At 41.6% G+C, this 72,089-nt stretch overlaps 1 protein-coding gene across 1 annotated transcript; it reads left to right on the top strand.

Moving 5' to 3' along the window:
- Positions 1 to 48,469: 48,469 nt before the first annotated feature.
- On the top strand, positions 48,470 to 49,486 carry LOC308321910 (mitochondrial ubiquitin ligase activator of nfkb 1-A-like; the record flags this gene model as incomplete). The annotated part of the gene is made up of 1 exon (XM_080773003.1): positions 48,470 to 49,486. One exon carries the CDS (start codon positions 48,470 to 48,472, stop codon positions 49,484 to 49,486), a length of 1,017 nt encoding a protein of 338 aa, XP_080629129.1.
- Positions 49,487 to 72,089: the final 22,603 nt, after the last annotated feature.

The following is a 72,089-nucleotide window of genomic DNA, read 5'->3' as shown; positions in this document are numbered from 1 at the left end:
TGAATAGCACCCAAAAAAAATGAGAGGAAAAAAAACTAGAAATGCACTCTGTCTGTCGAGCAGCCAGCTGGTGCACATATACTGGAGTCAACAATTCACACCTTATCATCACCAACTGAGGTCTTTTTAATGTTCAAAAAGCAGTAAAGAGAACAATTTACAATTTTAGGGATGTAGCAGATTTAGCTCTTAATCCAGAGCGATTTGCAATAAGCAAGAACAAAAAAGCATGGCAATAAATCACATACATACAAAGTAGTTATCATGAAACCTGCATAAGCTAAGAACGTAACAGTGGAATATCTATGAAAACTATACATTTAAACTACATACTACTGTATACTATACTATAGTATAAAATGTGGCGCAAATCTTCGACTATATATTCTTTCAGAGCGAACGTTTTTAACTCAAATCTTTGCTCCTGGGAGGTCCCTGGAACAACATCAGATGGGGGTCGGCGGCCAATTACATATAATCTTTGGGGTCCTTGACATGAAATATTGAGCACCACTGATGTAGAAACATAGGGTTTTCGACGTCAGGCCAAAATGGGTTAAATTGGGTTTTGGTACAATGTTGCTATCTCGTTTCTTTGTGAATGTATACTACCGATTTACGCTATACTCCTACCCTTTATCTTTGAAAGCAAATTTAGGCATTTAGCAGACGCTCTTAACAATTTACACTAATCTAGAACAACGCATGGCAATTCATCAGATACATAGAAATATAGTCATCGAGGATCATGAGAAAGCTAAGAACATAACGGGTGCATCCCTCCATTCCGACATGCTGCCATTCCGACATCCCCCATTCCGACATGCCCCCATTCCGACATGTTGCCATTCCGACATCCCCCCATTCCGACATGTTTTAGTCCCACCATTCCGACAGTCCACAAATCTTAAATGTATTTTCAAGGCAATTGTTTAAGTGGTGTGTAGCAACTTATAATGTAATAATCAGCTCATAATGTAATTAAAAGACGAGCACATAACTTAATAGATTTTTCTATAATGTAATAATGTGTTACATTAAGAACCTCCACATAGGCGACTCATACTGTAATAAAACTTCATAATGCAATAATGTCTTTATGAGCTGGTTATTACATTATGAGTTTTTATTACATTTTAGTCATATTGACCATGATACTGACATGACACTGACATGATACTGACCATGATACTGACATGCTACTGACCATGATACTGACCATGACACTGACCATGACACTGACATGATACTGACCATGACACTGATATGATACTGACCATGACACTGACATGATACTGACCATGACACTGACCATGACACTGACATGATACTGACATGCTACTGACCATGATACTGACCATGACACTGACATGATACGGACCATGACACTGACATGATACTGACCATGACATGACACTGACATGATACTGACATGATACTGACCATGACACTGACATGATACTGACCATGACACTGACATGACACTGACATGACACTGACATGACACTACCATGATACTGACCATGATACTGACATGCTACTGACCATGATACTGACCATGACACTGACATGATACTGACATGATACTGACATGATACTGACATGCTACTGACCATGATACTGACATGATACTGACATGATACTGACATGCTACTGACATGCTACTGACCATGATACTGACCATGACACTGACCATGACACTGACCATGACACTGACATGATACTGAACATGACACTGACATGATACTGACCATGACACTGACCATGACACTGACATGACGCTGACATGATACTGACCATGACACTGACATGACACTGACATGATACTGACCATGACACGGACATGATACTGACCATGACACTGACATGCCACTGACCATGACACTGACATGATACTGACCATGACACTGACCATGACACTGACATGATACTGACCATGATACTGACCATGACACTGAGATGATACTGACCATGACACTGACATGATACTGACCATGACACTGACATGACGCTGACATGATACTGACATGATACTGACCATGATACTGACCATGACAATGATGACACTGACATGCCACTGACCATGACACTGACATGATACTGACCATGACACTGACATGATACTGACCATGATACTGACCATGACACTGACATGATACTGACCATGACACTGACATGATACTGACCATGACACTGACATGATACTGTCCATGACACTGACCATGACACTGACATTATACTGACCATGACACTGACATGATACTGACCATGATACTGACATGATAATACCATACTTACCATGACACCAGGAGTTTTTGCCACCATTTTCCCCTTTAACGTAACACATTATTACATTATAGAAAAATATTTTATTACGTTATGCGCTTGTCTTTTTATTACATTATGAACTGATTACTACATTATGAGTTTTTATTACATTTAAATAAAACACATTTACTGTGTTTTATTGTTTATGTTATGTTAATATATGTTATTTATATATGTCGTACATAAAGCACATGTTCTGCCAAACGTGGCATGGATGGAACTAGTAACTATAGGTCCCGTTTTGTTATAATAAAACTCAGTTGAAGGCATATTTCTGCTGGCATGTGACTTTCTTTCTGGGACATACTGTATAGGCCTATCATCTTCAGAAATAATCAAATATAATTCAGAGTTAAATTAATAATTCAATTGAGTAATTCATGCTATTACATTCGATAATATTCAAGCAGGATAAACAATTTTTTTATTTGCCTTGCTCATCTTTAAAATAAACTATTTAATTTTTCATCGAAGACGGAGTGCCTTGGATTATTTTCAAGTCTGCAATTCACATTTTTGACAAGCAGTACTACTTGGAGGAAGGACACCTTTTGTCTATAGGATAAACCATTTGTACTATAATCAATAAAAATAAATAAATAAAAATAAATAATAAATAAATAAAATAATAAATAAATATATATAATTAATAATATTTATATTAATACAAATAATAATAATAATAAATAAATAGTTGTAAACCATTTGTAAATTAAATTAATAAAAAATAAATAATAATAATAATAATAAATAAATATAAATAATAATATTTATATTTATATAAATATTAATAAATAAATAGTTGTAAACCATTTGTATTATAATCAATAAACCATAAATACAAATAAATAAATAAAATAATACATAAATATAAATAATAATATTTGTATTACTATAAATAAATAAATAAATAAATAAATAAAATAATAAATAAATAGATATAATTAATAATATTTATATTAATACAAATATAATAAATAAATAAATAATAATAAATAAATAGTTGTAAACCATTGTACTATAATCAATAAACCATAAAATAATAATAATAATAATAAATAAATAAATAAATAAATAAATAAATAAATAAATAAATAAATAAATAAATAAATAAATAAATAAATAAATAATATTTATATTAATATAAATAATAAAAAATAAATAGTTGTAAACCATTTGTACTATAATCAATAAACCATAAATAAAATTAAATAATAATAATAATAATAATAATATAAATAAATAATAAATAAATAAATAAATAATAAATAAATAAATAAATAAATAAATAAATAAATAAATAAATAAATAAATAATAAATAAATAAATAATATTTATATTAATATAAATATTAATAAATAAATAGTTGTACACTAGTATATGCATATTACATTTTAATCTCAAGCAATAAAATCAACACAATATGTTTTGGCGTCTTCAAATTCCTGCCCTCACTTTTATCTTCAATATATACTTTGCTCAGCCAATCATCACTATGGGGTGATCAGCCAATCACAAGCCAAAAGGAGGGGATAGCTCTCATTAGCACTCATCATTTACAGCTTTTTCCTCTTTGTGTGTCTTCATGTGTGTTTCTAGACTACCAGTCTGAGTAAAGCACTTTTTGCAAATTTTACACTCAAAGGGTTTTTCCCCTGTATGAGTCCTCATGTGTACTTTTAACTCCCCAGTGTGACGCCAGCCCTTGCCACAAACTGTACACGTAAAGGGTCTTTCCCCTGTATGAGTCATCATGTGTACTTTTAATGCCGCATTATGAATACAGCCCTTGCCACAAACTGTACACATAAAGGGCCTTTCCCCTGTATGAGTCATCATGTGTACTTTTAATGCCGCATTATGAATACAGCCCTTGCCACAAACTGTACACATAAAGGGCCTTTCCCCTGTATGAGTCATCATGTGTACTTTTAATACCCCATTAGAACTACAGCCCTTGCCACAAACTGTACAGGTAAAGGGCCTTTCTTCTGTATGAGTCATCATATGTGATTTTAGATTACTCATTTGACTACATTCTTTGCCACACACTGTACAAACAAATGACTTTTCCCCTGAATGAGTCCTCATGTGTACTTTTAAATCCCCACAGCCCTTGCCACAAACTGTACATGTAAAGGGTCTTTCCCCTGTATGAGTCCTCATGTGTACGTTTAACTCCCGAGTGTGACGGCAGCCCTTGCCACAAACTGTACACGTAAAGGGTCTTTCCCCTGTATGAGTCATCATGTGTACTTTTAATGCCCCATTATGAAAACATCCCTTGCCACAAACTGTACACTTAAAGGGCCTTTCCCCTGTATGAGTCATCATATGTATTTTTAGATTACTCATTTGACTACATTCTTTGCCACAAACTATGCACATAAAGGGTCTGTCAAGGCAATCTGTGGGACACATACTCAAAAGACAATTCATAAACAATGAATAATGAGGCAGCACAAAATGTCAGAGTTATATAGTATAAGGATTTTACTCGAGTAAGGAGACAAGACTTACATGACGTGTTCATGCATGGAAACCCCAGTCTGGCTCCCAGAATGACAAGTAACTTCAGCTTATATAGCTTGTTCTCACATAGACAACCCCCAACATATAGATAGCCTCAAGGCATTCACCAAATGGGGCAGTGGCATCATAAACAAACAGGCGGACAGAAAACAGCCTGTAACTTGGAGTATTATTACAATGTTTATCCCTAAATTTCCACGACATTACCCCACTTTTAAACATTTAAAAACTCATAAACACCATTTATCAGTACATCGCAGATGCAGGCAAAAACCTGGAACACAAAATGTTAGATACACAGGCAAAATTCCTACATGGCCCTCATCGTCATAGAGCGACCGCTTACACCTTACAGCCTACGATATACAGTGACACAATGGTTTTACAACAATAAACAAATAAGGCAACGCCAAATTAAACATACAACAACCGTTGCAGACATCGGACTCAAGAAAACATCTCAGCACCAGAGAGTGTCCATTCAGAACTGTCCACTTGCACACTTCACAGACAGCGCACTGCAGGTCCCATGTAGTTAAAACCACACAGAGCAAACAAAACCGCGAGTCTCTTTCGCTCCTTCACGGAACATAAGCACAGAGCACCAATGTTCATCACATCCTCAGGGCCCAGACATGTTGCGAGCTTGCAGATTGGCCATTTTGACAGAACAGCCGCACACGCTGCAGCTTTCCAAAAGACCAGAAAATGTCACCACACAGGTAACGCAGCTTCCGAAGCATGATCACAGAATCCAGAGTCCAGAGTGCTACCAGCCCACAACTCCCCATTCAGGAACATCAGTGTGGAGACGTCATTGTAGCAGACTAGCCACACATCATCATCATCTCCTAAGCCATGCTGTCATGTTTTTCCAAACAGACTCTTATCATCATTATGGAGCTGAAAGGAACACACTACAAACCAATTTGTAAAAACACCCTACTCTACCTATTACTGTTGATGGTGGACTCAACACTTTGTAATATGACGGGAATATGATAAATCATATTAACATGGACACATGTATATACCAGTCAGCTGTACTTATAGACGGTTGGTTCCTTACTCACAGAAGGTGTACAGTAAGTGGCATTTAATTTAAAGCTCTCTCTCAGAGTCTTTACTCTCAGCCTGTGAGAACAGAGCCTTTTACTGGGGGTGCAATTAAAGCCTAGGGGTCTGCGTGAACTTCTTATCTTAGCTGTATCTCATTTATGGCTAGTCCACCACCTTTCCAATGTCCCTACAGCGGCTACCAGCTGACCCCTAACCCAGTAAGCATATATGCGTTCATACAAGTATCGTCTCGGACGGAGAACCCATATGGAACTGAGCTCATTCTATACCCACGTTGCTTACACTAACTATCACTTAGCCCTATCTCTGAATACATCCTTATGTCTCTACTATATAACATACAGCAGGTAAAATTTCTATGCACATAGAAAATATCTTCAGAACATCAAGATGATAGATATTTTATCCATGTAATACTCACAGGTTTGATTCCCAAAATCCAATGATACTTTCCTCCTGTAAATACAGCAATATAACCATTTCCGGCGCACATGCACAACTTTAATTCCCATCAGAGATTAGTAATTTCCGTTAGTACTTCATACCACAACCATGTGAGTAATCAATCTTATGATACAACATGCATCTTGAACGCCTCCTCCTTGGACCTAATCAGAAAAACTGGATCAGAACATAACATTTATACTTTGTCTATTTCCGGGGCGTCCCCCGAAACAAGACTAGTCAGGCATCTAGAATCTTACTCACAGGCCTCACCGCGGACTCATTTTACTGCCTTCCGGGAATGCAGCGAAAAGCACCACAGACTTCATCCTATTGTGAATGCACCATTATAGCACTCTATTCTAGTATCAAAGTTCACAAATGACACTCAAATCAATAGTTTAATCAAAACTACACAGGAACTTTTAACTTTTAAACTACCATGCGTTTTGCACGTGCATCTCTAGAACTCAATTTTAGGAGCACATTAAACAACGTTTAACCAATGTACAATTCATTAGTCACCTGGCAAGAAGAGCACATCTTTTGTGGTTCACTATTATTCCCTGTCTTCCTGAGACTATGATGACTATCTTCCCAAGGTGGTCAGATATTTTTACTCCAAAGTAATACAAATACCTATAGTATTAATCTTTTTTCTCATCATATACGTACACATTTGAACACTCTTCAGACGTACAGTATGTGTTCCAGCATAACTTCCTATACTTTCTCCATTCCTCATGTAGAGGATTATGACACTTCATATAGAACGGATTCATCTATATCCAGTTACATTAAGTATTACAAAACTCACCAGCTCACAGACCAGCAGAGGTACATGTAATGTTTTTATAGGTTCCATCCAATCCGTGGTATACAGCCTCTTACTGGACCCTACAGCTAATCGAACAATGTGTAACTCATCAATATGATCCTTATCACAATCTGATCATGTAAACAGGTTATCCCAGTACAGTATGTCTTAAATTTAACTCATACAGCCAATACATCAATAGAAATAATTTAATCACTATTATTTCTTGCCCTGACGTCAGTGTCTTTTTCCTCTTCCTGCTCAGCTCATATCCTTATTTATTTATTTAAATGACGATTGCACAGCTTACTTGCTCTTACCACTGTATTAAATGGTTGGGCTAGTGTAGTGAATTTAGTGGTGCCTCTGTTCGTTCAGAGACCGTCCTCTTTACTAATATGTCACCACTATTTGCTACGCGAAAACACTTTCCGCTTCTCCCATTCCAATTACTAATTCAAACCGTCATGTATCCTTACAAATATTATTTCAAATCAATTGTTATTTTAACAAAACTATGCCTTACTGTACTTGCATCCTAATTAATTATCTAACCGATACGATACAATGTAGAGATTTGACTAATGGTACACTGCCTATATTTCTACAGATTTTAACTCAACATGACCTATATGACTGCAGTAGAACCAACTGTCCATCTACTTATTACTTATTTAGTACTGTACTATTGAACTCCACTAATTTATATTAGTATTTTAGTATCTAAACTCTGACCACGTAGTTCTTCCCTTGTGGTTAGTGTCCACCCTGAAATCCCCGGCCGGGTCATACCAAAGACTGTAAAAATGGGACCCAATGCCTCCCCACTTGACACTCAGCATCAAGGGTTGAATTTGGGCAAGCACCTACGACATACTAGCGTCATGTCCAGGGGGTGTACTTGTACATCAAGCTGCCTCACGCTACAGAAACAGGGGATAGGCTCCTGCCCTATGACCCTCATGGCTCAGCAAGGCTACGACCTCTGAGCAGATGATCATAGTACTGGGGGCTTTATTGCCTTGACCATGTTGTAAACTCATTAACATTCAGAAAAGGTTTTATTGTCTCTACTGTTAACCATGTCACAGGAACTCAGATAATGGGCTTGCAACCGCACAGTACTACATTTTAGTAAATACAACCTATTTTGTTTCATAGCAGCTACAATCACAACAAACGCAACTCCGTACAACTATGTACTCACTATCATCTGATCAATGTCCATCTGTCAGCTCAACCTCACCCCTCCATAACTGCAGAGAAAAACACACAGTCAGTCACAAAAATAGCTTCTCTTGCACTTAGTTGTCACAATCGTGTTGGGTTCAAGAATCTGTTTCCTTCAGATCCCCTGAACGTCGTACTCCCAGTGTCCAGTGATTTCCCAGAGATCCCCAGTCTCTTTCACATCACTGTTTGCCATAATGTTCCATCTCACAATGTCAGTGCATCAATGTCCATGTTAGTGACCAATGTTCAGTTCAGTTCGTTCTGCTGTATCAACCCCCCTCATACTGGAAAAAAAACAAAACCAGCAGGTTGAATTTGACTGTGGTATCCTCTCCCCACCAGAACAGGACGAGGTTTCATTGACAGATGTACATCTATCTTTGCATAATATTGCAATCCACTGCACACTGTCTGCAATTAGAGCTGCTACATTCTATTCCGCATTTTTACTTTTTGGGTTCCCTCAAATAATGTCATATCTCTGTCACACGCTATCCAGCTTTGCTTATCACAAGCGCTGCCCCATTTCTTATACCGGGCAAATAGCATTTGGCATAACTCTTTTAAGATGTATAAGACCAATGTTCAGCTGTATCAGAATGAGGTATTGTTCATTTCCATGAGGGCTTAACCCCTCACTATAATTCATAGTGAAGTTAATAGACTATGCTACTGTGGTTACTATCTACCCAAATTTCGTTTTGCTCCCCATTCTGATAGAGACAATGTCTACAATGCACTTAACTAATTTAAGCTATTTAAAAAACAATGCCCACTAAATGTGCTGCTCCTATTTAGCATCCCACCCATAATGGGTTACATTGGTATATATATGATTTAAAAAATTGTATACTGCAGATTTACACTTTAAGACATACTGTAGATTACTCAACCTGATATACTAATTACTTACTTAATTTCTTTCTCTACCAGACAATTACCTAAGGTCCCTATAGAACACCATCTGTTTCTTCCTCAACTGATTATTTCAACAAATCACTACCTCCAAGCATTATTTTGCACCGCATGGGGTGAAGCACTCCACATTCCTTTGCATCTTTTCCTGTTTTTACGACGGCCTATATTACACAACCCACCTCGAGCCACCTTTTACGTCCTTAAATTAACCCTAACACTATGGTTATGGCCAACTTAACCAACTTAAACAATAATCACTGTTACGAGTCCATACAACTCTTCTCCTTTCTTCAGCTCTTTTGAATGCATTGATTTCATACACTATACTCAGTGATATATTTTCGGCCTATTGTTCCTAGATCCTAATCTTATTCTTCAATCCACACTTCTTTAACCTCTACTTTTACCAAGGCAAGTTGAGTTACTTATAATCCGGGTCACATACTGCGTTACTGCCATTTCTCTGCTACTTCTGTAATATTTCTTCTTTTCTTTACTGTCTATAATTTAAACAACGTGCCTCGTGCACATAGCAGATCCGCCATTTAACAAAATCAAGTTATCTTTATCTCACAATCCTACTAAACTAATTGACACACTCCAATATACTACTGAGAAGACGCTCTCAATCCAGAGCGATTTACAACAATATCCAGAGCATACTCATACAACACGCTGCGTATATTTCAGAAAACAGGAGATCCTATACGGTGCATTGGCTCTTAAACTAACTTATAACATTAATCAGGCATGGCTTGCCTGAAGAATTTAGATAAAATTTCGCGACAACGCCCTTTGCAGGGAGCCGTAGAATACTGAATAGCCCCCCCCTGGGCAAGCTATCATGCCATGTTAAGAAAAACAAGTCTCTACCTTAGACAGTCACTGATCAAAGTTTGAGTTCGAAGGACCCATACTAACATAAAATTAACCTAATCAGACACTCAACCGACCATATGAGGTTTTTTGTAGCTGCTTTTTTATCAAGATTACTTCAGCCCCACATATATAAAAATTATATAATGTAGTTAATAGACTTAACTATTATAGGCCTGCTTTTTCATCAGGATTACTTCAACTCCACATATGACACAGAACAATATCTATAACAGAATATCTTATGATTTCAGCACACCAAAACTAATAAACTGTCATAAATGCACCGAAATATCTTCTACAGGCCTAAAAAAAAATGTTCTTCACAAATTTGAGCATTTCACTCATACACATACTGTAGGTACTTTTATTCACTTCTTAGTTTCACTTCCTTAGTTTTATCCCTATTTTTGGAACTATTTCCGTTTTCTCGTCTCGAGAATTATGTGATTAAAATGTATTACTTTACCTCTTAGGTATACCTCTATCTCAGGCATTCTCATAACTTCCTCAATCTCAGGCTGAATTTTAGACCATTAAATCTTCCCATTTCCACAGTCATCCTCTCACATTGCCCCTATCATACACACACACACAGGCAGATAGGCAAAACACTCAAACACAGTAGGCCTACATTCACACACTGGCTAGCCAATTTTCGTTGCTTCAGAAAACAACAGGGTACCCCTAGGCAGGACCATGTCCCCCTATTAGACAGCAGGCAACTTAATGAATGATTTATTGAATAGACTACCCTTTTTTTCCCCAAAATGTACACTGGTACAATTCGTCAGACCTCCATCTCTAACCATAAGTCATTCAACCAACCAAACACTGTCCCTCCGTCTCTCATATGCACATATGAAAGGCAAAACTTCACAGTTTCCCTCTTTAAATATAGGCCACGCCTATCGTGATCACAACCAAATTCATCACTGATACTTTAAAACCCTGAACAAATGCAATACCTCATTTTCTGAACATCCAAACAGACCCATAATACTCACTTGCGCGATGTCGACCCAGCCGAAAGACAGAACTTTACCCACCAGGCCGAGACGCCAAGCTCATACAGCACTCATCTCGGTGGGACCTCCAAATATGTCAAGGCAATCTGTGGGACACATACTCAAAAGACAATTCATAAACAATGAATAATGAGGCAGCACAAAATGTCAGAGTTATATAGTATAAGGATTTTACTCGAGTAAGGAGACAAGACTTACATGACGTGTTCATGCATGGAAACCCCAGTCTGGCTCCCAGAATGACAAGTAACTTCAGCTTATATAGCTTGTTCTCACATAGACAACCCCCAACATATAGATAGCCTCAAGGCATTCACCAAATGGGGCAGTGGCATCATAAACAAACAGGCGGACAGAAAACAGCCTGTAACTTGGAGTATTATTACAATGTTTATCCCTAAATTTCCACGACAGGTCTTCCCCCTGTATGAGTCCTCATGTGTGCTTTTAAATCCAGATTATGACTACAGCCCTTGCCACAAACTGTACATGTAAAGGGATTTTCCCCTGTATGAGTCATCATGTGTAAATTTAGACTACCCCTTTGTTTAAAGCCTTTGTCACACACTGTACATGTAAAGGGCTTTTCCCCTGTGTGAGTCATTATGTGTGCTTTTAGATGACTCTTTTGACTAAAGCCTGTGCCACACACTGTGCAAGCAAATGGCTTTTCCCTTGAATGAATCATTGTGTGCATCTTCAGAGTTCCCTTGCGATTAAACGTTTTACCACAATCTGCACAACTAAAACATTTCATACCTGTGTGACTCCTCATGGGGTGACTTTCTTTTGGTGATTTGAGGTCATGGAGCAGCTTGTTGCTCAAAGACAAACTATTTCCTCCCATGTGTTGTGTATTGTGTGATTCCAGTGTGTTTAAACCTGACTGGTCATCCATGGTCTCATCACACTCATCACTGTCTTCAGTGATGTCATATTCAGAACAGTGTGAAGAGAGGAGCTGATCATCACTAGTTGGTTGTGATGTTCCACAGTCCTCTACATCTACAGCTTGTGTTTCCATGTGTTTAGATGAGGTGCTGGCTACAGGTTCTGTTAGCATGTTTTCATCATTTTCGTGTTTCACTGACAGTAATGTCTCTGTTGATCCACCATCCTCCTCTGATCTTTGAAGTAGCTCATCGTGTTCTCCTTTAATAAGGTGTGTGGAGTCTAGACAGAAGATAGAGAAGATAAACACATTATTACATGTTTGAACATGGCACCCCTGCTGTTAGTTCCATATCTGTCCTAATGTTGTTTTGATTCCAGTGTGAAGTGTCACACAATTGATTGTTTCTTACCTCAAAGATGCTTCATTTCTAAAACAAGCCTCTATCTACAACCTATTGCTATATCCACAGAGAATGTTTTTGAATGCAAGTGTAACCCTAATGTGAATGGATTGATGCAGTTCTTCCATCCATGTTCAAACATGTTCAATAGTAAACACCAGGCTTAGTAAAGTTAACAAAGTAAAGGTTTTACCAACCTGCTCTGTTTAATTTGACGATTGGTTGTAAAACCATATCCAGTAGTCTGCGTTGGCGGTCAGTTTCTTGCTTGATGTGGAAAGCTTCATCCTCGTACTCTGTTAGAATTCTTCCAACGACTGAGAACATATTGTAAATGTTCCAGTTCCACCTGTCATCAAAAACAGGAAGAAAGTGGCTGTCGATGTCCTGCACATGTAGTTTTAACATGGTCTGTAGGCTACATGTAGTTTAACACATCCTAGTTAAATATATTTCTCTACATGGCAGTACTAGAGAGGAAAATAGGAGTGGGCAGAAAATCTATTCAACCCTGTCACGAGTTTAAACATGCATGTGTGTCTATTTGACCATGAGAGAATTACTTCATACAATGACTGCATATCGCTGTGTGCAGTTGATACCGTGATCTTAAGGATGCTTAACCTTGTAAAGTCCAAATGTAGGGATGACCTTTAGCTCAAGTTGTCGTCACCTTTCAGAAGTTGTCGCAGGAGGCAAATTATTTTACAGTCTAAATAATTTGAATGCAAATGCTTCCCAATCCTATATACATGTTCCACTCCATCCATTCACACTATACTGTAGGAGTAGGCTATATGCACTGTACTTATCACACTAAAAGGATCACATGCAAATTGGCTGGTCTATCCATTCAGCAACAGGGTTACACACCCTAACCCATTATCACCTGTCTGTTAACAATGGGACAGACATCCCCCAAAACATTCACAACATTCACAACCAGGGTCGTCTAACGCTTTTAATATTTGTATTGGTTTAAATAGCCTATATACCACCAGACATAATGGAATAATTTGTATTATAAGTGGTATTGTACAGTAGCACCATGCTTATTGTACAGGTACAGCCACACATCAACCATATCTACACACAACTGACTCAATAGTCCATCATATCAAGAGTAATTGGTCAATCTGAAGAGTCATGTTTCACAAAATTATAGAATAATAAATGTCATCAACAAATACAAAACTCTGTTTAAAAGATAATTTTACATTTACCTCACCTTTTAGTCTCCTGATGGATTTTTGTTTGTTTGTTTGGCCAATTTAGAAAGAAAACAGTGTTGTATATGTAATGGATGGCGTGAGGGCATTCCACATTGGAATGATAATTGTCCCATGTTTGTTCTAAATTCGGGTGGTATGAGCAGGGGTGGACTGGCCACAGGACGTACCAGGCATAGGCGGCAGGCCCGATGGTCTGGGCCAAATGTTTAATTAGTTGACTGTTGATTGTTTATCATTTATGTTGTACTGTAAACGTGGTGCTGATTAAGGGCTTGTATTTCAAAGTATTTGTATGGACCTCAGTAGAGTATTTGCGCGCTGGTTGTGGTGGGACAGTCTGGGCCAAATTCCGCGAAAATTTCGGAAGGGCCAAATTGTTGTCTCAGTCCAGCCCTGAGGGTACTGAGTGCACTGTCCCCTTTTTTTGGGGGGGGGGTAACAAAATTACTTACCTTAATTGCCTGGCCCTACAACAACCCACTCTGTCTGTCTTGTGATAACAACACACTTCATGCCTAGAGTTGTATTATCTCCCATTTAATTTGGGAGGGAACCCCTTTTGGTGTTTTAAACATTATGTTATAATTTAGCTATTGAAAAATAGCACATCTACAAGCTCATAGCTTGTAGGTCTGCTATTTTAGAAAAGTTGTGAAAATGTGGCCCAAATGTTTAAATATATTCTTTCACAGCGAACATTTAAACTTAAATCCTTGCTTCAGAGGAGTTCCTGAAACAACATATTTTCAGATGGGGGTCGGCGGCCTATTATATTTTTTTTTTTGGGAGTCCTTGACATGAAATTGTTTGAGAAACCTCACTGCCAGGATTTAGAAGACATTTGTAGAATTGAACTTAGGTCTGAATGGGTTTTAATGACAGAGCGTGTTCAGGCTTTGGAAGGAGGGAACCATACTAACTAGAACATACTAATTGTAAAATTAAGCAGTTCTGTATTGTTCACAGTACAAGATGTCCATACTGGGGGCGAAACACATGTGTAGTGATGAGCTTCTTGTAATGAACACACATAAAGGACCTGTAGCTGTCAAACCTTTATTTGAAAAAGAAGAAGCTACGGACAGTGTTTTTTTACAGGTATGATATAGTAAATATGTTCTGTTACAATGCTTTATATGAACACAACATAGTAAATAATACAGATAATCTAAACAAATGATCACATTTAGTGATTCAAATACACTATGATAATACGTTAGTCCAAACAACACATGCCAACACAAAGAGTTACAATTGCACCCCTAGTGTATGATAGATAGATAGATTGATAGATTTCTTTATTTTTGTGTCATGCACCAAAGGCGCCCAGCCCACATGGACTTACAGGACACACCATAACATTGCTTCAATATTGCATTGTGTACAATAAACAGATTTGTTTTGTTGATATTCCATTTTTTTCACAAACAAAACATTCTGCCTCATTTCCCACGCCCTGCATAAAAAGTCTGCCAAAGCAAAAATACCTTTCCTAAAACAAAATTCCAGTTTTTCATAGTCCTCCAACCAGAAAAAGTCAGCACAGATGGTTGTCATTTTACAAAATAATATATGTCTTAATTCTTCATATAATGGGCAGTAAAACAAAAAATGAATTTCATTTTCAATTTATTTTAAATCATATTTTGTGTAACATAGGGATCAGGGCCATACTTATTTTTAATAAGACGATATGTTCTTAGTTTTGGTTTGTACCATAAGTATAGTATGCATATGAATGCATATAATGAATATGACAACTGTGGACAAACACTGATTCTCATGTTGTTATATCAGCAGGTCATTATACAAGTTGAAAACCTCCCATGCCTCCTTTGTGTGTCTTCATGTGTGTTTTTAGATTATCAATCCGTCTAAAGCCTTTTTCACAAACTTTACAATCAAATGTTTTTTCCCCTGCATGAGTCCTCATGTGTTTTTTTAGATTACCCTCTTGACTGCAGCCCTTGCCACAAACTGTACACGTAAAGGGCCTTTCCCCTGTATGAGTCGTCATATGCATTTTTAGATTACTAATTTGGCTACATTCTTTGCCACAAACTATACACATAAAGGGTCTTTTCCCTGTATGAGTCCTCAATGTGTACATTTAAATTCCCATTATTAGTGTTATCAGATGTGTCACCATCCTTACACACACTTGTTAGAACATGAAGCATTTCTTATTATACGCTAGATCTACATGTAGTCACAGGTTAAGTACAATGGACAGTATGCACTCTGTAACATTAGGACTTACTTATGTCATGTTCAAGGTAGAAAATATGTGTAGACTGTGTAATTTAATTAATACTCCTATCATGTTCCTTATAGTAATAGTCTGGTATGAAGGATATAAAATGAAGCTGTTCTTGTCACTGTATTGTTCACAGTACAAGTTGATGGTGAAACACATGTGATGTGATTAGCTTCTTGTAATGAACACAAGGATCTTTAGCTGTCAACTCTTTATTAGAAAAATAAGAATTTACAGACATTTTTCTTACAGGTATGACATAGTACATATTTTCTGTTACAATGCATTCTATGAAGACAACTATTCTATTAAGAAAATCTAAACAAATTATACAACTAAGTGATTAAAATATACTAGGTACAATTGCACCACTAGTGTATCAATAATAATGAATATGACATTTTAACCTCAAGCAATAAAATCAACACAATATTTTTTGGCGTCTTCAAATTCCTGCCCTCACTTTTGTCTTCAATATATACCAATCATCACTATGGGGTGATCAGTCAATCACAAGCCAAAAGGAGGGGATAGCGCCCCTCTCATTAGCACTCATCATTTACAGCTTTTTCCTCTTTGTGTGTCTTCATGTGCTTTTCTAGACTACCAGTCTGAGTAAAGCCCTTTTTGCAAATTTTACACTCAAAGGGTTTTTCCCCTGTATGAGTCCTCATGTGTACTTTTAACTCCCCATTATGAATACAGCCCTTGCCACAAACTGTACACGTAAAGGGTCTTTCCCCTGTATGAGTCATCATATGTGATTTTAGATGACTCATTGCACTACATTCTTTGCCACACACTGTACACATAAAGGGCTTTTCCCCTGTATGAGTCCTCATGTGTGTTTTTAAATCCCTACAACCCTTGCCACAAACTGTACACGTAAAGGGCTTTTCCCCTGTGTGAGTCATCATGTGTACTTTTACATTACTCTTGTGACTAAAGCCTGTGCCACAAACTGTACACGTAAAGGGTCTTTCCCCTGTGTGAGTCATCATGTGTGATTTTAGATTACACTTTCGACTCCAGCCCTTGCCACAAACTGTACACATAAATGGCTTTTCCCCTGAATGAATCAATGTGTGCCTCTTCAGATGTTCCTTGCGATTAAACATTTTACCGCAATCTGCACAACTAAAACATTGCTTACCTTTTTGACTCATGGAGTGACTTTGTTTGGGTGGTTTGAGGTCATGGAGCAGCTTGTTGCTCAAAGACAAACTATTTCCTCCCATGTGTTGTGTATTGTGCGATTTCAGTGTGTTCAAACCAGACTGGTCACCTGTGGTCTCATCCCACTCTTCACTGTCTTCAGTGATGTCAGATTCAGAACAGTGTGAAGAGAGGAGCTGATCATCACTAGTTGGTTGTGATGTTCCACAGTCCTCTACATCAGCTTGTGTTTCCATGTGTTTAGATGAGGTGCTGGCTACAGGTTCTGTTTGTATGTTTTCATCACCAGCTTCGTGTTTCACTGACAGTAATGTCTCTGTTGATCCACCATCCACCTCTGATCTTTGAAGTAGCTCATCATGTTCCTCTTTAATCTGTAGAGACTCTGGTTCATCTTTGATAAGACTGGAGGTTCTCTCCTCTTGTTCTTCTTTAATCTGTGGATACTCTGGTTCATCTTTGATAGGACTGGAGTTTATCTCCTCTTGTTCTCCTTTAATCTGTAGAGACTCTGGTTCCTCTTTGATAAGACTGGAGGTTATCTCCTCCTGTTCTTCTTTAATCTGTGGAGACGCTGGTTCCTCCTGGACCAGACTGGAGGTTCTCTCCTGCTGCTGCTCAGGGAATACCTCCTCTTTACACACAAGGGGGTGTATGGAGTCTAGACAGAAGATACAGAGGAGAAACACATCATCACATGTTTGAACACGAACTCTTGCTGTTAGTTCCATACCTGCCCTAATGTTGTTTTTTTTCAGTGTGAAGTGTCATGCAAATTATTTTACTTCAACAATGCTTCATTTCTAAAACAAGTATCTCATTGTTTCTCAGATGTAAATTATAATTTGCTTTACAACCCTATTGCTATCAGATATAGCCTCTGTTGTCTTAGAGTGCAACATGTTTAATGAGTTAGCTTACTGTAAACAGTCTATGATTATTCATGGTCAACATTTAAATAAATGATTCCTTACTACTTGATTCTGTTGTTAATGCTAGTTTAACAGTCACACTAACATGATTTGGGGAAAATACAACTAGAATACTATTGACTATTATCAATGCAACATTTTCACCAGTTCATGTTCCATTCCAAATAGTCACCATTGCCATTTAAAAAATAATGGTGAAAATAGTAATAGTAGTAGTATTGAAGGTTTTACCAACCTGCTCTGTGTAGTTTGACGATTGGTTGTAAAACCATATCCAGTAGTCTGCGTTGGCGGTCAGTTTCTTGCTTGATGTGGAAAGCTTCATCCTCATACTCTGTTAGAATTCTTCCAACGACCCCAAATATCTCTTTAGCAGCAGCAGATAGTCTCTGGTTGACCAAGGACTTCAATGTTTGTAGTAAAGCCATAACTCAAAACCAGCCCAAACTGATACGAGTTTTTTTAAGAACTAAAACTAAATGCTTCAGCTATAGTGCAGAGAGGAGAAGTTCAGCTCTTAACAACTAGCAGAGAATAAAGTAAGTGACACAAAGCACAACAAACTCTTGTTAAATACTAACAGAGGGCCCTGATGCTCCAATCAGGGGGCACACCAACAATAGAACAAAACACGGCCAATCACTGCTCCCAACAGCAAGGCAATTAAATTAGTTGGTAATCAAATATTAAGCAAATTAAACAGCTATAGTGCAGAGAGGAGAAGTTCAGCTCTTAACAACTAGCAGAGAATAAAGTAAGTGACACAAAGCACAACAAACTCTTGTTAAATACTAACAGAGGGCCCTGATGCTCCAATCAGGGGGCACACCAACAATAGAACAAAACACGGCCAATCACTGCTCCCAACAGCAAGGCAATTCAATTTGTTGGTAATCAAATATTAAGCAAATTAAACATTATAAAAGGACGATCAGATTCAGTAAAACATAATGAAGCTAAAGCTACATTATGTAACTTTCCTATTCTACCCTGAATTTGAACCTTGTTGCCTTAATTGACCATTTAAATAATCACTCAGTGTTATGAAAGGAGGAAGCAAAAATGCATGCATGTTTTTACAATGTGACATGCTGTGAGCGTATGGGTGGGGCTTATTCATTTATTATTTCGTATGCTGACGGTTGATCCTCTCAAGGCCTATTTTATCATGCGTTGTAGATTAGGAAAATAGCCGATCTAGAAGCTGAGAACATATTGTAAATGTTCCAGTTCCACCTGTCATCAAAAACAGGAAGAAAGTGGCTGTCGGTGTCCTGCACATGTAGTTTTAACATGGTCTGTAGGCTACATGTAGTTTAACATGTCCTAGTTAAATATATTTCTCTACATGGCAGTACTAGAGAGGAAAATAGGTGTGGACAGAAAATCTTTTCAACCCTGTCACGAGTTTAAACATGCATGTGTGAGATGTCTATTTGACCATGAGAGAATGACTTCATACAATGACTGCATCGCTGTGTGCAGTTGATACCGTGATCTTAAGGATGCTTAACCTTGTAAAGTCCAAATGTAGGGATGACCTTTAGCTCAAGTTGTCGTTGTCACCTTTCAGAAGTTGTCGCAGGAGGCAAATTATTTTACATTCTAAATCATTTGAATGCAAATGCTTCCCAATCCTATATACATGTTCCACTCCATCCATCCACACTATACTGTAGGAGTAGGCTATATGCACTGTAATTATCATACTAAAAGGATCACATGTAAATTGGTTGGTCGATCCATTCAGCAATAGGGTTACACACCCTAACCCATTATCACCTGTCCATTAACAATGGGACAGACATGCTCCTAAACATTCCACAACATTCACAACCCATTTATTCTAACACGGTAGATAAAGGTGGAATTCCCGTATCCTACGACTAGAAATAATAATGCACTGGTATTGTACAGTAAAAATAAAAACATGTTTCATTCATACCAATTTGTCAGATAACATGTCAACTCACGTCCACAACTACTATTATTTTGTCATAGTTTTAACCATCATCACAGTATGACTAAGAGATGTGTCACCATCCTTACAGACACTTGTTAGAACATGAACCATTTCTTATTATACGCTAGATCTACATGTAGTCACAGGTTAAGTACAATGGACAGTATGCACTCTGTAACATTAAGACATACTCCTGCCATGTTCAATGTAGAAAGTTCAAGTCAAATATGTGTATACTGTTTAATTTAATTAATACTCCTATCATGTTCCTTATCGTAATTGTCACTGTATTGGTTCACAGTACAAGTTGAAGGTACAGTACAAGTTGAACATGTGTTGTGCTTTATGTAATGAACACACAAAGGATGTGTAGCTGTCAACCCTTTATTTGAAAAAGAAGAAAATGCGGACAGTGTTTTTTTACAGGGTAAATATTTTCTTTCAGACAGCATAATACAGAGAATCTAAACATATAATCAAACTAAGTCATTGAAATACACTATGATGATATGTTAGCCCAAACAACACATGTCAACACAGAGACAAGTTACAATTGCACCACTAGTCCATGAATATTAATGAATGTGACATTTTAATTGCTGAAGAATGGGGGTAAACACTGCTTCTCATATTGCTATATCAATATCATCAAGTCATTATGCAAGTTGAAAATTGATTAAAATAATTGATGTATAGTCCATCATGTTTAATGTATATAGCTGGACTAAACTGAATAATTTACATACGTGTCAACATAATGCCTTTTTTTTAAGAAGAAAAAAACCACTCATCATTTAAAAGCCCTAACCTCTTTATGACACGTCTTCATGTGCTTTTTTAGAACACCCTTTTGACTACAGCCCTTGCCACAAACTGTACACGTAAATGGCTTTTCCCCTGTATGAGTCCTCATGTGTACATTTAAATTCCCATTATTAGTGCAGCCTTTGCCACAAACTGTACACGTAAAGGGCTTTTCCCCTGTGTGAGTCATTATGTGTGCTTTTAGATTACCCTTTCGACTAAAGCCTGCGCCACACACTGTACACGTAAAGGGCTTTTCCCCTGTATGAGTCCTCATGTGCAATTTTAGATTGCTCATTGTACTACATTCTTTGCCACACACTGTACACATAAATGGCTTTTCCCCTGTATGAGTCCTCATGTGTGCCTTTAGATTATCCTTTAGACTACAGCCCTTGCCACAAACTGTACACGTAAAGGGTCTTTCCCCTGTATGAGTCCTCATGTGTTTTTTTAAATCCCCATTAAGAGTACAACCCTTGCCACAAACTGTACACGTAAAGGGCTTTTCCCCTGTGTGAGTCATAATGTGTACTTTTAATACCCCATTATTAATACAGCCCTTGCCACAAACTGTACACGTAAATGGCTTTTCCCCTGTATGAGTCATCATATGTGATTTTAGACTACTAATTTGACGACATTCTTTGCCACACACTGTACATGTAAAGGGCTTTTCCCCTGTGTGAGTCAACATGTGAGATTTTAGAATACCCCTTTGATTAAAGCCTTTGTCACACAATGTACAAACAAATGGCTTTTCCCCTGAATGAATCAATGTGTGCCTCTTCAGATGTTCCTTGCGATTAAACATTTTACCACAATCTGCACAACTAAAACATTGCTTACCTTTTTGACTCATGGAGTGACTTTGGTTGGGTGATTTGAGGTCATGGAGCAGCTTGTTGCTCAAAGACAAACTATTTCCTCCCATGTGTTGTGTATTGTGTGATTTCAGTGTGTTTAAACCTGACTGGTCATCCATGGTCTCATCCCACTCATCACTGTCTTCAGTGATGTCAGATTCAGAATGGTTATCCATGGTCTCATCCCACTCATCACTGTCTTCAGTGATGTCAGATTCAGAACAGTGTGAAGAGAGGAGCTGATCATCAATAGTTGGTTGTGATGGTCCACAGTCCTCTACATCAGATTGTGTTTCCATGTGTTTAGATGAGGTGCTGGCTACAGGTTCTGTTAGCATGTTTTCATCATCTTCATGTTTCACTAATAGTAATGTCTCTGTTGATCCACCATCCTGAAGTAGCTCATCATGTTCATCTTTAATCTGTAGAGAAACAAGAGACTCTGGTTCCTCTTTGATCAGACTGGAGGTTATCTCCTGCTGTTCATATTTAATCTGTAGAGACTCTGGATGTTCCTGGACCAGACTAGAGGTTCTCTCCTGCTGCTGCTCAGGGAATACCTCCTTTTTACACACAATGAGGTGTGTTGAGTCTAGACAGAAGATAGAGAAGAGAAAAATATCATTACATGTTTGAACTTGACACTCCTGCTGTTATTTCCATATCTGTCCTATTTTTTATTCCAGTGTCACACAAATGATTGTTTCTTACCTCAACAATGCTTCACTTCTAAAACAAGCCTTTCCCTGTTCCTCAAATATATGTTTTCATTAGCTACAACCTATTCCTATCAGTTTAACCCTAACGTGAATGGATTGAGTTCCAACTGTGTTCAAACATGTTCAAGCCTTTAACAGTTAACGTAGTAAAGGTTAATGTAGTAAAGGTTTTACCAACCTGCTCTGTGTAGTTTGACGATTGGTTGTAAAACCATATCCAGTAGTATGCGTTGGCGGTCAGTTTCTTGCTTGATGTGGAAAGCTTCATCCTCGTACTCTGTTAGAATTCTACCAACGACCCCAAATATCTCTTCAGCAGCAGCAGATAGTCTCTGGTTGACCAAGGACTTCAATGTTTGTAGTAAAGCCATAACTCAAAACCTGCCCAAATAAACAGATACTAGTCTTTTAAGAACTAAAACTAAATGCTTCAGCTAGTGCAGAGAGGAGAAGTTCAGCTCTTAACAACTAGCAGAGATTAAAGTAAGTGACACAAAGCACAACAAACTCTTGTTAAATACTAACAGAGGGCCCTGATGCTCCAATCAGAGTGAGGGGGGTGGGGTGCACCAACAATAGAACAAAACACGGCCAATAACTGCTCCCAACAGCAAGGCAATTCAATTTGTTGGTAATCAAACATTAATCAAATTAAACATTATAAAAGGACGATCAGATTCAGTAAAACATAATGAAGCTAAAGCTACATTATGTAACTTTCCTATTCTACCCTGAATTTGAACCTTGTTGCCTTAATTGACCATTTAAATAATCACTCAGTGTTATGAAAGGAGGAAGCAAAAATGCATGCATGTTTTTACAATGTGACATGCTGTGAGCGTATGGGTGGGGCTTATTCATTTATTATTTCGTATGCTGACGGTTGATCCTCTCAAGGCCTATTTTATCATGCGTTGTAGATTAGGAAAATAGCCGATCTAGAAGCTGAGAACATATTGTAAATGTTCCAGTTCCACCTGTCATCAAAAACAGTAAGAAAGTGGCTGTCGGTGTCCTGCACATGTAGTTTTAACATGGTCTGTAGGCTACATGTAGTTTAACATGTCCTAGTTAAATATATTTCTCTACATGGCAGTACTAGAGAGGAAAATAGGTGTGGACAGAAAATCTTTTCAACCCTGTCACGAGGTTAAACATGCATGTGTGAGATGTCTATTTGACCATGAGAGAATGACTTCATACAATGACTGCATCGCTGTGTGCAGTTGATACCGTGATCTTAAGGATGCTTAACCTTGTAAAGTCCAAATGTAGGGATGACCAGTAGCTCAAGTTGTTGTTGTCACCTTTCAGAAGTTGTCGCAGGAGGCAAAGTATTTTACATTCTAAATCATTTGAATGCAAATGCTTCCCAATCCTATATACATGTTCCACTCCATCCATTCACACTATACTGTAGGAGTATATGCACTGTACTTATCATACTAAAAGGATCACATGCTAATTAGTTGGTCGATCCATTCAGCAATAGGGTTACACACCCTAACCCATTATCACCTGTCTGTTAACAATGGGACAGACATCCCCCAAAACATTCCACAACATTCACAACCAGGGTCGTCTAACACTTTTAATATTTGTATTGGTTTAAATAGCCATACCACCAGACATAATGGAATAATTTGTTTTATAAGTGGTATTGTACATTAGCAATTGTACAGTAGGAATTTTTCAAGATTAAAATGCAAAAACAGCAAAAGTATCACAATTTCGAATCTGATATCATTTTGAGCGTGTAGATCTGCTACTTTAGATGCTTGTGATAGTATAGTATGATCAAGTAGAGGCGGTAATTTAGAAAAACATCCACCTCTCCACTCCTTATTAAAGGGACAGGGGCACAATGCACACCAATGGGTGTGCGCGGGTGCACTCATGCATGTCTGAGTGTGTTGTCTGTTGACGTCGGCCCTAGATTGCTGGCACGCTTCGGTTGTGTGTGTATCGTCACTGTCGGGTGGAAACCTCATAAGTCCTAAACTGTCTTAACAGTCTAATGACTGTCGGACCAATAATAGTGTCAAAACTAAAGCCTGTAGCCTACCCTTCATCGTCCATCAAGAGTAACTGGCCAATCTGACAGACGTTTTAATTCATACCAATTGTCAGATAACATATCAACTCACTTCATGCCCACAACTACTACTGTCATAGTTTTACCATCATCACAGTGATGACTAAGGGATGTGACACCACCCGTACACAGAACTGTGTGAAGCATTTCTTATTTTCCATTAGAGTTACAGGCTTAGTAAAATGGATGCACACAGTAACATTAAGACATAGGCTATTCAATGTAGCAATAGTTCAAGTAAAATTATATGCTAGATCTACATGTAGTCACAGGTTAAGTACAATGGACAGTATGCACTCTGTAACATTAGGACTTACTCCTGCCATGTTCAATGTAGAACGTTCAAGTGAAATATGTGTAGACTGTTTAATTTAATTAATACTCCTATCATGTTCCTTATAGTAATAGTTTGGCATGCAGGATGTAAAATGAAGCTGTTCTTGTCACTGTATTGTTCACAGGACAAGTTGAAGGTGAAGCACATGTGATGTGATTAGCTTCTTGTAATGAACAGAAGGATCTTTAGCTGTCAACACTTTATTAGAAAAATAAGAAATGACAGACAGTTTTCTTACAGATAGTACATATTTTCTGTTACAATGCATTCTATGAAGACAACTATTCTATAAAGAAAATCTAAACAAATTATAGCCTACAAGTGATTAAAATATACTAGGTACAATCGCACCACTAGTATATGAATATTACATTTTAATCTCAAGCAATAAAATCAACACAATATTTTTTGGCGTCTTCAAATTCCTGCCCTCACTTTTATCTTCAATATATACTTTGCTCAGCCAATCATCACTATGGGGTGATCAGCCAATCACAGGCCAAAAGGAAGGGATAGCGCCTCTCTCATTAGCACTCATCATTTACAGCTTTTTCCTCTTTGTGGGTCTTCATGTGCTTTTCTAGACTACCAGTCTGAGTAAAGCACTTTTTGCAAATTTGACACTCAAAGGGTTTTTCCCCCGTATGAGTCCGCATGTGTACATTTAACTCCCCAGTGTGACGGCAGCCCTTGCCACAAACTGTACACGTAAAGGGTCTTTCCCCTGTATGAGTCATCATGTGTACTTGTAATGCTGCATTATGAATACAGCCCTTGCCACAAACTGTACATGTAAAGGGCCTTTCCCCTGTATGAGTCATCATGTGTACTTTTAATACCCCATTAGAACTATAGCCCTTGCCACAAACTGTACACATATAGGGCCTTCCCCCTGTATGAGTCATCATGTGTACTTTTAATACCCCATTAGATCTACAGCCCTTGCCACAAACTGTGCAGGTAAAGGGCCTTTCCCCTGTATGAGTCATCATATGTGATTTTAGATGACTCATTTGACTACATTCTTTACCACACACTCTACAAACAAATGGCTTTTCCCCTGAATGAATCAATGTGTGCCTCTTCAGAATGTCCTTGCGATTAAACATTTTACCACAATCTGCACAACTAAAACATTGCTTACCTATTTGACTCATGGAGTGACTTTGTTTGGGTGATTTGAGGTCTTGGAGAAGCTTGTTGCTCAAAGACAAACTATTTCCTCCCATGTGTTGTGTATTGTGTGATTTCAGTGTGTTTAAACATGACTGATCATCCATGGTCTCATCCCACTCATCACTGTCTTCAGTGATGTCAGATTCAGAACAGTGTGAAGAGAAGAGCTGATCATCAATAGTTGGTTGTGATGTTCCACAGTCCTCTACATCAGATTGTGTTTCCATGTGTTTAGATGAGGTGCTGGCTACAGGTTCTGTTAGCATGTTTTCATCATCTTCGTGTTTCACTGACAGTAATGTCTCTGTTGATCCACCATCCTCCTCTGATCTTTGAAGTAGCTCATCGTGTTCTCCTTTAATCTGTGGATACTCTGGTTCCTCTTTGATCAGACTGGAGGTTCTCTCCTCTTGTTCTCCTTTAATATGTAGAGACTCTGGTTCATCTTTGATCAGACTGGAGGTTCTCTCCTCTTGTTCTCCTTTAATCTTGGGAGACTCTGGTTCATCTTTGATAAAACTGTAGGTTCGCTCCTCCTGTTCTCCTTTAATCTTGGGAGACTCTGGTTCATCTTTGATAAAACTGGAGGATCTCTCCTCCTGTTCTTCTTTAATCTGAGGAGGCTCTGGATCCTCCTGGACCAGACTGGAGGTTCTCTCCTGCTGCTCAGTGAATACCTCCTCTTTACACAGAAGGAGGTGTGTGGAGTCTAGACAGAAGATAGAGAAGAGAAACACATAATTACATGTTTGAACATGACACTCCTGTTGTTATTTCCATATCTGTCCTAATGTTTGTTTTGATTCCAGTGTCACACAAATTATTGTTTCTTACCTCAACGATGCTTCACTTCTAAAACAAGCCTTTCCCTGTTCCTCAAATATATGTTTTCATTAACTAAAACCTATTGCTATCAGTTTAACCCTAACATGAATGGATTGAGTTCCAACTGTGTTCAAACATGTTCAAGCCTTTAACAGTTAACGTAGTAAAGGTTAACATAGTAAAGGTTTTACCAACCTGCTCTTTGTAGTTTGAGGATTGGTTGTAAAACCATATCCAGTAGTCTGCGTTGGCGGTCAGTTTCTTGCTTGATGTGGAAAGCTTCATCCTCGTACTCTGTTACAATTCTACCAACGACCCCAAATATCTCTTCAGCAGCAGCAGATAGTCTCTGGTTGACCAAGGACTTCAATGTTTGTAGTAAAGCCATAACTCAAAACTTGCCCAAACAAACTGATACTAGATCTATTTTTAAAGAGCGAAAATCTAAAGTACTAAAGTTTAAAGTAGAACCAAAACTAAAACGAAATGCTTCAGTTAGTGTAGAAAGGAGAAGTTCAGCTCTTAACAACAAGCAGAGATTAAAGTGACTCCAAGCAGAAGAAACTCTTGTTAAATACTAACAGAGGGCCCTTCAGAGTCCAATCAGAGTGAGGGGGCGGGACACAAAACTGACCAATCACTGCTCCCAACAAGGCTATTCAATGAGTTTTATATCAAACATTAAGCAAATGAAACATATCAGATTCAGTAAAACAAATACAAGTTTCTTTCCTAATCTACCCCTTATTTGAACCTTGTTGCCTTAATTGAAAACATATTCAGGACACAGAGCAAAATAGAACACATTGAAATAAATTAAATGTCAGTGTAGAATAATAATGACACAATCTGAAAGGCAGCAGCAAACAGGCATGCATGTTTTTAGCTGTGTCACAGGGATGCTCAGTATTTTTCCAGTCTAAATGATTTAAATGCAAATGATTCCCAATCCTAGTATATATACATGTTCCACTCCGTTCACACAATACTGTAGGAGTCTACTTATCACACTAAAAGGATCACATGCAATTTGAAATGAAACAAATTGTGAAAAATCTACACCGTAGTTAGTTAAACTGTAATGGAATAATATTTTTGCGCAAGTGAAACCTTTTCTTCTCCTTTTTGTTGCAAATTTAAATCCCTAGACATGCTAACAAAATGTCATGAATGGGCATACATTACCTTTAAGCAAGGCACACACTTGGCAGAAACTTTACTTTACTTTATTTGTTTATTTGGACAGGACAATGCATATTAATGGACGTCAATGTACCAATGTACAGAACCAGTGAAGCAGACCCTGAAATCGAATACCATGTTGATGCACTAGCCAATGTATATTCCGTTGACAAGGGCTCAGTCGTAACAGGCAAGTTTTTGTCTGACCTTAAAAACATGGCTAAGATTAGTGGCAAGTCCTTTGAACAAATTTTGCAAGACGAGTTAGCTAGGATAACTGATGTTGTTGGAGAACCAGACAAGGAAGTGTCTGGTGAAACTGGCGGAACCGCAGCTGATAGTTCATTAAACCTCAGTCCAAGTGTAGCTGTTAAGGTCACACCAGTTAAAGTAGCATCAGAACCAATTCTAAAGCTTCCGTCCGCGCAAATGATTCCACCCGAAGTACAACGTCTAGTTGTAGAGCACATTGTAAAGACTACAGATTCCTCAGCACAGAGCCATTCAACCGCAAGGTTGCGTTCTTTCTCGGGCAAGATACCATGTCCCAATTTCGAAGTAGACTATGAAACCTGGAGAGACAGTGTTGAATTCTACATAGCAGACCCCACAATCTCTGAAAGACAATTAGTGAGGAAAATTGTTGACAGTTTATCATCCCCAGCTGCCAGTGTGGTCAAGTCATTGGGCCCACACTCAACACCAAGAGCTTATTTAGAACTACTTGACTCCGCCTATGCTACAGTTGAAGATGGCGATGAGTTATTTGCAAAGTTCCTCAGCCTGAACCAAAATTCTAACTCTGGAGAGAAAGCATCAAGCTATCTACAGAGGCTACAGACTGTTCTAAACAAAGCTGTACAAATGAAAGCCATCGCAGCCATTGATGCAGATACACAGCTTTTAAAACAGTTCTGCAGAGGATGCTGGGAGAATGACCTTATCAACAAACTTCAACTGGAGCGCAAGACAAAAAACCCTCCTACCTTCGCTGAATTCTTAACGCTCTTGCGCACTGAGGAGGATAAGCAGGCAACCAAAGATACCAGAATGAAGCGACATTTAGGTTTCACCAAAGCCAAAGCTCAATCTCAAGCTCATAATGTTAGCTTCCCTGACAATGATGATGGTGAGTCACATTCACCTACTGCAGTCAGCAAACCACCCCTAGAACAAAGCGTCCACCGTAATACGCAGAGTGGGGTACAGGTGGGGGTTACACAAAGTGTACAAACTGTACTATATCCGGTGTATTTACGCCCATGTAAATACACCGGATATAGTACAGTTTCTAATTTTCATCCGCAGTCCTCACAGGAAACACAAAACGAAAAAACAGACCGTCAAACAGTGGAATACATTTACATAACATTACATCGGGAACACAGCATAAAATAGCTTTGGTTTTCAAGCAAAAAAATCAGATTGTATTTAAAAGAGGGAAATGTAGCAGAATCCCTTATACGCAGAGGAAGGCCATTCCATGCTACACAGCCCTGTACTGAGAGGACATTTTGGGGCAAAGGAGGGAGCAGAGAAGGGGGGAGACATGAGGATTATGGCTGGTTGAAGACCAGGCGAGCTGCGGCATTTTGGATCAATTGGGAGAGGCTTAAAGGGACACTTCACCCTTTTTGCAAAAAGATATATGTTAATGACGTTTAGAAGCTTTAGATCACTTTCCTGGGGGTCTTTATGTGTGTAATATGTGGTTTTAGATATTTTAGATTGTAGCAGTGAGCCTGTTGTCTCTGATGTCATGGACACTGGTCTCACTACCTTCCTGGACTACAATTCCCATAATTCTTTGGTGCACTGCTCCTCCTTGTTGTTAGGGGGGAGAGCTTTCTTACTGAGACAACATGTAGTCCAGGAAGGAAGTGAGCCCAGTGTCCATGACATCAGAGACAACAGGCTCACTGCTACAATCTAAAATATCTAAAACCACATATTACATACATAAAGACCCCCAGGAAAGTGTTCTAAAGCTCCTAAACGTCATTAACATATATTTTTTTGCAAAAAGGGTGAAGTGTCCCTTTAAATGTGCATACCGGTAGGCCAGTAAGTTAAAATAGTCAAATTTTGACATGACTGATTTCTGCACAAGGAGCTGGGCTGACTCCTGGGTGAGGAACGGTCTAATTCGTTAGAGGTTATAGAGTGTAAACCTACAGGATCGAGTGGCAACTGTAATGTGTGCCATGGACACTAGCTACAGTGCTGTCCATGGTTCTGAAATCACGGTAGCTGTCCATGGTGCTGAAGTCACTGCAGCTGTCCATGGTTCTGAAGTCACAGAAAAATGGGTTGCAAAATCGTGACATAGAAAATATTATTCTAAAGCTATTTAATATTTTTTTGGGGGGGGTAAAAATGAACCCAATTATAATTGCTAACATTCTATCCTGTCATTAACCTGGAGCAGCTTTATTCGGCATATTTCTTGCTCTCTGCTTCTTAATCTACAGCTCAGGAAAGTGCAAGGGGGCGAGGGTGCTAGATGTCGCAGTGAATCAAGCCTGAAATTGGAGCCAGTGAAAGTGCATGGCGGGTCGTGAGGGCTGTAAAGCCGACCGTCAGGTGCTTCGCTGGCATCACAAAGAGCAGCGCGGAGATAAAAGTGCTTAGGATTTCACTTTTTCTCCCCTCGTAATGTTATAGGTTATATATCACACACACACGCACACACACACACACGTGCATGCACACACACACACAAACACACACACACACACACACACACACACACAAACACACACGCACACACACACACTGATACATACACACACACACAATAATAGCTGCCCCGTTTGGCCTGCAGAGCTTGCAGTGCTGAGTTAGTGTCAAGGTTTGCAACACATTTGTTTGTTTTAATGAACTAATTAGAGGAAAACAGAGCGAGAGAGAGAGAGAGGGAGAGGGAGAGAGAGAGGGAGAGGGAGAGAGAGAGAGACGGAGAGGGAGAGAGACGGAGAGGGAGAGGGAGAGGGAGAGGGAGAGGGAGAGGGAGAGGGAGAGGGAGAGAGAGAGGGAGAGGGAGAGAGACGGAAAGGGAGAGAGAGAGGGAGAGGGAGAGAGACGGAAAGGGAGAGAGAGAGGGAGAGGGAGAGGGAGAGAGACGGAGAGGGAGAGAGAGATGTGGTAGAACAGGGACAGGGGAGAAGGGGGGGCTGTGAAGAGACCTTGAGGAGTTTTGATACTAATGCTACCATAGGCATAACCTTGCACGCACACGCACACACACACACACACACACACACACACACACACACACACACACACACACACACACACACACATGAACGCACGCACATGCACACACACAAACACAAACACACTTGTCTTATTTCCAGGTCTTATAGGCGATAATTAAGTCATAGCGCCACCATCTTATGCACAATAATATTATGCAAGTCGCGCTGAACGCAAACACACATAGGGCTGTATTTTGTGTGTCTTAGTACCAGGTCTTATTACTTAACTTAAGACCTGGAGGCGTGGTCAATGCTCTTTGGCCACTCAGAATAGCCAAATGGCATTGATCACGCCTCCAGGTCTTAAGTTAAGTAATAAGACCTGGTACTTAAGACACGCAAAATACAACCCATAAGGTTTAAGACTCGCCGGCATTTGAAAATAGCCGATCTACAAGCTCACAATGCATCGCGATGCGACGCATTGTGTACTGTACTGTACTGTACTCTGTACTGTTGAGGCTTAAGTCTCTGTACTGTACTGTACTCTGTACTGTTGAGGCTTAAGTCTCTGTACTGTACTGTACTCTGTACTGTTGAGGCTTAAGTCTCTGTACTGTACTGTACTCTGTACTGTTGAGGCTTAAGTCTCTGTACTGTACTGTACTCTGTACTGTTGAGGCTTAAGTCTCTGTACTGTACTCTGTACTGTTGAGGCTTAAGTCTCTGTACTGTACTCTGTACTGTTGAGGCTTAAGTCTCTGTACTGTACTGTACTCTGTACTGTTGAGGCTTAAGTCTCTGTACTGTACTGTACTCTGTACTGTTGAGGCTTAAGTCTCTGTACTGTACTGTACTCTGTACTGTTGAGGCTTAAGTCTCTGTACTGTACTCTGTACTGTTGAGGCTTAAGTCTCTGTACTGTACTGTACTCTGTACTGTTGAGGCTTAAGTCTCTCAAAGTATTGAGCATGGGAACTGAACCCTTTCACAAGAAACACTCAGCATTTCATGTTATACTGATTGAGGAACTGACCTCAACCACAACCCTGCTGCCTGCTTTCCTCACTGACACACTGACACACTGACAGAGAGACCGCTCGGACAGAGACAGAGACACCAAAACCGATAAAAGGTTCTGATCAGAATGTCTGTGATCAAATGGATTCAAGTGGTTCTCGTTCTGCTGAGAGTGGACAACTCTCTACAGGACTCTGATGTCAACACCATCTACACAAGATCTGGAGACACCGTCAACCTGCCATGTGACCCGTTACATGAAGAGCCTGGCTGTTTGTCAACTACGTGGTTTCACTTAAAACTGTCCGGGAATGTTAAAGTGGTTGTGGGTGGTGTGATTAACATGAATGTGATACAGGAATCTATAGCAGACAGACTGGTATTGGAGTCTAACTGCTCTCTGACTGTTAAAGATGTCACGGCTGAAGATTTTGGTTATTATGACTTTGCAAGCGGACACAATCTTCGACAACGGATTCAGCTGATTGTACTGGACGTCACCACAATAAACAGTGGGACAGAACAGAAATGTCATCTGCATGAATTCCATAATGGATGTGTAGGTCTCACTGTGAGATGGATGAAGGACAGCACTACCCCGGTAGGAAACACTCGCGGTGCCATATGTTCTAGCACTATGACCATCGACAGGCACGACCAGAACAAGAAGTTCACATGTCAGGTTACGAAGGACAACGTAGAGCTGATCGACTTCGTGACGACACCGACCCAACCTCGTCCATCCGACTCTACCACTGGACCACCACCAGCGGGTAGGTTCACTAACTCCATGCTATATCTGAGCCTGACACTGCGTTACGACTGATCCCGTCCAATGTCATCTCTTGAGACAGATGTATTTATAAAACCACGATCATATAATATATATATTTGTATATGAGGGGTGCTATAGCCCCTCCTATGCCCAGCTTTCCCGGTCTGTGCATGTGAACACAAACAGAATTGGCTTATGAGTGATTGGCTGATTGGGGCAGCGGTGGCCTAAAGGGTTAGAGGAGCGCCATTGCTGCCGAAATAAAGGTTGCCGGTTCGATTCCCCCGGACGGGCAGGAAAAACCACTCAATGCGTATGTAGGCTTAACTTCATTTAGCATGTTATGGAGAGTTGTAGACATGAACTCCTCTCCTCTCCTCTCCTCTCCTCTCCTCTCCCCTCCTCCCCCATCCTCTCCTCTCCTCAGTGGTCGTGGTGATCGTTGTGATGGGCGTGGCCGCAGTAGCCATGATGGCGACAGCGCTGGTCATCTTCTTCCTGGTCAGGAGGAAGAACACGCCCACCTCCGTGGTCGTCGTCGTTCCCCTGGCCTCGACCAATCAGAGCGCAGCGGCGGCGGCAGCAGCGAGCGGAACCGCCGCTCCGTCGGCCGATCATAACGACTCGGATGACGGTCTGACCTACGCCTCAGTCGTCCACACGACCAATCAGAGCAGGGCTGCGGTGCGGGGGGGAGGGGCCAAGACACATGATGGTGATGATGGTGATGGTGGTGAGGTGACCTACGCTATGGTCAAACCTCGTTCTCAAAACCCAGAGGTGGTCCGGGACCCCCGGGGGGGTCCTTGAGGCGGGTTCCCCATGCAGCTAAATGAGTTAAAATCAGTTTAACTCTATCTTATACCGCTAGCTGTTAGCATAAACCCCAGTTCCAGGGGCCCGCCGTACGCGTTCACTTTAACCCATTCTGACCTGAGATCAGATTCACAAGAGGTTTCCACTGGTCTGATTAACCCATTCTGACCTGAGATCAGATTCTAAAAATGTCAGTCGTTCTTCGATTTAAAAAGAAATAGCAGACCTACAAGCTCGTAGCGCGCCACTCGGTGGCGCGCTATGAGCTTGTAGATCTGCTATTTTTCAAAAGCTAAAGCATAACATGATGCTAACACCGAAATGGGTTCCCATTCAGAATGGGTTAATAACAACCCCTATATACATTGTCTATTTGAAAATAGCAGATCTACACAAGCCCACAATGTGTCACAATGGGATGTGATGTGAGCTTGTAGTTATAATCAGCAATTGGTGTCAATTCCTTGTGCTTATATTGTGTTTAATTGTCGAGTCAAATAAGTTATTAGATTTGCACGAGAGAGGCTGTGTTGGAGCTACTGGACACAAAACAACCCGGCCTATATGATGCATTGCCAATATGGCCTATGTATCAAATATAAATAGGCTATATTTCAACGCAGCAACGTGTGTCGCTCTTCCGTGGCCATGTTGGGCCATGGTGTAAATCACCGGGCATAATGTTAAATGGAGAATTCCATGCTAGAATGCTTTCTTACCTTTCTTTGTAGTTGTTACGTCCCCACCAAAGAGGTCCAGGTGTTTTTTTGTGCAAAAGCTCCTTATTGGCTATTTTCCCTACCATAAGCCCTCAATGAATTGCATTGCATTGAATTGGAATTGAATGGGGTTATGGGGTGTTATGCTAGTTCGCTTATTTCCATCGAAAGAAGTAGTAAAGTGTTGCCGCTTGGGATATTATTTACATTATGAAGAGAGGATATATACAAAGAAATTATAATTTTGAGCAATGGAAATAAGCGAATGTCTAAAAATGTCTTCAGGATTTGCGCCACATTTTCACGTTTTTGTTTTCTTCAAAAATAGCAGACCTGGCGCGCTATGAGCTTGTAGGTCTGCTATTTTTGAAAAATGGAGAGGGGAGGGGAGGGGGCTTTTAATATGTTCACTTGTATGGTGCTGTACATACTAATAATATTCAATAGTGTTTTTTTTGTATTATTCAATAACGTTTTTTCATGTATTTAATTTGATCATTTCCCTTTATCCTTTTCATTTCCAAATATATTTATGAAGACTAAATTCAGCTTGTAGATCTGCTATTTTTCAATAGCTATAAATTAAATAACATAATGTTTAAAACACCAAAAGGGGTTCCCGCCCCAAAATGGATTAAAGGCAATCGCAGGTGGCACAGTGATTGGTTTAATCTTTGCACTCCTATATGCATAATGTAAGGGGTAATATACTGTATGAATATGTATATATATATTTATATAATATATAGGGGCATCTACTGTGTGTAAGGGGTAATGGAGGTGTTTTAGGGACTTAGGCTGTGGCACAGGATAACATATTTTACGGGGCCACACGTACCTCTCACAATACTAAATCCCCATATTCCCATATTAAAGGGACACTTCACCCTTTTTGCAAAAACATATATGTTAATGACGTTAAGAAGCTTTAGAACACTTTCCTGGGGGTCTTTATGTGTGTAATATGTGGTTTTAGATATTTTAGATTGTAGCAGTGAGCCCGGTGTCTCTGATGTCATGGACACTGGGCTCACTTCCTTCCTGGACTACATGTTGTCTCAGTAAGACAGCCCTCCCCCCTATCCACAAGGAGGAGCAGAGCACCAAAGAATTATGGGAATTGTAGTCCAGGAAAGTAGTGAGACCAGTGTCCATGACATCAGAGACACTGTGCTCACTGCTACAATGTAAAATATCTAAAACCACATATTACACACATAAAGACCCCCAGAAAAGTGTTCTAAAGCTTCTAAACATCATTAACATATATATATTTTTTGCAAAAAGGGTGAAGTGTCCCTTTAAAGGAGAAGTGACACGCCCCTCGGGAGCTAATAACTGCTATCAAACAATGCTATCATGATTCTGACGTCAGAGTGGCGAAAGCTTTCCCCAACGACTTCTATGCGGGCTCGCCGGGCTTGGTGGCCGTGGTAGCATAGCAACTTATGCTACTATTTTCTCAGAGAGGTCTCAGGGCGGGCAGACAGGGGTGTTGGCGACCGGGGGAACATGGGACTCCAGTCCAAAATTTGCGCTTGTGCTGCAGTTCCCCTAAAAAACCCCACGCCAACCTCAATTGCATTCAAACTAAGCATTTCTGGCGAAAAAATAATTTTTTTCAATTACATTTATAGCCAATATGACGCTAAATGTACCGTCAAAAACGCTAGCCTGACCTATAGCCACCTTTAAAGGTCCGCTGACATGCCCCGAAATTAATATGGGTGGTACAGCACATCACGTGGTCTGACTGAAAACAGTTTGAAACAGTTTGAAACGGGGCTACGGCGCTAGCAACAAGTGGCTATAGGTCAGGCTAGCGTTTTTGACGGTACATTTAGCGTCATATTGGCTATAAATGTAATTGAAAAAAATTATTTTTTCGCCAGAAATGCTTAGTTTGAATGCAATTGAGGTTGGCGTGGGTTTTTTTAGGGGAACTGCAGCACAAGCGCAAATTTTGGACTGGAGTCCCATGTTCCCCTGGTCGCCAACACCCCTGTCTGCCCGCTCTGAGACCTCTCAGCCCCGCAGCGCGACAGTCGCGACTACGGACGGTCTGCTGTTGTCTGGCCGCTGTGAGAGCAGCGCGACTACTGTTCTTTTCCCCTCTCAGCCGCAGGCTGACATGTACACCCTCGCTCTCACTCTGTAATACCGTAGTTAGTTACCACAACATTGTTCAAGTGAACTATAGTGTGTTTATGTTTGTATTCATTGTAATAATAAATATCGCTATGCCGAGGCATAGTCTTGCGGACGAGATCATGAGCCTCTACGGGGGACTGGGCATGTGTGTACACACACAGCATAGCAACTTATGCTACTATTTTGGTGTCACATTTAGCTTGAATACTGGGTGAAAGTCTCATTCAAAAAATTAATTTTTCGCAACATTGTTCAGGTGAACTGTGTGTTTATGCTTGTTCATTGTAATAATCAATATCGCTATGATTATTTTATTTATCGCCGCGTCGCTCCGCATGACAACATACAGTCTAGCCCGTCTCAGATGCAGGCTGCACACACACGGACGGACGGACGTATAGTCTCTGGTCAGGTCCCCGCATTGAACTGGGCATGTGTGTACGCACACACACACACGGCTATAGTGCATGACAGCGGGGAAGAGAGCTACAGACGCCCGAGGCAGATTCCGTGCCATTGCGTGTGTGTGTGTGTGTGTGTGTGTGTGTGTGTGTGTGCGTACACACATGCCCAGTCCGTCCGTGTGTGTGCAGCCTGCATCTGAGACGGGCTAGACTGTATGTTGTCATGCGGAGCGACGCGGCGATAAATAAAATAATCATAGCGATATTGATTATTACAATGAACAAGCATAAACACACAGTTCACCTGAACAATGTTGCGAAAAATTAATTTTTTGAATGAGACTTTCACCCAGTATTCAAGCTAAATGTGACACCAAAATAGTAGCATAAGTTGCTATGCTGTGTGTGTACACACATGCCCAGTCCCCCGTAGAGGCTCATGATCTCGTCCGCAAGACTATGCCTCGGCATAGCGATATTTATTATTACAATGAATACAAACATAAACACACTATAGTTCACTTGAACAATGTTGTGGTAACTAACTACGGTATTACAGAGTGAGAGCGAGGGTGTACATGTCAGCCTGCGGCTGAGAGGGGAAAAGAACAGTAGTCGCGCTGCTCTCACAGCGGCCAGACAACAGCAGACCGTCCGTAGTCGCGACTGTCGCGCTGCGGGGCTGAGAGGTCTCAGAGCGGGCAGACAGGGGTGTTGGCGACCGGGGGAACATGGGACTCCAGTCCAAAATTTGCGCTTGTGCTGCAGTTCCCCTAAAAAACCCCACGCCAACCTCAATTGCATTCAAACTAAGCATTTCTGGCGAAAAAATAATTTTTTTCAATTACATTTATAGCCAATATGACGCTAAATGTACCGTCAAAAACGCTAGCCTGACCTATAGCCACCTTTAAAGGTCCGCTGACATGCCCCGAAATTAATATGGGTGGTACAGCACATCACGTGGTCTGACTGAAAACAGTTTGAAACAGTTTGAAACGGGGCTACGGCGCTAGCAACAAGTGGCTATAGGTCAGGCTAGCGTTTTTGACGGTACATTTAGCGTCATATTGGCTATAAATGTAATTGAAAAAAATTATTTTTTCGCCAGAAATGCTTAGTTTGAATGCAATTGAGGTTGGCGTGGGTTTTTTTAGGGGAACTGCAGCACAAGCGCAAATTTTGGACTGGAGTCCCATGTTCCCCTGGTCGCCAACACCCCTGTCTGCCCGCTCTGAGACCTCTCAGCCCCGCAGCGCGACAGTCGCGACTACGGACGGTCTGCTGTTGTCTGGCCGCTGTGAGAGCAGCGCGACTACTGTTCTTTTCCCCTCTCAGCCGCAGGCTGACATGTACACCCTCGCTCTCACTCTGTAATACCGTAGTTAGTTACCACAACATTGTTCAAGTGAACTATAGTGTGTTTATGTTTGTATTCATTGTAATAATAAATATCGCTATGCCGAGGCATAGTCTTGCGGACGAGATCATGAGCCTCTACGGGGGACTGGGCATGTGTGTACACACACAGCATAGCAACTTATGCTACTATTTTGGTGTCACATTTAGCTTGAATACTGGGTGAAAGTCTCATTCAAAAAATTAATTTTTCGCAACATTGTTCAGGTGAACTGTGTGTTTATGCTTGTTCATTGTAATAATCAATATCGCTATGATTATTTTATTTATCGCCGCGTCGCTCCGCATGACAACATACAGTCTAGCCCGTCTCAGATGCAGGCTGCACACACACGGACGGACGGACGGACGGACGTATAGTCTCTGGTCAGGTCCCCGCATTGAACTGGGCATGTGTGTACGCACACACACACACACACACGCAATGGCACGGAATCTGCCTCGGGCGTCTGTAGCTCTCTTCCCCGCTGTCATGCACTATAGCCGTGTGTGTGCAGCCTGCATCTGAGACGGGCTAGACTGTATGTTGTCATGCGGAGCGACGCGGCGATAAATAAAATAATCATAGCGATATTGATTATTACAATGAACAAGCATAAACACACAGTTCACCTGAACAATGTTGCGAAAAATTAATTTTTTGAATGAGACTTTCACCCAGTATTCAAGCTAAATGTGACACCAAAATAGTAGCATAAGTTGCTATGCTACCACGGCCACCAAGCCCGGCGAGCCCGCATAGAAGTCGTTGGGGAAAGCTTTCGCCACTCTGACGTCAGAATCATGATAGCATTGTTTGATAGCAGTTATTAGCTCCCGAGGGGCGTGTCAGTTCTCCTTTAAGGAAAAAGGGCCCCTGCCGCAAGACGGAGTATAAATGAATAATGAAGGATGCAACAATGTATCTATCTGTCATGTCATACAGTATTTGTCCTAAAGTATATTATATAACCTTAATATATTTTTCTTTACTGCGGTATACTAACCTATAGTATATGTTTTATTTATTTTTCATAGTTATGCTTTGTTTACATTTTCATTGATGTTGAAGCGTGTGATACAATGTTTTCTTGTGAATGGACAATAATTTATCATCATAGTCATCATCATGTGACGTCACTCAGGCACGCACGCACGCACGCACGCACGCACGCACGCACTCACGCACGCACGCACTCACGCACACACACACACGCACACACACACACACACACACACACACACACACACACACACACACGCACACACACACACACACACACGCACACACACACACGCCCCACACGCACAACCTGCTCTGTCTCAATGCATTGTATTCTAGCAATAAAATAATAACATGCCGTGCCGTGTTTTTATTTATTTATTCAATAACGTTTTTTCATGTATTTAATTTGATCATTTCCCTTAATCCTTTTCATTTCCAAATATATTTATGAAGACTAAATTCTTATCGAGGAGACACAGCCTACAATACGTTCCTTGACACCAGCGCGGAAGCTTGCCCTTGACTCTGATGTGCTCAGCGCTTCACCCCCTCTGGTTTACTCAAAGCCTTAGATATATAGACAGAGTTATACGCAAACTCTGTTCACCTCATGGGACCATTTTAGATTGTTTTGTAGTAATAGTACAACATAAACACTAAAGAGACTTTAGTACAATACTTTAAAACAGTTGTCATGTTGCACACACGCTTATCCCAGCTTGTCTCAGTTCAGGCTATATACAGGAACAGCCGCTCGAGCGCTCGGGTTTCTGCCCCCTCAATGTCGTCACTCTTCTGTTAGATGGCTCTGTGTTTACTGAGGTAAAGTTTGGTTCAACTTCGACACTTCCTGTGTGCTGTTGCATTATGGGTGTATACCTGTCCCCTGCGCCTTATCTCGACACTTGGTGTGTGTGTGTGTGTGTGTGTTTGTGTGTGTGTGTGTGTGTGTGTGTGTGTGTGTGTGTGTGTGTGTGTGTGTGTGTGTGTGTGTGTGTGTGTGTGTGTGTGTGTGTGTGTGTGTGTGTGTGTGTGTGTGTGTGTGTGTGTGCGTGCGGTGTCTTGCAGAGCTGTTGTGGTTGTTGGTTCCTCTTCAGAAAACATTTGACATTCTGCCTCTCTCTTGTGTTGTGCAATTTTGGAATTGTATAAGAGTTGAGGTTTAGTTTGACTCGGTTCCATCAGATACATATTGTGAAAATACCTGATCTACTCATGAACGCAAGCACACACACACACACACACACACACACACACACACACACACGCACACACACCCACACACACACACACACACACACACACACACACACACACACACACACACACACGCGCACACACACACACACACACACACACACACACACACACACACACACACACACACACACACACACACACACACACACACACACGTAACCTGCTCTGTCGCAATGCATTGTATTCTCTGTAAATAAAGCAATAAAATAACATGAAATTTAAATTAAATGTAGTTTTTGCGCTTGTTTTCACTCACATGTTCAGTTGTACGGTCCTGTTCATACCAGTCAATACTAATATTCATATTCTTCTTTGTAATAATTTACAATATGATTTGATCCATATGATCAACACTGAAGCTTTCAGTGAATATTGACAACATGGAATATCTAGAAATAGAATATTATACAACCTTTTCAAATTAGGTTTTTATTCATTGAAAAGTCAACATATTCACAAATTCAACAAGTTGTATAATTGTTTTACATGAATTAGCAAGATAATAAACTGCATGATTAATTAACATGCGAGTACTAATCCATCATAATAAACCATGGAGACTCATCAAGACATCATGTTAGCATCATTACATGAATAATATGCAGTAATATTAAAATATGTTTGATCACATGAATAATATGCAGAGAGATTAAAATATGTTTCATTACATTAATAATATGCAGAAAGATTAAAATTGATTAAATGAATAATAAGCATGATTAAAATATGTTTGATTGCTTGAATAATATTTCCAACAGCCTGTAACCAAATGTAAAGGGTTATTAATTATATTATAAGACGACACCATGTCTGTCTACTGAAGTGAAGTGAAGTGCTCCTTTAAGCTCGTTCCCATCAGGGTGACCCTATACTAGAGACAAAAAATAACTGATCTACAAGTTACACTGGAGCACAATTAGATCTTTGAGGGGTCAGGACGGGTGGGCCGAGAACGCTTCTCAGATTGTCCAGTCAGTGGGCCTTGAGGCAGCTGGTGTCCAGGGTCAAAAGGTCAAGGACAGCTGGTGTCCAGGGGTCAAAAGGTCAAGGGCAGCTGGTGTCCAGGGGTCAAAAGGTCAAGGGCAGCTGGTGTCCAGGGTCAAAAGGTCAACAAGGGCAGCTGGTGTCCAGGGTCAAAAGGTCAAGGCCAGCTGGTGTCAAGGAGGTAAAAAGTTTGGAAACGCTAGTGTAGAGGGAATAATGTTGGGGGGGGCGCTGGTAAAAAGGTTGGGGGGGGGCGCTGTTAAAAAGGTTGGGGGGGGGGCGCTGGTAAAAGGCCTGCAGGGAACGGCTGCTTCAGTCGTCTATCACGGCGTAGGGATCGATGGTCGGGGTCTCGGTGGCCGCTCGCCTGCCGGCGAGAATCACGGCGAGTAGCATGAGGAAGATGGCCACCGTCCCCACCACTCGCACCACCGTCACCCCCACGTAGAGACCCTCAGAGCAGGCTGGCAGCAGGGAGGAGGAGGAGGAGAAGGAGGAGGAGGGGGAGGTCGTAGCAGGAGGTGGTGGTCCGGTGGAGGTCGTAGCTGGAGGCCTGGTCGGTTGGGTCGGGGTCTTCACCAAGTCGATGGATGTCATCAGCTCTACGTTGTCCTTCGTAACCTGACATGTGAACTTCTTGGTCTGGTCGTAACTGTCGATGGTCATAATGCTAGAACATGCGGTACCCCAAGTGCTGTCCTTCATCCATCTCACAGTGAGACGATAACATCTATTATCCAAGTCGTGCAGTTTACATTTCTGTTGTGTCCCACTGTTTATTGTAGTGACGTCCAGTACAAACAGATCTCTCCGTTGATCTAGATGTCGAAGATCGCGTCCGGTTTGAAACTTTTGGCAGACATATATACCAAAATCTTCAGCCGTGACATCTTTAACAGTCAGAGAGCAGTTAGACTCCAGTACCAGTCTGTCTGCTGTAGATTCGTGTAGTTCATCCATGTTAATCAGACCATAGTCAGCCACAATAACAGTCCCGGATCTGTTTGAGTGAACCCACGTAGTTGACAAACAGCCAGGCTCTCCAGGTAACGTGTTACATGGCAGGTTGACGGTGACTCCAGATCTTGTGTAGATAGAGTCCTGTAGAGAGTTGTCCACTCTCAGCAGAATGAGAACCACTTGAATCCATTTGATCACAGACATTCTGATCTGATCTTTGTCAATTTTGCCGTCTGTCTGTCTGTCTGTCTCTGTAAATGTCTCTCTGAACGGTCTCTCTCTCTCTCTCTCTCTCTCTCTCTCTCTCTCTCTCATTGTGTCAGTGAGGCTGACAGGAAACCAGTATATGTGGACAGTAGTGTTGTGTTCGACGTCAGTTCCTCATACAGTATAACATTATGCTGAGTTTTAGCTGTGAAAACCCTCAGTGCACAATACTCTTTAATGTCTCTGTATTTAGAGGCCTTGAAGCCATTATTATTATTATTATTATTAGTAGTATTATTGTTGTTGTTATTGTATACTGTATATAGGCTCTGTACAGTACAGATATTTGTACTGTATATTAGCTTTGTACAGTACAGACCCAACCCTCCATCCTCTTTATTATCACTGTATATATATTTTTAGGTACTCTATATATATTTATATATTTACTCTATATATATATTTTTTAGGTACTCTAGGTACTCCTATTGGTTGACTTTAATGTGACTCTAGGTCTAGGAACTGATCCTGGTACTCCTATTGGTTGACTGTAATGTGACTCTAGGTCTAGGATCTGATCCTGGTACTCCTATTGGTTGACTGTAATGTGACTATAGGTCTAGGATCTGATCCTGGTACTCCTATTGGTTGACTGTAATGTGACTATAGGTCTAGGATCTGATCCTGGTACTTCTATTGGTTGACTGTATAGCGTCACTGATCCCCACGCATGTCCCCATTCGGTGTCTCAGGTGACGATAAACCCCCCGGTTTAGGACCCCGATTACTTTGTTCTCCTCACTCCCCTCTTGTTTATTGAAGTACAGTTTGGTTGTTGCATTATGGGTGTATACCTTGTGTGTGTGTGTGTGTGTGTGTGTGTGTGTGTGTGTGTGTGTGTGTGTGTGTGTGTGTGTGTGTGTGTGTGTGTGTGTGTGTGTGTGTGTGTGTGTGTGTGGGTGTGTGTGCGTGTGTGTGTGTGTGTGTGTGTGTGTGGTCTGTGTCTTGCAGAGCTGTTGTGGTTGTTGGTTCCTCTTCAGAAAACATTTGACATTCTGCCTCTCTCTTGTGTTGTGTGGGGGAGGGGAGGGGAGGGGGGGGAGGGGTCTACTAACTAAATGTCGTATCTTACAGTAAATGCATCTCTGTGTATACGTACTGTATTATGTACGTAAACGTAAAATCCACACGTCTCCAGAACTGCTCGACCGCCCCGACTTCAAATTCGCCACGCACGCGTCTCAGACGAACCGAGCTACTGTACTGTATTCATTTATCTGACAGATTTCAACCTTTTCAGGACGCAACCTCCCAATATACAGTGAACTTCAGGGACCTCCCTGTCAAGGACTTTGAATTGTATAAGAGTTTTAGTTTGACTCGGTTCCATCAGATACATATTGTGAAAATATCCCATCTATTCATGAACGCAAGCACACACACACACACACACACACACACACACACACACACACACACACACACACACACACACACACACACACACATGTTTCTGACCTCCTTCCAATCTTGGGTTCTCAATTATTATGCATGATGTTTTCCATTCTTTTTTTTTCTTTTTTTTTTTTATCCCACGATTTTGTAACCCATTTTTCTCCCCTGTGTCAATCATCTAATGTGATCCTGGGCTCTACACACCCTCCACCAACCTAGTCCCCATATATGCGGGACAAGGGGAGAGCAACAGACTTGAACTCATGCTTCCTTCATGCTCGAGTGTCCAAGTTGCTCCTTTACACCTGACAGGGGGGAGTTTCCCTGGTTGGACGTAGCGCGTGGAAGGAACACGTTATTCCAACCAGTTCCTTTCCCCTCCATCAGGCGCCCCTATAGCTAGCCAGGGGGAGGCAGTTTAGAGACCAGGCTTACTGCATGTTTTTTTGTGAGGGTACCTACCCTAGGGGACACGGGGAGAACATGCAAACTCCACACAGAAAGGCCCTTTCGCCAACCCCGCCTTCGGGTATGGGCACTGATGACGCGGAGGAGGATACACGCCGCCAGCACCCACAGCGTCCCCAGGACCTTCTAGCTGTGAGGCGACAGCACTACCAACTGTGCCACCGTGCCCCTGTTTTTTTTTCATTCTATATACTGTGTAGGACAGTGGTTCCCAAAGTGGGGTCCGGGGACCCCCAGAGGTCCTTGAAGGAGTTCCAGGGTGTCCCCGCACCTACATGATAGTTTGGAACCAAATGGACCCTTATAGGTCTGTAACTCAGAGAGTTATACAAACTGAAGGGTTTCTGTTAGGAATGCATGCACATTCTTTAAAAAAAACCGTATTCCTTTAAGCAAAAGTTAACAAAAATGTGTAACACTGCAGTCATTGTTGAACATGATATTCAAACAACCTTGTTTTGCTCTATTAGGCCAGAGAGAAGAAATCACAAGCAATTTCAGCTGAAGTATGATGTATGAATGTACTTAGTTTAGATTCATGAAAGCTGAAGAATAATTTAAATTACGGCAAATGCACTTTTTCACCTTTGCTTTGAGGTCTACACAGATATACCACACAGTTTCTTTCTCAAGCTACTTGTATTGGGGAAAGATTAGGGTGAAAGTAAATATTATAATGCATCACTATTAGTATGCCGAAAGCTAAGGGTAGCTAAGGGTACAATACAAAGACTGCATAATGTATGCATTAGTACCAAGAAACAGTTCACTTAATTTGCATCTAATCCAGTAATTGAGATGTAACTGCCATTCCAAAATGTGTTCAAGAAACACATTGCGTGGAGCGGACGGACACGAACACTGTTGCGTGTGCACGTGCACGGACATCATGCACACACACACTGTTGCGTGTGCACGGACATCATGCACACACACACACAATGTTGCGTGTGCACGTGCACGGACATCATGCACGCACACACTGTTGCGTGTGCACGTGCACACACATCTATCTGAAGCCATATTTGCCTTCCCATATGCTGCGGCGCAGACGAGATGCAGACTAACCCATTCTGACCTGAGATCGGATTCTAAACAATGTCTTCTACTATCCTGACAGTTTTCCATTCTGACCTGAGATCAGATTCTAAACATGTCTTCTACATCCTGACAGTTTTCCATTCTGACCTGATATCAGATTCTAAAAATGTCTTCTACATCCAGTTTTCCATTCTGACCTGAGATCAGATTCTAAAAATGTCTTATCCTGACAGTTTTCTGAAAAAGCTATGTTTCTATGTCAGTGGTTCTTCGATTTTTCAAAAAATAGCAGAACTACAAGCTCGTAGCGCACCACCAAGTGGCGCGCTATCCGCTATGAGCTTGTAGATCTGCTATTTTTCAATAGCCAAAGCATAGCATAATGCTAACACCAAAAGGTGGTTCCCACCCAAAATGGGCTAATGTGATGCAATCACACCATCTGGTCGCGCACACTGACCCACTCAGCAGTCCAATATGTTCCACAGAAACCACAGAACTATCTTCACACACATACACAAGGTCACGTCGATGCTGCAGCGCCGAATACATTTAAAAGGAGAATATATTTGGAGAGTGAGCTTTTATTGCAGCAATCATTATAATCCGATGTTCTTTATATAACGTCATATAAGTATAGTTTCAGCCAAATCACAATCAACGTCTGATGTGCTTTCACATCATGATAATACGGGCTTTTCTCGGTGGGGTCGACATATGCCCTTTGGGCTGCATTCACACATTCAAGACACACCTGTCTTGCGTTTGTCTTGTGTCTGTGTTTAATGGTCGCTCCAATGCATTTCCAACGGAACCGCATATGGTTTGACCAGAACACATCCATCAAACCTGTGTTCAGACACAAGACAGGCGTCAGACACAAGGCAAGTGTCTTGAACGCAGCCCAGTAAGGGCATATAGGGTCAAATACATATATTCTTTGGGGTCCTTCACAAGACATTTTTTGAGAACGACTGACATAGAAACATGGGTTTTTTCAGAAAACTGTCAGGATTCGTAGAATCGTCCTCAGATCTAAATGGTTTAAATGATCCAATACTGTATGTATGATAGCTGGATCTGATAGCTTAATTGTGCTTCTATCGAGCGTCGCACGCAGTCACCCTTTCAGAACGACGAGTGGCCCAGGAAATAATTCCCCGTTCATTTTCCCGGCTCGTGACAAATCATGACAATAAACACAATGTTTTTTGGGACCGATCATATTATTAACAAGAAGAGAAAAAAAGGCAGAGGGTACAACACTTTTTTGTTTTGTTTGTCTTCTTTCTAATTATTTGATCTCTAGTTTTTCATAACAGCGATACTATAGATGCCGTGCAACAGTCTTTTTAACATTGGAAAGTGTAGGGGAAAAAAACCCCAGGAACGGTATATCCTTGGTTTGAGCACAACGGAATTCCTGTTAATGGCACACATTTACAACACATGTAATGTTAATGTAATGTTAATGTAATGTTAATGTAATGTTAATGGCACACATTTACAACACATGCCTACTGAAGCTGCAGGATTCAGGTCATCCATCGTTTGAGATTCAGTACAGATTACCAGAGCTTGGCTTCACGGACACCAGATTTACAACCCAGGTGTTTCTATACAGTGGGTTTTTCTCCCCCTCCTGTTCTCTCTTTCTTAATCACTTTCCCTTTCATTTGTCTTTCTCTCTCTCTCTTCCGTTCCCCGTCCCCGTCCCCTCTGCACCCCCTGTGCATGGCCGTGCACACATAGACATCAAAGGGGGCTTCAGCCCCACGCCCCTTTTACCCCGTCTGTATAAAACAACTGCCCTTATGCTTCCTTCTATGCATGAGGAGTCAAAGCTGCTTCTTTTCACATGACAGGGGAGAGTTTCCCCAGCCATTATGCATTTATGCAGCATTATTGGGAAGTGAATAACTGCCAGATAAAAGAAAACACCACCTACTAAATTAAGACTGTCTGCAATTGTCAACTGCATGCCAATCCAGAAATCAAACGAGCATGTGTCTATAATTATGATTATTTTTTTAGTAATCAGATCATAGCCTATAGCATTGGTTCTCAAATGGTGTGCCAAGGCACACTAGTGTGCCATGTCCATAAGACAAGTCCTGGTTTGCTTTGGGATTTTGCAATATCTTTGCAATTGCCTACAACTATACAAAACAATGTATTAATTAATTCATATACAGTATGCTTTCAAAAATGGTGAATTTGAATGATATGAATTGATGTTTCTGATGAGAATGAGAATCATGTTGTCAATAAAAAATCAGAACAATAGATCACCCTCCCCACTTGGCTTCCCTTCCCTTTGTATCATTTATGTACTTATAACTTATTATGCCCAAATATGGAGTTCAACACTGTTCTATATTTGGGACAGACTGATCAGTGATCAGATGAATACCAATATAAGACTTATTGCCTTCCTGCTGCAGTGACAAGTTGATACACAACAGAGTTTCAAGCAGAGAAGAACGTCACATAATGCTGGAACTAGAGAGGATTGTTGAGGCTGTTTATGTTGGAACCAGCCTGGGCTTTGCTGGTATATTCTACTACTACTACAGAAAGAAGATGATGACAGTGGACAAACTCAACAACGCTCCTCTGTTGTCCTTAGATGGAAGTCTCACAGACATTGTGAACACCAGTCCAGGGAAGTGTCTGCCGTATGTTGTCATTGCAGGGACGGTGCAACCTGTGGGAACGCCTCTGATGAGTCAGTTCCAAGAAGACACTGCTGGAGTGGTTCACAAGGTGCTGCTGAAGGAGTACAGCATCGTGTGGTCCAACCTGTACCAGACATGGATGCACAGAGAGCGAGTGCTGCATGAGAGAGTGAACACAGTGTCCTTCAGTCTGCTGGGATCAGACCAGGCGACTGTCGGGGTGCTGTGTCCGCTGAACGCCTCCCGGTTAGACATGGACACCATCCATGAGAAGTTCCACCAGTCCACTCCTGGCTTCTCTGACATCATAGAAGCCTTCCTGACTTGGACGAAGCCTAATGGGCAACTGGAGACAGAGCGGATGCTGAAGGTGGGCACTACACTTACGGGCATTGGAGAGTTGATCCTGGACACGGATCAGGTCCTGAAGCTGCGTCCTCCGGCCGACGGTTCAGAGTACTTCCTGACCAGAGCAGATATCCATACACTGCGAATGCAGCAGGAGAGCCAGGCGCGAGAGTTGAAGGTAATCGCCTGTGTGCTCGCCGTGGCCGCGTCCGCCGTTCTGCTCTGGGTGGGCAGGCGGTACTACCGCACACTGAGAGACCGGTGGGAGAGCCAACGACTGAGGAGGGAGTTCGAGAGACAAGACAGTGGACCGGCGACAGAGAGCGATTGCGTGATCTGCCTCAGCCGGCCGCGCGGCTGCGTCCTGCTGGACTGTGGCCATGTGTGCTGTTGCTTCAGCTGCTATCAGGCGCTGGCGCTACCTGCCGCCTGTCCCATTTGTCGACAGAACATCAGGAGAGTAGTGCCTCTCTATCAGGCGTGACACACATTAAGGAAAACCTGACCGAACACGACTCGCTCACTGTATAACAAAATTAGACTGAGACTTGGGGAAACATTTTGCCTTTTATTTTATCATGCTTATAAAGTGCTCTGTGCTCAAAGTGCAATTAAAAGCAAACGTTTCGGTCCTAAGACCTTTGTCAGTGCTACTGTATATGATTTTCACAGACAAAGAACTTGCTCTTTAAAGAGCTCAATCAATACAGCTCAGGTGCTGAGAATTACTAATTGGTGACATCACCTGATGGTGGGGCGTGGACATTACAGAATAGATATACAAGTTCATACAGTTATATAGGAAACACAGTTCACAGTTATTGAACAAGTTAAGAAATCTAGAAGAGAGGGTGATTTAGACACTAAACTCCTCCAAACAGAATCTAGATGGATTTTTTATTTACAGTCTGTCAATCCAGGTGGCTTGAACGAAGATCTCTCACTCCAGTGTATACCTACAGTAGCATAATGCTGACACCAAAAGGTGGTTCCCACCCAAAATGGGCTAATGTGATGCAATCACACCATCTGGTCGCGCACACTGACCCACTCAGCAGTCCAATATGTTCCACAGAAACCACAGAACTATCTTCACACATACCCAAGGTCACGTCGACATATGGGGTCGACATATGCCCTTTGGGCTGCATTCACACATTCAAGACACCTGTCTTGCGTTTGTCTTGTGTCTGTGTTTAATGGCCGCTCCAGTGCATTTCCAATGGAACCCCATATGGTTTGACCAAACATTTGGTTTGATGGGGGGGGGGGGGGGGGGGGGGGGGGGGGTGGGGGGGGGGGGTCGGGGGGGGGGGGGGGGGGGGGGGCAGAACACATCCAGATTAATGACACAAGACAGGCGTCAGACACAAGGCAAGTGTCTTGAATGCAGCCCAGTAAGGGCATATAGGGTCAAATACATATATTCTTTGGGGTCCTTCACAAGACATTTTTTCAGAAAACTGTCAGGATTTGTAGAATCGTCCTCAGGTCTAAATGGTTTAAACGATCCAATACTGTATGTATTATAGCTGGATCTGATAGCTTAATTGTGCTTCTATCGAGCGTCGCACGCAGTCACCCTTTCAGAACGACGAGTGGCCCAGGAAATAATTCCCCGTTCATTTTCCCGGCTCGTGACAAATCATGACAATAAACACAATAATGTTTTGGGCCGATCAAATTATTAACAAGAAGAGAAAAAAAGGCAGAGGGTAAAACACTTTTGGTTTTGTTTGTCTTCTTTCTAATTATTTGATCTCTAGTTTTTCATAACAGCGATACTATAGATGCCGTGCAACAGTCTTTTTAACATTGGAAAGTGTACGGGAAAAAAACCCCAGGAACGGTATACCCTTGGTTTGAGCACAACGGAATTCCTGTTAATGGCACACATTTACAACACATGCCTACTGAGGCTGCAGGATTCAGGTCATCCATCGTTTCAGATTCAGTACAGATTACCAGAGCTTGGCGAACTCAACCGTGCTTCACGGACACCAGATTTAATTTACAACCCAGGTGTTACCCAGTGGGTTTTTCTCCCCCTCCTGTTCTATCACTTTCCCTTTCATTTGTCTTTCTCTCTCTCTCTTCCGTTCCCCGTCCCCGTCCCCTCTGCACCCCCTGTGCATGGCCGTGCACACATAGACATCAAAGGGGGCTTCAGCCCAACGCCCCTTTTACCCCGTCTGTATAAAACAACTGTCCCTCTCCAGACCAACGAATGCAGCGTTTATACTACATGGTGGAAGAAATGCAAAATGCCGCTCCTTCTCCTTTCCATGCCATGCCGGAAAGGGCAGCATTCAGGAGTCTCCTGAACTCGGAACGCAGTATTTTGCGTTGAACAAATTACTTTCTAATTCCATGTCGTTACGCACACAGAATGTCCACTATAGCTAAAGAGCGCTGGGTTGTTGCGACCCCGAAAATAGCTGATCTATAAGCTCTCTTGTGAGCTTGTAGATCTGCTATTTTTGTCCAAAAAGTACCCTCTATACGTGATTTCAGCCACTGCCTCTTCAACACTCTCTACACGTCCCTGACTCCCTGCCCCCTGTGTCCTCTCCTCTGTGTCCTCTCCTTTCCTCCGTCCCTGTGTCCTCTCCTCTGTGTCCTCTCCTCTGTGTCCTCTCCTCTGTGTCCTCTCCTTCCCTCCCCCCCCCCCCTCCTCCTCCTCTGCCCTGCAGTCAGCCATCTTTATTAGAGCTCAGCTTATTGGTTTGCTCCAATTATTTTCCTCCCAGAACGTTTGTTTTCTATCCAGAGGCTCCATAAAACACCATAAAACACCCCACCTGATCGATACATACACTGCTGGTCTACCTCTCTCTCTCTCTCTCTGGTCTGCCTCTCTCTCTCTCTGCCTCTCTCTCTCTCTGCCTCTCTCTCACACTCTCTCTCTCTGCCTTTCTCTCTGCCTCTCTCTCTCTCTGCCTCTCTATCACACTCTCTCTCTCTGCCTCTCTCCCTCTCTCTCACACACACACACACACACACACTTACTCTAGTCACGTATTGAGCAGGAGGTGAAATTGATATTCACCTGACAGGCTGACACCTACTGTACACTGACACTAACTAAGAAAAAACACATGATATCGCATGCACGCACGCACACGTACACCCGCACACGCACGCACACGTACACGCACGCACGCACGCACACACACACACGTACGTACACGCACGCGCACGCACGCACACACATACAATGTCCCTGTCAGTGTCAACGTAGCAAGCAGTGTCAACATGACAGTCAGTGTTGCTGATGAACAGCAGGAGTATCAGCAGGTGGCTCATCAGGGGTCGAGTGGCTGGATGGTAACAGGAGTCTCAGCAGGTGCAGCTCATCAGGGGTCGAGTGGCTGGATGGTAACAGGAGTCTCAGCAGGTGCAGCTCATCAGGGGTCGAGTGGCTGGATGGTAAAGGAGTCTCAGCAGGTGGCTCATCAGGGGTAGAGTGGCTGGATGGTAAAGGAGTCTCAGCAGGTGGCTCATCAGGGGTAGAGTGGCTGGATGGTAACATGAGTCTCAGCAGGTGGCTCATCAGGGGTCGAGTGGCTGGATGGTAAAGGAGTCTCAGCAGGTGCAGCTCATCAGGGGTAGAGTGGCTGGATGGTAAAGGAGTCTCAGCAGGTGGCTCATCAGGGGTAGAGTGGCTGGATGGTAAAGGAGTCTCAGCAGGTGGCTCATCAGGGGTCGAGTGGCTGGATGGTAACAGGAGTCTCAGCAGGTGCAGCTCATCAGGGGTCGAGTGGCTGGATGGTAACAGGAGTCTCAGCAGGTGCAGCTCATCAGGGGTAGAGTGGCTGGATGGTAACCACAAGGTGGCCAGCCTGCAGGGCTTCCCCAGAGTCAGTGTCCAAGAAGTGTCCTTGAGCAACACTCTGAACCCCCTAATTGCTCCCCATGTTCAGGTTGGTGCCTTGCATGGTTTCCCCCGCCATCGTTGTATGAATGTGTGTGTGGATGTAATGCACAGTCTATGTAGAGGCGCTATATAAATGCACCGTTTACCATTTAACGAGGTTCGGCACAAACAAGGGACTATACATTATTTCCGCTCCTATGCCACCAAAATGTGGAACGCCCTACCGACTGTCATTAAGACATGCGAATCCCTTAACTCCTTCAAAACCGTTCTCAAAGGGCACTATACGGACGGATGGAATTCGAAACTGGCCCCCGTAGAACCTGAATCCCCCCCCACCTCTTTTCCCCCCTCACGGTATATGTTTTTTTGTGTTTCCCTTCTTACCTCCTGATGATGATGATTTCCTGTTTTTAGCTATAATATAGAAGAGTATATTTGTACGTCTCTAATTGTTGTGATGAATTGAACATGGTGGGCCCTATTGTAAACAACAGTTTTTTTGCATTGAGATGTGCTTGAAATGTACTGCAATTCTCCAATACATCAATCAATCAATCAATTAATCAATCAAACAATCAATCAATCGTCAGTGAAACTGACTATGTCTACACATGCACGACAAAGAGATGGATATAGGACGGATAGGACGGGGAGGACTCGGAGACAGACTGGTGGATAGGACACGGAGGAGACAGACAGGTGGATAGGACACGGAGGAGACAGACAGGTGGATAGGACACGGAGGAGACAGACAGGTGGATAGGACACGGAGGAGACAGACAGGTGGATAGGACACGGAGGAGACAGACAGGTGGATAGGACACGGAGGAGACAGACAGGTGGATAGGACACGGAGGAGACAGACAGGTGGATAGGACACAGAGGAGACAGACAGGTGGATAGGACACGGATGATACAGACAGGTGGATAGGACAGGGAGGAGACAGACAGGTGGATAGGACGGGGAGGAGACAGACAGGTGGATAGGACAGGGAGGAGACAGACAGGTGGATAGGACGGGGAGGAGACAGACAGGTGGATAGGACAGGGAGGAGACAGACAGGTGGATAGGACGGGGAGGAGACAGACAGGTGGATAGGACAGGGAGGAGACAGACAGGTGGATAGGACACGGAGGAGACAGACAGGTGGATAGGACACGGAGGAGACAGACAGGTGGATAGGACACGGAGGAGACAGACAGGTGGATAGGACACGGAGGAGACAGACAGGTGGATAGGACACGGAGGAGACAGACAGGTGGATAGGACACAGAGGAGACAGACAGGTGGATAGGACACGGAGGAGACAGACAGGTGGATAGGACACGGATGATACAGACAGGTGGATAGGACAGGGAGGAGACAGACAGGTGGATAGGACGGGGAGGAGACAGACAGGTGGATAGGACAGGGAGGAGACAGACAGGTGGATAGGACACAGAGGAGACAGACAGGTGGATAGGACACGGAGGAGACAGACAGGTGGATAGGACAGGAGGAGACAGACAGGTGGATAGGACGGGGAGGAGACAGACAGGTGGATAGGACAGGAGGAGGAGACAGACAGGTGGATAGGACACGGAGGAGACAGACAGGTGGATAGGACGGGGAGGAGACAGACAGGTGGATAGGACAGGAGGAGACAGACAGGTGGATAGGACGGGGAGGAGACAGACAGGTGGATAGGACAGGAGGAGGAGACAGACAGGTGGATAGGACACGGAGGAGACAGACAGGTGGATAGGACACGGAGGAGACAGACAGGTGCCAGTTGTGGAAATGATGTGGAAACTATAGTGACTGAGGTGATGGACAGGAAGGGAGAGAGACTATAGTGATTGAGGTGATGGACAGGAAGGGAGAGAGACTATAGTGATTGAGGTGATGGACAGGAAGGGAGAGAGACTATAGTGATTGAGGTGATGGACAGGAAGGGAGAGAGACTATAGTGACTGAGGTGATGGACAGGAAGGGAGAGAGAGAGAGGGAAGCGAGGTGCTATAGAACGTGTGTTTACTACATTACACAGAGAAGATTGTGTGCACATCTCAGCTCAGTGTATTATTGTATATTGAGCAAGACTCTGAAGCCCTAATTGCTCCTGATGTGCAGCTTGGTGCCTTGCATGGGTTCCTCCAGGCATCGGTGTGAATGTGTGAATGTAATGCACAATATATGTAAAGCGCCTTGGATAAAGGCGCTATATATAAATACAGCACCATTTATCTTGTTTTAATTTACTGCACAGTAACGAGTATAGAGTTATCACCTGACCGGGGGGAGAAGGGGGGGGGGGGGGGGGGGGGGCGATAGGAAGTAGCACGTTGAAGGAACACGCATGTGTTTTTTCGTGAGGGCACCTTATACCTACACGCGGAGAACATGCTAACTCCACATACAACGGACCGATTATGACTTTTAGTATTTCACAGAGAAGATTGTGTGCCTATTACAGTATATTCAGGACAGGTGCTGGATGTCAGGCATCAACGCAAACAACAAGGACAAGGAAGATCATCCGCACCGGTTGACGCACTTTATTTTAAGGACAACAAATTGCAACGTTTCGACCGACTAGGTCTTCATCAGGCAAATTAATCATTAATCAAGGCAATTGTTGCCTTGAAATAAAGTAAGTCTCGGAGCTCTACAAACTGGTGTGCGGATGTGCTTCCTCTTCCTTGATATTTACTACATTACCCCATTCTGAACGAGAACCCCTGATAGCAGATCTACAAGCTCGTAGCACGGCACTCGGTGCCCCGCTACGAGCTTGTAGATCTGCAATTTTTTTGTCAGGTTAAAACCTGACCTAACATCGCTCATGAAATGTACGCGACCAATTCATTTTGCCGCCTACAGTTCTACTGATCTGATTGGCTCCTCTGGCCAATGAGACACCAACCAACGACAAAGCTATGCCTTCTGGCCAATGGGAAGGGAAGGGTCAAAGTGCAGAGCAACGCAGGCTTATGCAGCAGAGAAGCATGCTCAACCCTCACAGGGTGACGGGGGGGAGTACTCTATAACTAGTACTCCATGTAACTTCAAACCAAACGCAGTTGGAACAGTTTTAATGCAAGTGTGCAGCCAATGCAAAGCCACAACAAAACACAGTCATGGTCACACACATATACAAACACACACACACACACACACACACACACACACACGCACGCATGCACGCACGCACGTACGTAATCGTGAAAATGTGGTGCAGATGTTTAAATATATATTCTTTCAGAGCGTTTTTAACTAAAATCTTTGCTTCATGGAACAACATATTTTCAGATAAAAGATAAAGAAAACTTTATTGTAAATTTACATGAAATGGAAATTTGCCTTTGGCACACCAGCAGTTACAGCAATAAAACATTACATAAAAACCACAGATGCATTAAAATACTATATAAAATGCATTCACATAAACACAGCAGCAGTGATCATGAACAGTTGGGGGTTTTAGGTGAACTATTTAAACATTTTCTTCTCTAACTAAGAGATTCCCAAACCAGGACACAACGTTAAAAGTGAGAACACTCTCAGTGAGTGATCTACAGGTCAGGGTGTGTTTACTAGCATTAAAGCTTCTCAGTTTCCTGAGAAGATATAAAGCCGTTGCCTTGCCTTTTGATGATGGGGGTCGGCGGCCAATTTCATAATATTTCTGTGGATCCTTCACGCGATAATGTTTGAGAACCACTGACATACAGTAGCCTATAAACATAACTTTTTCTGAAAACTGATTTAGACATTTGTAGAATCGACCTCATGTCTAAATGGGTTAAGTACAATTACAACAAGTATAACTTTGAGGTATTGTGTTAATTATTACAAAACATACATTAACCACTTCAGCCCACTTCATATACCAAGAAAGACAGCCCTGACCAAAGAGGAGAGTCATTTTGTGTTGCAGACTAACTATAGGTGAATCTCAAACCGGAGCGTGGACACTCTCCAGTGTGTATTTCGGCGTATGTGACGTCACAACGGTGCGCGGCAGTACTTCCCAATCCACAGACCACAAAAAGACAGGCGCTGACACTACAAAGGGCTACGCACTATTTTCCCCCGCCGGAGCCCGCTTCCAAAGTCCAGCTTGGATGTACCCTGAGCCTTGCAGGGTATATCGCCACGGCGCAGCCGTACTGCGCAACCCATGGAATTTCTCAGAGGAAGAAAGACAGCCGCTGAGACAGAGAAAAATGTCGGAAACTAGTAAGTTTTATACTCTTTTAAAAGTGTTGTTGTGTCACGGAAGGTAATTGTAATATGTTTTGGGATAGTATTTAGTTGTTTAAGCTATCAAATGTATCATGATAGAGCCAAATAAAGAAAATAAAAAATGTTGTCGTCGGAGATTTTGAAGTAATGCTATCGCGTTAGTCCCTCGGTGCATTTCCCCAACAGCAAAACTAAACATGCGTTGTTGTCACGACGAATTTTAATATTTTAATATCTTTGGGATAGTATTTAGTTGTTTATGCTATCAAATGTATTCATGACAGACTGAGCCAAATAAAAAAGATCCACTGGCAGCCATTACTGTTGTGGTTTTTAAGCCCTCTTAAAACTTGTCACACACAGGCCACGGAATTTACTTTCAAGTTATTTTCGCGGAGTATTTAGTTGTTTAAACTTCATATATGTGGTCAATTAATCATTATATTAGATTATAATCAATCATGTCGGAGAATTCGAGGACCGTGTCGTGACTGTCGTCTCGCATTGGGGCGGCCACAGACGAGATGTACCCGTGTGAGAACTACCCTTTTTCGGCGTAGCCCGAAGCAATTCACCGCTGTATGATATGAATGATCCGTTGTAGATATGTACAGCCTACTAGCCTAGGCTACATGCAATTCGTTTCTAATTGTTTTATTTCCCCAAATGTCAAGTGCATTATAAATAACCGCTATTATATTGTTATTATTACTCAGAGATAGATTGTATAAATGGTACAATCTCTTAGTTGAACCCCGTTCCATTTGTACACTCTGATTTTACAATATACATTGGGGTCCCAGAGATAGAAATGCCATTATGGGGGTTCATAGCCTAATTCAGGTCAAACTGGGGGTCCCTTGAAATGAAACTGTTTGAAAATCACTGCTAGATCTGTAAAAACATTTTTATGGGGGGGTCTGTCCCTGGCATATCTTTTCTAATGGGGGTACGCAGGATAATTAGTATCATTTTGGGGGTCCTTGACATGAAAAAGTTTGGGGAGCACTGCTATAGAGGACTAGAAAAGTCCACACCAAAAATAGAAGATATACAAGCTCCCAACACGTTGCAGTGCGACATGTTGTGACTTCTGAGCTTGTAGATTGGCTATTTTCAGTCATTTATTAATTCATGTTATTTTAAGGTGAAAGTGATCAAACTAGCAATAGAATACAACCTGGCAACCTGTTGTAAAGTCATCATTGGACCACAACAGAACATATTACCCAAGCACAAAAGCCTTTTTTTTAACAATAAGGGAATTCTGAGTTGTAGCACTACTGCCATACAAATAACCTGTTAAGCCAGTGGTTCTGAAACCTTCATTTTCCACTGCCTTAGGATCCAAAGACGGGTGAGGAGGTGGCCTGCAGCGGCGGGCCTACAGCAGCACCACCACGTGAGACTGCCATGTCTGGAAGTCTCTGGAGCGGAGCCGGACTGCTGGCCTACAGCACCACCAGGCCTAGCCGAGGCCATACCAGACCATAGTGGTACAGCTGCACTGGGGTCTGGAGCAGGGTCAGGAACACCAGGGCCCAATGTGCAGGCTGGCCCGAAGAAGAGGGGGAGAGTAGTAGTAGTAGTAGTAGTAGTAGTTTACATTTAAATGTAGTAGAGACTCTAGAGAGAACAGCCAGTTCATCCTCTCTCTGCAATGTGTAATGTTCATGTTCAGTGCAATCTATTTTCAGTTCAGTGCAATCTATTTGTTTGTGTTTAATGTTCAATGAATGTACTTTTTATTTATGTATTTGTTTTTACATGATTGAGTCTGAGATACGGTATCCTTGTTCAATGTTCATTCATTTTTATACTGAAGACAAAATAACAATAAATACATTTTGTATTTACAAAGTTGAATTGAACTATTTACATACCGGTACTCATACAATATGCACCGAAAGGGAAATTCTTGGCCGAAACTGCAGTGAATACCGAATATAGGAAACAGTTGGCCCCCCGAAAACCGAATATCCGAATATGATTAATATTATATATATTTTTTCCTACCATTGCTGTCTTGGCCGTACCTTAAAGCTATCTGATTTATGGCAAAATAAATGGGTATGGCGAAACAACTTAAACACACAAACACATTAATCATGTTACCCAGATTGCCTTTTTTCACCTTAGAAATATTGCACGAATCAGAGCCTATTTGTCTTTGGACGATGCGAAAACGCTAATCCACGCCTTTGTTTTTTCTCTGCTTGATTTATACTGCAATGCACTTCTTTCAGGACTGCCTAAGAAAACAACTGACAGATTACAACTTGTCCAAAATGCAGCAGCCAGAGTTTTAACTAGAACTAAGATGAGAGAACATTTTACTCCAGTTTTGGCTTCACATGCACTGGCTTCCACTGGTTGTTTTTAGGATTGATTTTAAAATTATTTTACTTGTGTATAAAGCTCTCAATGGTCTCGCACCTTCCTACCTACATGACTGCCTTCCTAAATATGTCCCAAACCGCCCCCCTAAATGGGACTAGGCAACTAAAAAATACGGGGAAGCAGCTTTTTGCTTCTACGGGCCGTCGGCATGGAACAAGATCCCACTGTACCTTCGACAGGCAGCCTCTGTAGACATTTTTAAAGCACAGCTCAAGACCCACTTCTACAACATTGCTTTTAATTGATCTTTTATTTTTTGTTATTCATGTCCTCACTGTATTGCATTGCATTACTACTTGTTTTTTAATGTCGTTGCCTTGCTTTTCTTCTTTTTTTCTCCATTGCTCTGTAAAGCACTTTGAGCTGCATTTCATGTCATGAAAGGTGCTATACAAATACAGTTTTATTATTAAATAATCACTAGGGTCCATAAAACATTTCAGCTCTTTTGAATGCATTAATTGCATACACTATTCAGTGATATATTTTCTGCCTAAATTAAATAACTGAGTGACAGCATTTGTAAGATTTGTGTTAGATTACACAGTAAAATAATATTGTGATAAATGTAGCCTATCCATTTGGAGCTGAGAGTTGGCCTGGTTTAACCTTTTCATTCATGTAAATGCAAATGTGATTAACTGATTAAGAGTAGCATTCTGATTAATGAATTTCTCTCAGTTGAATTAACAGTTTATACTCACTTTACAGTAGGCTATATAGGCCTATATGTGGTTGTTTTAAATGTAAAAGTAGACCTATATTGTCAAAGTTAAATGTCATTATAGCAATAAACTTAGCCTATATGAAAACGAACTAGCTGTTAGCTGGCTGTAAAGGTATAGGCATACACAAATTAACCATGAACTTACTTAGAAGATCTACAAGCTCATAGCGTAGATCAGTGATTGATCGGTGCCTGCTAATACAAATCAAACAGCAGATGCGACAATAGTCTGTATTCTATCCAAATGTAAAAACATTTATCATTAAGTGAATAGGCTATATATATATATGCAGGTTACAGGTAGCCTATATCCTTCCTTTCAGCAACTCTTTGCACGGAATCAGGACTCAGGTTAAATCAGATTCGACCATAGACTCGACGTAATAATAACAATAATATAATAGCTGTTATTTATAATGCACTTGACATTTGGGGAAATAAAACAATTGGAAACGAATTGCATGTAGGCTGTAAATATCCACAATAGACGGGCATGGGTCATAATTTCGTTCCGTAGGAGAAACAGGGGAAATTGCTTCGGCCTATGCCGACAAAGGAGAGGTAAACACGGGTACGTCTCTCTGCTGGCAGCCCCCAAGGCGAGACAACACGGTTCTCGGATTCTCCGACATCGTTGTTTGATATTTTTAAATAGGATCTTTTATGATTAATTGACCACACATATGAAGTTTAAACAACTAAATACTACCCAAAAATAACTTGAAAGTAAATTCCGTGGGCTAAAAAAGTAGTTTCTAGACCTTTTAAAAACATTGCGGTCAGTGCGGACAAAACAGTAATGGCTGCCAGTCGAGAAATCTGAGCTCCGCTTGGCTCCGCCCAGCTCCACTCGGCTCCGCCCAGCTCAGTGTCCCAATCGACAGTGTACACTATTCCGTGTACCCTTTTGCCACCTACGCAGTGTAGTCCCCTGTTAGTGCCAGTGCAGTCACCACCCTATTCTACCTAGTATTGCACCCCGAAGTGTGTGCACCGCCAATTGAGATCCACCTTATGTGTGTTGTCTTCAAACATGGACACTTATATACAGTAGCATGTACTGAAAAACAGCCAGTGTTGGGCGGTAATGTATTGCTTATAGTATTCTAAAACGGTGTCTCACTACGCCTCTCAGCCATTATAAAATTCCCCGTAACCTCAGAACTATTTGTGGCTTTATTGCCAGCCCTCCATCGTCGCCTCCAGTCGTTTCGGTTCTCCACACATCCGGCCAGTTCGTTGGTATACTTTGCGCTCCTGCGTCGTTTCTTGAGTACATCCACGTATGTTAGCGTGGGGCGTCCTCGTGATCGATGCCCGTGTGTTGGTTCCCAGAGCACTAGTTTGCTGGCTGGCAGTTCTGGATGCCTCTGGCAGTGTCCTGCTATAGTCTCATTCTCCTGGTGTCTTTGGCTAGTGTCCTGCTATAGTCTCATTCTCCTGGTGTCTTTGGCTAGTGTCCTGCTATAGTCTCATTCTCCTGGTGTCTTTGGCTAGTGTCCTGCTATTGTCTCATTCTCCTGGTGTCTTTGGCTAATGTCCTGCTATAGTCTCATTCTCCTGGTGTCTTTGGCTAGTGTCCTGCTAGTCTCATTCTCCTGGTGTCTTTGGCTAGTGTCCTGCTAGTCTCATTCTCCTGGTGTCTTTGGCTAGTGTCCTGCTATAGTCTCATTCTCCTGGTGTCTTTGGCTAGTGTCCTGCTATAGTCTCATTCTCCTGGTGTCTTTGGCAGTGTCCTGCTAGTCTCATTCTCCTGGCTGCTATGTTCTGGCTCACCCTTATAATCCCTCATACAGAGTCTTGTCAGTAAACATGTACTTGCTGTCTTGCTGAATATAATATACAGTATAATATAATATATTACTGTAATATTAATACATACCCAGTGATGAGTAGTGGTTTGTTTTTTGACTCCTCCTGTAAGGATATTTAGTATTGTTCCAATATGGAATATACAGGAAAAAACCATGAAAAAGTATACGTAATATAATATTAATACTTTTTAGAGGAGTAACAAATAGGGTGCATTTTTTCCTCTCCACAACATCTACGATACAGACAGCTCACTGCAGTGCACTGGTATTTGTCCACTGCCCAAGGCTACTGCGTTCACTATGTGTGAAGAAAGGATGGAAGTCGGCCCGTGCACGATACCAAGGCTGACAGGCAGCTTTATGTTTGTTTTGACATTATGTCCAGAATGTTAGACCACATGCAAAGCCCTGCAGGGCAACAGGTGTCATGGCAGGACGAGAAAGCCTGCAAGAAGAAGACAGAGATGATATTATTATAGCCCATTTTGGGTGGGAACCCCTTTTGGTGGGGTGGTGGTGGCTCAGGGTCTCAGTGGCTGGATGGTAACGCTAAGGTTACAAGCCCGGGCTCCCCCAGAGTTAGTGTCGAAGCATTTGACTATGGATTATGTTATGCTTTAGCTATTGAAAAAAATCGAAGAACGACTGACATAGAAACATAGCTTTTAGCAGAAAACTGTCAGGATATATAGAAGACATTTTTTGAATCTGATCTCAGGTCAGAATGGGATAGAGACAGGCAGGCATGGGTTCCTATTCTTGGGAACAAAAGGCTCACATGCTTCACCCAAACATGTCAAACCAGCTATAGGGTATAATCTATAGGGATCAAACAGGATTTAAAAAAAGAATAAGAGAAAACGGTTCTCAGCTGAAACAGCTATTTGGGGGCCTGACAGTATAATGTTATAGGAACATGGGACGGAGGTGAATGATCAGTCATTTGCATTTCAATAAAAATGTCTTGTTAGCATTTTTATACCATGCAAGCCAATGTTGGCTATAATGTGAGCTTGCAGCACAGATTGGTCACAGCAAAGGGAAAGCCAATAACACACTGGATATTATGCTTTTCTGTCTTCTCTTATGCCGTTGCTAGTCGGGAGGAAACCTCATAACTCCATTTTTGAGGTTTTTGCTTTTTTTTTTGCATAAATCAGTGCTTATTGAACACCGTTACAAAACCAACTTTGATGAGGCTGTATTGCTTTGTTTTAAAAAATATAAGGTTTTCTCAATTTCCTGAAAAAAAAATATATTATGAGGTTTCCTCCGGACAGCAGAGATTATATATATATTACAGCTGCACATTCCACATACATTAGATTCCATGAACGTAGTTAATTTCACACGTTAGTGTCTGAGAGACGGACGGACGGACAGACGGACAGACGGACAGACGGACAGACTGTCTGGAGACAGACAGACAGACAGTCTTCTAGATGGCTTTATTGGAGCTACTGTACATATGCCATACAAAAGAAAAACAATAACGATATACATCTCCATCTTGGCCGTCCGTAATGGAGCTATATGGCCATAAAATAGGCACATATATATATATATATATATATATATATATATATATATATATATATATATATATATATATATTGTCTGACGTTGACCACACTTGATTCTGAAAGATCAGCAGTCTGTCTATAATCTGCAGGTATACTGTACATCTGTGGGATCAGAATTTGATTTAATCAGTCAATAATTAGTTGCACCCTATAGGCTGCCGCAAAGCTGCAGGGCTCATTTCAGGCATCGTTAACACGAGACAGGAAGGAACTGCTGCAAACAGTCATACATCAAGCTTTGGTCATCACGGGGACAGGGCGGTCGATTTTAACCCCTTTGGGCCTGACGACGTCGAAATTTAAAAACATCTTCTAAATCATGACAGTTTTCTCAAATACCTCATGTTTCTGTATCAGTGGTGCTCAATATTTCATGTCAAGGACCGCACAAAATTATATGTAATATGCCGCCAACCCCCATCTGAAAATATGTTGTTCCAGGGACGAGGGATCCCCCAGAAGCAAAGATTTGAGTTAAAAGCGTTCACTCTGAAAGATTATATATTCAAAAGGTGCGCTCTGCATTTTCACGATTGCTCAAAAATAGCAGATCTACAAGCTCGTAGCGTGGCACTCGGTGCCGCGTTATGAGCTTGTAGATCTGCTATTTTTCAACAGCTATAATAAAGTATTATAAGTATATTATAGTATTATAGTAGTATAGTAGTATATTATAGTAGTATAAGATTAAGTATCTTTAAAATGCAGTGAAATGTATGTAGGTCAGCCCCACAGAAGTGAACAGTAATACAGGACAAGAGGACTAAAGCTAAAAATAAATCTACCATTTAAAACACTTCCAACCCTAAAAAGCAGACTATAATAAATAATTAAGTTAGACTACAATAATAAATAATGTCCATAGAGGTATTAAATGTCATGTCCATGTGAAGGGAGAGGGGGGGGGGGGGGAGGGGTTGTATGTGCGCACGTGCACTCAACTGCCCCTCTCCATGCTCAAGTGCGTGGGGGGTGACCTGATCCCCGTCGTCTCTCAAGGTCCATGTCATCATTTAAAATCCTAATGGCCTGGGGGAAGAAACTTTTCCTCAGTCTTTCCAGGACAGCCTTGTGTATCCTGTATCGTCTCCCGGACCTCAGCAGCTCAAACAGACCATGAGCCGGGTGGGTACTGTCCTCCATGATCCGCTTGGTCTTTGTTCTGCAGCGCTTGGTGTAGATCTCCTGGAGGGCTGGGAAGCTGCCTCCTGTGATCCTCCCCGCCATCCTGACGACCCTCTGCAGGGCTTGCTGGTCTCGCACCGTACAGTTCCCATACCACGCTGTGATGTTTCCTGACAGGACGCTCTCTATGGTGCAGGTGTAGAAGTTGTGTAGTGCAAGAGGAGACACTCCAAAAGATCTCAGGCGTCTGAGATGGTACAGCCTCTGCCGTGACTTCTTTACCACAGCGTTCGTCTGGGTGGAGGTCTTCAGTCAGGTGTACACCTAGATATTTAACGATAACGATAGACATCTCCATCTTAGCCGTCCCTAATGGAGCTATATGGCCATAAACAAGAGAAACAACTAGTTAAATGGACCACCAGGCTATATAGTTGGTTCCCTATAGGCATATATATTGTCTGACGTTGACCACACTTGATTCTGAAAGATCAGCAGTCTGTCTATAATCTGCAGGTATACTGTACATCTGTGGGATCAGAATTTGATCTAATCAGTCAATAATTAGTTGCACCCTATAGGCTGCTGCAAAGCTGCAGGGCTCATTTCAGGCATCGTTAACACGAGACAGGAAGGAACTGCTGCAAACAGTCATACATCAAAGCTTTGGTCATCATGGGGACAGGGCGGTCGATTTTAACCCCTTTGGGCCTGACGACGTCGAAATTAAAAAATCTTCTAAAATGACAGTTTTCTGAAATACCTCATGTTTCTGTATCAGTGGTGCTCAATATTTCATGTCAAGGACCGCACAAAATTATATGTAATAGGCCGCCAAACCCAGAAGCAAACATTTGAGTTAAAAGCGTTCACTCTGAAAGAATATATATTCAAAAGGTGTGCGCCGCATTTTCACGATTGCTCAAAAATTGCAGACCTACAAGCTCGTAGCGCGCTATGAGCTTGTAGATCTGCTATTTTTCAACAGCTATAATAAAGTATAACATAATGCTTGAAACACCAAAAGGGGGTTCCCGTACGTAATGGGTTAAAGCAGAAGTTTATCTACCTCTCTTCAATCATTGTTCTGTCTTTCTCCGTGGGGGGTGAATGATTGTTTTTTTAATAGTTTTCCATGGCTTTCTTTATTCTGTTGTTTTTAGGCAATTTTTGCATCAAATATGAATCTTCCTGAATTTGACAGCAGAAGCATAATTTCAGGAAACAAGTGAAGTGCCCCATTAGCAGATATACAAGCACGCCAAATTGCGATGTGTTGTGAGCTTGTAGATCACTTCACACCCGTGTGAAGTGAGTATTAAAGTCTATCTTAATGTTGATATGGTGACGTAATGGTTATGTAAAAACAAACGGTGCCAACACAAACATTAAACGCCATTAACAATAAAGAGACAATATGACGTAAATTACACAATTTATGATGTATATTTTCCCTTCATTGTCAATGCGTATACAAAACAAAACTTTGAACTAAAGACAAACGAAAGATTAAACCATGTGTATAGGAGAGGATAGCGCCACTCAAAAATAAATAAATGTGCCCAAAATAGTGTTGAAAATGTTTACAATTTACAATTTAGGCATTTAGCAGACGCTCTTGATCCAGAGCGACTTACATTTAAGCAAAAACAAAAGCATGGCATACATCACATATATAAAAAGTAGTTATCATGAATCATGTCAACTATACATACTATACTATATTATATATTATACAATATATATATAATAATATATGTATGTGACTACATAAAATGCAATTCTAGTACTGTCTACAAGCTATTAGTCTGTCTAAAATACTATCTAAGTATAAAAGTGCTATCTAAGGGTCTAGGCTAGGGCAAGTGCTACGGGCCATGGTGGAGTCTGAAGAGGTGGGTTTTCAGACTACGGCGGAAGATTGGTTGAAAAAAGAAAAGATGACAGACAGACAGACAGATAAATATGGTTGGGTCTTTAAACTATGACAGACAGACAGACAGACAGACAGACAGACAGACAGACAGATAAATATGTTTGGGTCTTTAAACTACTCAACTGAGCTCCCTGAGTGAGTTAACTGACGTGCTCAGCAGCCTGTGACCAGCTGTGAATGGCTGCTTGATTGGACCATTTCAAGCACTATTAATCTCACTGATGACCTGATATGCAATGGACTTTAACCCATTATGAACCCCCTGTTGGTGTTTTATAGCATCATACGTTAGCTATTGAAAATATATAATTTCTTGAAGTTTCACATCCGCCATGTACAAATATTAATCTAATATAATCTAATTATTATCATTCTTTGAAGTCTGAATTTTGAGGTTTAGAACTATCTTTTTCAGTATACTTGGCTTATCAACGCCCAATCGTGAAAATGTGGCCCAAATCTTTGAATATATACGGCTCCATTTTCGTCACCGCTAAACCCCTTATCCCTAAACTTCTTTGCCTTTTTTTACTATTTTGCAAAACATTTTTGAATAGTTAAAATGGCCAGTCTACAAGCTCACAGCGTGTCAATGTAGATTGGCTAGTTGAACTATTCAAAAATGTTTTTTTCAAAATGGTAAAATAAAAAAAGACAAATAAGTTTAGGGATAAGGGGTTTAGCGGTGACGAAAATGGAGCCAATATTCTTTCAGAGCGAACGTTTTTGACTCAAATCATTTTTTTGTGGTCCTTGACATGAAACATTGAGCACCAGCGATATAGAAACATGAGGTTGTTCAGGCCTAAATGGGTTAACAGAAATTCCCAGAAAACCAGCCATCCCCATAGTATACTGTACATCTGTACAGTACGTATATATCCCCATTTTTATATGGGTATAAAGTATTTCCAGCCACCCCTTCCCTCGATATACACCCAGCATGTCCTCTGTAATCTTCCCTCAAATACAGCAATACAACATTTCTTGAAGTTTCACATCCGCCATGTCCAACTATATTAATCTAATCTAATCTAATTATTATCATTCTTTTGAAGTCTGAATTTCGAGTTATAGAACCATCTTTTTTTTTAGTATACTTGGCTTATCAACGCCTCCGTAGGGAATAATTTCACAAAATCTTCTGCATTTCCTTAACCCATTCTGAACGGGAACCCATTTTGGTGTTAGCATCATGTTATGCTTTAGCTATTGAAAAATAGCAGATCTACAAGCTCGTAGCGCGCCACCGAGTGGCACGCTACGAGCTTGTAGATCTGCTATTTTTCAATAGCTAAAGCATAACATGATGCTAACATGCTAACAACCCATTTTGGTGTTAGCATCATGTTATGCTTTAGCTATTGAAAAATAGCAGATCTACAAGCTCGTAGCGCGCCACCGAGTGGCACGCTACGAGCTTGTAGGTCTGCTATTTTTGAAAAATCGAAGAATGACTGACATTTTTAGAATCTGATCTCAGGTCAGAATGGGTTAATCAGACCAGTGTGTGTCCAGTGGAAACCTCGTGTGAATCTGATCTCAGGTCAGAATGGGTTAATCTATCCATATCCATCTCTGCTCCATCTCTTGTTTTTGTCCCCGAGCTCTATAAATCATTTCATTAATCAATGAATAATCAAATCATCGTGGTCACAGTATAGACACATGTCGGACGTGGTTCAGTGGAGGGTATAAAAACACACCATAGAGCCTACCCTGCACTTCTCTGTCAGAGATATTGCATAATATCCAATATCGAAACCTCATAACTCTGTTTTTGGGGGCATAAATCAGTGCTATTGTATTGAACACCCTTTACGTCTGTTTCGACAATATTGAACCAATGGAAAGTATAGTAAAAAAGAGCTTTGGACAAAACCTCTTAAGTCCATCGGACCCTCAAACTGTCTGCTAAAGCAACTATAACTCCACCACCTCTCCCCCCTCTCATGGAAGTAATTGACAATATATAAAGTTACAACAGCTGCAACTTTGATGAGGCTGTATTGCTTTGTTTTGAAAATATGTGGTGCATACTTATAGTTTAGACTATAGTCACTGGTTAGACATGGGTTAAGGTTAGGTTTAGGTGTGCTGCCCCGTGGGAGGTTAGGGTTAGACTAGTCACTGGTTAGACATGGGTTAAGGTCAGGTTTAGGTGTGCTGCCCCGTGGGAGGTTAGGTTTAGACTAGTCATTGGTTAGACATGGGTTAAGGTTAGGTTTAGGTGTGCTGCCCCGTGGGAGGTTAGGGTTAGACTAGTCATTGGTTAGACATTGGTTAAGGTTAGGTTTAGGTGTGCTGCCTCCCGTGGGAGGTTAGGTTTAGGGTGAGGGTTTGACATAGCTTGTAGTTGTAGGACTAATGACTGGTCTAACCAATGACTAGTCTAAACCAAAAACTGTCTAAACTAAGTACTGCACCCGAAAATATAAGGTTTTTTTTTATTTCCTGAAAAATGAACATTTTGGAGTTATGAGGTTTTCCTCCGGACAGCAGAGATATACGTCTAGTATAGTGTGCGCAGCAACCACAAAGCTTTAGTGTTACACGCAACATTAAATTCCCATTGACAACGCATGGAGCATTTACTTCATACGCGTCTGAGCAAATGGGCTATTTTTGTCCTATACACAGAGATTAAATTCCCATTGCAACCACAATGCAATTCACATGGATAAACGCCTCCGCCATACTGCCTCCAAAGCCAATCGCTGTACCAGTGAAAAAACATCGCTCCGAATTATTTTCATTGGGTGACATTTTGTGAGCGACAAATAGCCTACAACTCCTGTGATTTCTTACCTTTTGGACACATGCCATCCATCCATACACATACAGGTTATGTAGATACTCATCCTTACCACGGCATACACCGTCAACAGGCCTACAGTATAGTGTCTGATATACAGTACTGACATACCGTCAACAGGCCTACAGTAGTGTCTGATTTACAGTACTGACATACCGTTAACAGGCCTACAGTATAGTGTCTGATATACAGTACTGACATACCGTTAACAGGCCTACAGTAGTGGCTGATATACGGGCATACCGTCAACAGGCCTACAGTAGTGTCTGATATACTGGCATACCGTCAACAGGCCTACAGTAGTGTCTGATATACTGACATACAGTACCGTCAACAGGCCTACAGTAGTGTCTGATATACTGGCATACCGTCAACAGGCCTACAGTAGTGTCTGATATACTGGCATACCGTCAACAGGCCTACAGTAGTGTCTGATATACTGGCATACCGTAAACAGGCCTACAGTAGTGTCTGATATACTGACATACCGTCAACAGGCCTACAGTAGTGTCTGATATACTGACATACCGTCAACAGGCCTACAGTAGTGTCTGATATACTGGCATACCGTCAACAGGCCTACAGTAGTGTCTGATATACTTGCATAACGTCAACAGGCCTACAGTAGTGTCTGATATACGGGCATACCGTCAACAGGCCTACAGTAGTGTCTGATATACTGACATACCGTCAACAGGCCTACAGTAGTGTCTGATATACTGACATACCGTCAACAGGCCTACGGTAGTGTCTGATATACTGACATACCGTTAACAGGCCTACAGTAGTGGCTGATATACGGGCATACCGTCAACAGGCCTACAGTAGTGTCTGATATACTGGCATACCGTTAACAGGCCTACAGTAGTGTCTGATATACTGGCATACCGTTAACAGGCCTACAGTAGTGTCTGATATACTGGCATTATCGTCAACAAGCCTACAGTAGTGTCTGACTCTGATATACTGCACAACCGCAATAGAGAGGCAGACCATCATCACAGAAAGCTTTCCACCATAATGCTTGCGGGGTGTTCCCTACTGGATATTACTTTCAATTTTGTTTCCTGTAACCAGTTCCTTTCTTTGCTTTTGAGTGCCCTTGGTTTTTAGTCTGTATTCCGTGTCTCGTCGGGATTGGGGAATTGAGTGGCGAGGTGTAATGAGAGGCTGTTATGAAGAGGTCTACGTATATATATTGACTGTCTGGCGCTAGTCTGAAGTGCTCAGTATGATTTCTTTCCTGCAGAGTGCAATTACAGTATAGCTCGCCTCCAACCACATTTCACTGCATAGTTTTTTTCCGGAATCAAGAAAAGGCGGACTCAATTTTAGACCGCACTGACTATGCATAATATTTGACATTATAATATACAGTGTGATGGAGGTTATTACCCATCAGCCCTTGCAGTAGAACATAGCACATATGTCCCATTGGCACTCTGGTATGTTTCCCAGCTGTGGATTTTTTTTTTTGTCATAGTCTCTTCCGTAGTTTTCATTTAGTTTCAGTCACCTGGAATTCATAAGATTTTAGTCGACTAAATCTACAGTTGATTTAGTCGACTAAAATGTATTTTGGCGGGCCGTCACTCGCTCATCCCCTGGTTCTAAAGTCATGACGTCACTCGCTCATCCCCTGGTTTCTCTATGGAGAACAACAGGGTCATCTTTTGACCAGAAAGGGATTTTTTTTCACTGGAAATATTCTCTGTGGGGAAATTCTCTGGGCAATATCGGTAGGAGGCGCAGTGGAGTAACTAAAAGTATTTCTTTCACAGTGGAAACTAAATCCCTTTTTGCCCAAAAAGTAGGCCTATCGTTTATACATGTGGTGGGGGGCTCAGAGTGCTTCCACTAAGGAAAGTAGGCTTCCTATAATGACACACCCCGCCTTTGTTTTGGTGAGTAGCAAAAACGTTATTTTAATTTACGCTACATGCGAGCCCCGGAAGTCGAGAGTAACATAATATATAGCTCTAAATGCAACGCATTAGAGCTATGGACCAGAGCTAATTTGATACAGTCTACAGTTTCTAGCGAAAATTATTTCTCTCAGTCAGTTGATTCTTCAAATCCATATGAGTGAAACGGCCGGAATGACATGTTTATTTTCCAAACACATGTAGTTCTTATATGAGGCGATCTAAAACCCCCCCTATGGGGATTTCAATAAAAAATAAAAAGTATATGAACCTGTGGACGATATTGACGTCAGACTCCGGTCCATTGACCATGCACTAACCCTAGAAAGTAATAACTATTGACTATCGTGCAAGGGGCTGTCACTGAGGACCATTGAGCAGGTCAAAGGTTAAGTGTCTCCTATTCAGAGCCAGTAAACCGTGTCGTGTATTATTAGTGGACCATTATTGGTAGACCACAACACACATTGTGTGCTGTGTGGGTATAGTAAACCATGTCATATATATTATACCATTATTATTATTATTATTAACCCATTTTGGGGGCGGAAACCCCTTTTGATGCTTTAAACATTATGTTATAATTTAGCTATTGAAAAATAGCAGATCTACAAGCTCATAGCGCGCGCTACGAGCTTGTAGGTCTGCTATTTT

The sequence above is a fragment of the Protomyctophum bolini genome, assembly GCF_963924005.1.
Source record: "Protomyctophum bolini genome assembly, chromosome: 9".
Classification (NCBI taxonomy): domain Eukaryota; kingdom Metazoa; phylum Chordata; class Actinopteri; order Myctophiformes; family Myctophidae; genus Protomyctophum; species Protomyctophum bolini.
The sequence above is the reverse complement of the archived record's forward strand: the minus strand, read 5'-3'. Positions and strand labels throughout refer to the sequence as shown.